Source organism: Abramis brama (assembly GCF_963993115.1).
Source record: "Abramis brama genome assembly, chromosome: 21".
Taxonomy (NCBI): Eukaryota; Metazoa; Chordata; class Actinopteri; order Cypriniformes; family Leuciscidae; genus Abramis; species Abramis brama.
Window position 1 is genome coordinate 33,059,284 of NC_139983.1, and position 70,292 is coordinate 33,129,575.

At 37.3% G+C, this 70,292-nt stretch overlaps 5 protein-coding genes and 1 long non-coding RNA gene across 8 annotated transcripts in view; 4 read left to right on the forward strand and 2 right to left on the reverse strand.

Annotated features, from left to right (window-relative positions):
• Positions 1-1,172, forward strand: part of LOC311072686 (zona pellucida sperm-binding protein 3-like) — a 7,536-nt gene extending 6,364 nt beyond the window's left edge. The window contains exons 3-8 of one of the 2 annotated variants that reach the window (XM_084097869.1): positions 14-117; positions 196-373; positions 504-618; positions 699-781; positions 861-952; positions 1,021-1,172. In XM_084097869.1, the coding sequence (XP_083953995.1) occupies positions 14-117; positions 196-373; positions 504-618; positions 699-781; positions 861-952; positions 1,021-1,091 (643 nt within the window). In that variant the 3' untranslated portion in view covers positions 1,092-1,172. The remainder of the gene's footprint in view (positions 1-13; positions 118-195; positions 374-503; positions 619-698; positions 782-860; positions 953-1,020) is intronic. The other variant, XM_084097868.1, reaches the window with a different exon arrangement.
• A 10,101-nt stretch (positions 1,173-11,273) lies between these two features.
• On the forward strand, positions 11,274-13,695 carry LOC311072687 (zona pellucida sperm-binding protein 3-like). Its single transcript, XM_084097871.1, has 8 exons — positions 11,274-11,851; positions 12,377-12,495; positions 12,569-12,672; positions 12,781-12,958; positions 13,088-13,205; positions 13,287-13,369; positions 13,445-13,536; positions 13,604-13,695. The coding sequence occupies exons 1-8, from the start codon at positions 11,306-11,308 to the stop codon at positions 13,672-13,674; spliced, it is 1,311 nt and encodes a 436-aa protein (XP_083953997.1). The 5' UTR covers positions 11,274-11,305; the 3' UTR covers positions 13,675-13,695.
• Positions 13,696-16,894: 3,199 nt separating this feature from the next.
• LOC311071872 lies at positions 16,895-18,468 on the reverse strand. 2 transcript variants are annotated; one of them, XR_014603938.1, is made up of 5 exons: positions 17,996-18,468; positions 17,729-17,792; positions 17,435-17,464; positions 17,317-17,340; positions 16,895-17,218 (listed from the first exon to the last, which is right to left on the reverse strand). It is a non-coding gene; the product is annotated as an uncharacterized lncRNA (long non-coding RNA). The 2 variants fall into 2 exon arrangements; XR_014603939.1 differs by having other exon boundaries at positions 17,563-17,792; positions 17,996-18,107.
• A 6,548-nt stretch (positions 18,469-25,016) lies between these two features.
• ccdc9b (coiled-coil domain containing 9B) lies at positions 25,017-60,664 on the forward strand. The gene is made up of 14 exons (XM_084096438.1): positions 25,017-25,308; positions 35,225-35,335; positions 37,187-37,291; positions 37,828-37,968; positions 39,610-39,744; positions 45,841-45,897; positions 47,202-47,368; positions 52,951-52,988; positions 53,137-53,184; positions 54,242-54,335; positions 56,000-56,033; positions 56,548-57,091; positions 59,346-59,428; positions 59,734-60,664. Exons 1-14 carry the CDS (start codon positions 25,297-25,299, stop codon positions 59,758-59,760), a joined length of 1,596 nt encoding a protein of 531 aa, XP_083952564.1. The 5' UTR covers positions 25,017-25,296; the 3' UTR covers positions 59,761-60,664.
• Positions 60,665-65,943: 5,279 nt separating this feature from the next.
• LOC311072689 (uncharacterized protein) lies at positions 65,944-69,447 on the reverse strand. The gene has a single exon (XM_084097877.1). It carries the CDS (start codon positions 69,051-69,053, stop codon positions 68,499-68,501), a length of 555 nt encoding a protein of 184 aa, XP_083954003.1. The 5' UTR covers positions 69,054-69,447; the 3' UTR covers positions 65,944-68,498.
• plcb2 (phospholipase C, beta 2) overlaps positions 69,440-70,292 on the forward strand; it is a 63,843-nt gene continuing 62,990 nt past the window's right edge. The window contains exon 1 of the mRNA XM_084097875.1: positions 69,440-69,547. The gene's annotated coding sequence lies outside the window, so the exon portion shown is untranslated. The remainder of the gene's footprint in view (positions 69,548-70,292) is intronic.

Consider the following 70,292-nt stretch of genomic DNA (forward strand, 5'->3'; position numbering starts at 1 on the left):
TCATAAACTGTAGGCTTCAGAATGTAAGCAGTGACGCCTTGAGGCCAGCATGGGTCCCTTATGCTTCAGTAGAGGCTGGTGAAGAAGTCTTGCTGTTCTCCCTGAAGATCATGATGGGTTGGTACAGGTTTAATAAAATGGCCACAATCACAAGGTTGAAGGTTTGACTTTTTTTTTTTTTTTTTTTTTTTGTAGATGATTGGTCCTATCAGAGGCCTTCATACTCCTATTTCCTGGGTGGTGTTATTAACATCGAGGCATCTGTGAAGCAGTACAATCATGTGCCTCTGCGTGTGTTTGTGGACCGCTGTGTGGCCACTCAAGTACCTGATGTGAACTCCCTTCCAAGATATTCCTTCATTGAGAATTATGGGTAAGGTCATGGCCCTTGATGCGGTAGGACTGTTAAGTTGCTTTTTGTCACAGTCATGGGTAAGGTCAAGTTGCTTGATGCTCTACAGTTGACATTCATGAGTTACTCTTTGTGATTGCTTCGTCATCAGGTGCTTTGTGGATGCCAAAACTACAGCTTCCAGCTCCCGCTTCATGCCTCGGTCTCAGGTTGACAAGATCCAGTTCCAGCTGGAGGCGTTTATGTTCCAGGAGGGCAACAGTCCTGTGTGTACTGCGACTATCATGCATTAATTTGACTCCTCTCATCTGCTTTGGTTTTGTGACTTGTCTGTCATCCCTTGCAGATCTACATAACCTGTATACTAAAGGCAACTATTGCTTCTGCACCCAGTGATGCTCAGCGTAAATCCTGTTCCTTTGCCAATGGGTAATTATTTTTATTTATTTTTTTTAAATAAAGCTGACTTTGCTCATGTTGAAGCTTCCATGTATTTGTCTTGTTGCAGGTGGTTTGCTGCTGATGGAAACGACCAAGTCTGTGGCTGCTGTGACTCAACATGTGGTCCTGATAGTGATTTTGCTGCTTCTCCCTATGGAGGTTTGTAGCTTTTGCTCTAAGGTTTCTTTTGTTTCAAGTGCTCCATCTTGGCTTTTTCTTCTCTCTAGGCATTCAGTGGGAAGGCAAGGCCTCACTTGGTCCTGTAATTGTTCAAGGGCAAAAGGGAGGTTCTCAATAAAACTGATAAACCAATCCTTGCTTGTGTAAGGTGTGGGGTTTAGCTGCCTGTGGATTCATTTTAATAAAGACGATGGACTTGAAATAGACGGCTAATGGTTTTTATTGAGCAGAGTGTTAGAACTGAGGAGGAGAGCAACACCACACTCCATGCCCGCACACTCCCTACTCCCTCTTTCCACACTCCACTTCTCATGTCATCCTCTCTCTGAGGACTCGACAACAAAAGTCATTGAGTCAATATGTAGAAATTGAATACAATGCTTATTAAAAGTCAGTGGCGCGTTGCGCATGTTATTCATATGCTATTTTAAGGGCGCATGCTTGGCCATAATCAATGTAGCGTGTGCACAACGCGCATACTTTGATTCTCTCATCTACACAGAAGCAGCAGTTTTCATTTTTGCAAATCATACATTACTATGATAGATAGACAATTTATTATAAAAGCATACATCTAGCTTACACATTTACCCAAATTATCAGATGCCTTTTTAACCGAAGTTAATTTGGGTGGGTTTCTCCATCCCCAACGTCCCTGACGAGAGCGTTGCTCTCCTTGGCTGTGAACCGCTCCTGGCAAATCCGCCGTTATAATAGGAATCCGCTTTAGAACAAAGCACGTCTGCTCTTAAAGGGAATGTAAGATGATGCTCTGATTGGTTTATTTCACGTTACGCTCAAACCACACCTATGAATAATGACGCTACTTCAGACCAACCCATTTTAGATTAGCGCCTGGCGCAAAAGTCATTTATCCCGCTGGGAAAATAGCAACAGTGCCAAGACCCGCCCACAAAGTTATTTGCGCTTTGCGCTTTGACACTTGCGTTTCAGATCGTTATGTGCTCACAGGTAATAGTGTCTTTCATAAAGTGTTTGTTGATTTTTGTCACAATTCTTATTTTAATGACACTTCAGCATTAAATCTATCATTTATCTGTCTCTTCTCAGCTTCTACTCTTGGTAACACTGTTCGCCAGACTCCTACTGAATCAATAATGGGCCCAGATAAATCTGCTGTGTTTATACGTACACACAATATAGCAGGTTATTTCCAAATAATGTGGTACAAACAGACCCAGAGCACCATGGGACTCAAACTAATGGGATACCTCATTGGTGAGGCAGAATTCAACAAGATTTTTCTGAAGGGAAATGGAAGAAAGAACGGCAGTCTGACCATCGAGAAGCTCACACTGAATGACAGCGCAGTGTATTTCTGTGCAGCGTATGACACACTGATCTAAACTCCCTCTGTCTCATACAAAAACCTGGCAGTTACACTCATGGTTTATCAGCAAAAGATCCAGGCTAAGCTTTCTAACGACAGTATATTTGTGGCTCGACTCAATAATGAACAATAATATGATGCCGCTAAAGAAAATATCCTCTGTACTATGATTCTGGATTAGCATGTATTATTAGTGTGCTTACTAAAGAAAGCATCACTGGTTACTAAACCTTAGTATTTAAATTAAGTTCATAACATTTTTGGAAGGAGCTTGTTCATCTGATCCCATCAACCATATTCAAGATATCTAATCTTTGATATCAACAGAAGCTTCTATGGGGGAATATAAGAGCTTGATCTCAGATCAATAATAAGCTTGGAGGTGTACATAGGAATTTACTTCAAATCTACTTATAGTACAGTTAAAGGTATATTTCAAGTATAAAAAGTAATACCTAAATAACATAGTAGTATACTTAAAGTGCAAAAATTATGTATAAATAGTAAACTATAAGTTTTATGTTAAGTTCACTTAAAGAAAACCTACAAGTATACTTGCAGTATAAAACTACTAAACTAGTAGTATACTTCAAAGTGTACTTTCACAAACTATAAAATCTGCTACAAGTATTTGACTAGTAAACTATCAGTATATCTATAAGTTCACTTGAAGTATTGTTACAGTACAAACGAAAAACTTAGTTGTAAACTAGTGCTCAAAGTTTATACTGTTACACTTAAAGTATACTTTTATACACTAAAAAGTGGGCCAATTTAGTCCAAAGAAGTACTGACACAGTACACTTAAAAGTATACTACTAGTACACTTACTACATAAAGTATACTTAAAATGTACTTGAACTTGAAGTACGCTTGTAAGGGACAGCTTATTAGACTATAGAGACTTTTGGTCTACGGCTTTCAAAGAGAGGTGGGATTTATTCACATAGTTTAATAATGCCATAAAGGCTTCATTTGATTTCCCATATTAAAGATTCTGAGTACCACATATTTGTATTATTTAGACATTGTATAAATCATCATATTTTTGAGTAATAATATACATATTCCATGTTCATGCAGTTTTGTTCATTACTGATACAACCCATGATGTCATATCCTGTTCAACGACAGCTAGAGTTTGAATCAGGCGGGAAGGAAGTCGACCCGAAGTTGAAGCCGGCCGTTTGCCACCATATTGTAGCAGAACTTCACCTGCTGTTAGCATCCCATTGACTCCCATTCATTTTGGCGTCACTTTGACAGCGAATAACTTTACATCTGAGGCTTTTGAAGACTCCATTTGTCCATTATTTATTTCTAAAGAAACACGACAATGTATAAAATGCTCCATTACCTTTTGTAGCTTATGTTATGGCCCCGTAGAAGCAGTTTTTGTAAAAGTAGGCTAACGATTGCGTCATAACCACGCGACTCTCTGTCGCACAGTAGAGAGATTACCATATGGACGGGAGGAGAAGCTCGCGGGAAATCGGGGGAACGTGGGGGCAAAATGACAACATAATTAATCAGAATACTTAGCAAAAGTTGCTCCTGCTCCTAGCTCATGGACAGCTCCTACTCACACTCTCCGTCTCTGCAAGATTCGGAAGGGAATGATTCAGATTTCTCTTGGCACAGCTACTAGAAGACAGACGGGTTGCTCACGTGGTCCGTGTAACGCTTTGCTCGGTTTGAGTCTGCGCGTCAGGAAAGGAAGTGCTAAGAAATCGCTAAAAATGGGCTTCACTTGTCTCAATTGAGATCCAATGAGATGGCTCTGTCCACTTCTTATACTGTCTATGGTTTGAATGATTGGAAAGTTCGGGACTCACTGTGCGCTCCACCAAAACTCAACATGACTAGAAACATTATTTCCCTGATTCTGTTCCTGCACTGGAGCCAAGGTATGTGCCACTCTTTAACAATGTCTCCATTGCAACTGAATCAATAACCTTACATTCTTATCAATTTAATGACATTTTTTCCACAGGCACTATGGGTGGGGATGATGTTGTTCAAGAGCCTACAATTCTTTGGAAACCAAAGGCGAGCTCTGCTGATATGAACTGCACACAATAAGGGGATTTCATACTACCAGATGTACTGGTACCGCCAGCGTCCCGGAGAGACTATGAGGCTTATAGTATTCACTGTCGCTAATTCAAAGCCAGAATTTGGAGATGTTGTTGAGAATAAATTTGAAGCTCATAAAAGTAATGCTGAAAGAGGATCTCTCACAGTGAAAGATCTCGAGCCAGAAGACAGTGCCATATATTTCTGTTCAGTGAGTGAACACAGTGTGTGAAAGGCTGCAGAGACCTGTACACAAACAGTCTGTATATGAAAGATTAATGACAGCGTTAGTCAACAGGGGGCAGTCTGAGACAACCAATATAATGCATGACAACAGCTGAGAGAAGACTTAACAATCAGGAGTATTATGCTTGAGCGTCGACACAACACAGCATGAACATGGACCAGAGATTAACATTATTGGGATATTTTGTTGTGTAATTTAAAGAATTCAATGTTAATTTACTCATTTAAAAGTTCTTCTGAGATTAGATGGAACCAAGTTGTGTTTCTCCTCCAGATGGAGGTGGTTTTATTTCCTGCCAACATTTACCAACAACTGATTTAAGATTACATTCACACGTGTAAACTAATGTTTCTTAATGCAAAAGTGTTGCAATATCTACAACTGTAGATCGAATGGAAATTTTGTTCATGAACATCATAAACATATATCTTTGAGATTTTCTTAACAAAAAGGTTCATTTATTTAAATAAAAATTTATAAATTTCAGCCAAAACAGCCAAAGAAGACAAGCAAAAAACATGTTGTGTATTGATGTTTTATGGGGATTCTCCGTAGACATAATGATTTTTATACTGTACAAACTGTACGTTCTACCCTACCCAAACACTAAACCTACCCATCACAGAAAACATTCTGCATTTTAACATTTTCAAAAAAAATAAAAAAAATACAGAAAAAAATGTAGTTTTTCTTAGTATGATTTATAAGCTGTTTTACTCATTGGGGCCGAAAATGTCTCCACAAGGACAAGGATCTCGAATATTGCTATGTTTGTGGGGACATTTTGTCCCCATAATGTAGGGTTCACCAGTCACACACACTCGCATACACACACACACACTCGCATACACACAGACACACACACACACACACACACACACGTCACAAATTTCAGCCTATTTGCAATGCAAAATGAATCTGTCTGTTTGCATAAAGTGATGTTTTTAAAAAGTGAATATAATAAATTAACTACATTATCATTGTGATTTGCATATCAGTCCTGCTATTTATGCACAGCTCTTTCTGTGTAAACTGAATCTTATTGTCCCCATTTTATTACTCTTTCCTTTCCCGTTTACACCAGTTAGAGGAACCGGTATATCTGACATCACTTCCTCCTGCATGTGCCTTTGATTCACAGCAGAAACACTTGATGAAAACAATGATGAACACGTTCCTTAGTGTATCTGTATCTCTAATGATACTTACAGGTAAAAATAAACAAATATGCACTTGATAAATCTTTACTTACAATGTACAGATTATTTTAGCCTAAACATTATTATAAACAAACACTTTTGTTTCTCCACAGCTGCATGTCTTGGTGAAACTGTCGATCAGACGCCAGCTAACCTCATCAAGAAACAAGATAAATCTGCTGTGATCATATGTGCTCACAATATACCGAGCTACAACCAAATATTATGGTACAAACAAAGTCAGGACACGTCAGGCCTCAAGTTGATGGGATACCTTTATTATAAGGATGAGAATAAAGAGCCTGAATTTGAAGACAAGATTGAACTGAAGGGAGATGGAGAGACAAATGGCACTTTGACTATCGAGAACCTCAGACTGAATGACAGTGCAGTGTATTTCTGTGCAGCGTATTACACAGTGTTCACAATCACCTCTGTCTCATACAAAAACCTCCTCTTTTAAACATCATGTTTCTGTGGCAAGCGTATTTATTCACGTTCCTCTTCACACCTGTGGATTCTGATTCAGTGCCAGACTAAACACAATAGGTTCTAGTCTAGTCTTGCTTAAAGTGTTGCTTAATTCAATTCACATCTCAATTCAGGATCTGAAGCTAATTCTTAAATTCTGAATTTTGCCCCACCCTGAGATCGCCACTACCATGATCATGATGTCACATCCTGTATTAACAACTGAAATTTGAATCATCACTGAAGATTATAATATAACTCATCCAGCCTCAACGTAACATGATGAGGAACATTATTCTGTTGATTCTTTCGCTACATTGGAGCCAAGGTACTCAAACGATCTCCAGGACATCATGGCCCCCTAGTATAAGCTTTAGATAGCTTCTTTGGGGACCAGTTCACATGCATGATCATTTCTTTGTTCTTTGTTTTATCTCAAGTGCATATGAATATATGTATGTGTATGTGAATAAATTTTCTTCTTCTTCTTCTTAAGAGAATAACCTTATGAATTGCTACAGAAATGTTTTTATTTCAATCGCAGGTACCAGTGATGTTTCACAGAGTCCAGGTGTTTTAATGGCAGTAAAGGGGAGTTCTGCTCAAATGAACTGCACACACAGAAAGGATATTACCTTCAACCAGATGTACTGGTATCGACAACGGCGAGGACAAACTATGACTCTTATTGTGTTCACAAGCTCTGTGAGCAAACCAGACTTTGGAGATTCTGATCAAAGTAAATTTGACGTTTATAAAAGTGTTCCTGAAAGCGGATCTCTCACTGTGAAGAACGCACAGCCAGATGATAGTGTCGTATATTTCTGTTCAGTGAGCAAACACAGTGTGTCAAACACTGAAGGCAGATGTACAAAAACACCTTGTACACAGATCATATCAATATACCATCCAAAAGGGGGCACTCTGGTACAGTTAAACAGCAGTCTGACATACAGGGCCCTATCTTGCACCCAGCGCAATTGACTTTGTACACTGACGCATGTATCGTTCCTATTTTGCACCCGCGCAAAGCGCGCTTTTCCCTCCACAGAAGCACGTCGCTAAACTAGGGAATGAACTTGCGCTCCCTGGGCGGTTCAGCGCAAAAAAGGAGGCGTGTTCCGGCGCAAACGTTCCTTCATGCTATTTTGCAGGTTTAGAAAACAATTGCGCCACTAACCAGGAAAAAATAGTTTAAACAAGAAAAGTGCCTCATTCTGCCATTGGAAGTGCCTCATTCTGCCAATGTGGTGAAACTGATAGTCCAACTGTACATTTGCAAGTCCCATACTGGAACTCTTTGGTTGCATTGTTATATGGGACTTGCAAAGGTACAGAAGTTTCTCTATAAGGAATTAAAACTTGTATTTTCAGTGTTCATGAATCTCTAGTCTCATTTGGTTGCACTCAGGTGCTTTTTAGATGACATGAAGTTATCCTGGACAAGCTGTCTGAGTTTCCTGATTGTAAAATTATGACAATGTAGATACAGTACCTTAAAGCCTTCTAGTGATTTTCTAGAACTTTCTTACTTGCTAATGCAGTGGCTTTTCAGTCCTTGCCCAAAGGATCCACTCATCTGCACATTCTGGTTATGTACAAACTGTCAGTCCTTATCTGAGTGAAACAAGAATTAGCAAGTGTGGCCAAAAATCACTTTTTTTTTTACAAATGGGTTTCGAGCTACATTTCATATATTGTTTAAAATCCGATTGAAGTTGTGTTTCTGGAAATCAGTTTCAATCTGACTGCTCTGATTAGATTTCATGTGATTTATGTAACTTTCTCATGCCACATAAAATGTAAACATCAGACATTGTTTTATGAAACATGCTGAAAGTCGCTGCAGAAACAAGATTGTTGCAAAGTGCCGGATGAGTAGAAAATGACAACATAATGAAGACATGTTTTGAAACCAGAGATGACAGCATGGAATAAAGCTGCTCATACCAGCCTCCTATAGTTCTGCCTCAGCCTAAGAAGATGCAGTGAGTAGTCCATTGCGGTGGCTAGTACACATTGTAAATAAGACAACATCTGTATTGCAGACCCCTATGTTGCAGTTGTTGTTTTTGGCGTATGCTTAACAACGCAATATAATATCCATAGAAATCAATGCAGATATTTCGGAAAGTGAAAGATGGATACACAAATCAGATCTGAATTAGTTGCAATACACAATGTGGACATCAATAATTTTAGATCAGATTCCAACAGGATACACAAATAATCAGATTTGGACTTACAATGTGAACGTAGCCAAAGTGTGTCTCTCTTATTTAACACCTGATTCAAATCATCAGCTCATTAGGCAAAAGTTCCAATAACTGAACTAAGGGTATGTTTACATGACAACAATAGCTGCATTTACACTGTCGGGCCAGAAGCTCCGCAGCGCTTCACTAAAACCAGCCCATAACACACCTCTCTGGAACAACATCACACAAACTTTTAATGGAAAATGGTGTCATGAAAATGAACATGCATTTCATTTCATTTCATTTCATTTGTTTATTTATATAGCACATTTAATGCAACTGCTGTTGCCCAAGGTGCTTCACAATCACTATAAAACACAAAAATAAAAGAGGTACAGAGAAATAAAAAAAATAAAAAAAACGAATCAAATCAAAAATAAAAGTTGAACGCACAAAACAGACAATGTAATGATCAAACATTTATGATCAAACAAATGATCAAATGCATAAAAAGTTTTAGTTGAAAATGGTATCATGTAAATACTAGGAGTGTAACAATACATCGATCTAACGATACGATGCATTGATGCCACACGTAAAATATCGCTATACGGTATACCTTTATTTTGACATTCCACATCCTCACGTAACGTCCATCTACGTTTTTCCACCAAAGCGTGCATTTTTGTTTCCTCACCATACTGTTTGCTGGTGTGTCTTTGTAACATTAATCTCCTCAGCTGAAATAGACGCCTGACAAGATTGACCGAATCCTAAACACATTTTGTCACAAAAGCCGGTATTGTCCACTGTCAAGGCATCGTGAGTTCAGATTTTACAGCAGAAATGGACAAGCACCCTTGTTGTTGGTGAACACAACTCGTCCGTTTTAGCGAATCAGTGCGCGGTATTTAGGCCAGGTGACAAGACTGCTATGATCAATTCGAAAAGAAGCGCTAGCTAATGCCGAGTTCAGACTGCACGATTTTAGCCCGATTTTGGCTCGCCGACAGGTTTTGAGAAATAGCCAACAAATGCCCGAAATCACAGGCAAATCGGTGCTCGTTCACGCGAGTGACAATTGCGCAGTGTGAATGAGCAAAGACGCGATCTGAGAGAATCGTCGACGAGTTGCCGACGCCCGTGAGATATTTGGCATGCTAAATATCTGGACCTGTCGGCGATTCAAAATCCTGTTGTGTGAAAAGTGTTCTGACTGAAAACTACATCGGCGACGACCAACAGCCAATGAGAGAGCAAGATACAGAGCAGCGGGGAGTTCGGGGAGGAGTTATAGGCCACAATATCAGTATTTTAATAGATATATTTACAATTATATCAAAAGCAAAACAAAACAAAGCACAAACATTTGCTTGACCAGAAGCAACAGCAGCACATTGTAAAATTATTTATTTACCCCCAACTCTCTTTGCAGAACACACAGTCCTTGCTCCCCTTGTCTTCCCAGCCATTTCCTCATGCATAATATGTTTTTCTTTTTCTCCTTTTCGCTGCAAATCAGTGCACAGACAATTTGGATCGCAAGCTTCTTGCAGGCTATCATTTTTAATAACAATTTCAGTCTCGCGCGAGAACTGCGATCTTACGCACGCGGGATTTTGCGTTATTTCCTTATCACTTCTCGCGTGTGTTTGGTTGTGAAACGTAGTTTGCGGACCAGACAGAAGTTGTCGGCGATTCTTCCTCCTGTCGCCGATGCATCGTGCAGTGTGAACACACCAGCAACTGAATGTTACCCTGGATAGTCGTGCAGTGTGAAAAGAACAGTGACCCGACTACTTTGAAAAACGTGCAATGTGAACTCGGCATAAATCAATCGATATAGGATAGCCCTGAATCGAATCGTAATTGTATCGCAGAACTTTTTGAGGTATCGGCAAATATCGAATCGCTGGCTGAGAGAATCGATATCGTATCGTGATGAACTGCCCTAGTAAATACCCCCCTCAATGTTTCAGATAAGAGAGACAGTGTGTTTGACATCGGCTGTGGCTGGATGTAACCATTCGGCGAGAGTTGCTGCGTTCAGGCGGGAGGAGCTTAAAACGGAGATGTGAAGTCAGACACTTTCTGCTTCCCGTAGTGACGCTCGTACTGTGATGCATACTTTACTACAGCTGAAGGGAAATAAATACAACATTTTTCAAATACACAGACTTAAATAGTCATGTAATGTTATCCGTGTTATATTTAATCTGCAACAACAATGTAAACTTTTATAAAGATCTGTCAGTCCATTAACTTATAAATGCATCATTGTGCATTAACTCTGCATGAAAGCCGCGACTGGCAGATAAACGTGTTTCTGCATTTCTCTCCGATACAGTAGGAAACTAAATTAAATGTGGAGGATTTAATCTTTACAAGATGAATTACAGATGAATAAGATGAATTACAGGTCAGTTTACGTGAAAGGATACGTGTAACTAAGCGATTGAGAGCGATCATTAAAACCGCTATTTTATGATGTGATAGTATGTTCCAAAGCTTGTCTACTTTTCTGTTATACACTCAAAAGTATGTACTTTTTCTTCACAAAAAGAGTACATACTTTCAGGGCATAGTATAAGTAGGCGAATTGAGACACAGCAAGACAAAATGTGAAGAGCGGTGGGTCCCCAAAATGCATAAACTCTACAGGTCCAGAGGAGAATCAAGGATAATCAATTAAGGTAAAAGGGGTGGAGCCACCTTAACTCAAAGCTGTACAAAATGGCAAAGCCAAGCATTGGTGTGTGTTGTGGTGTTTGAGTCAAAGTTTTTTTTAGTATGGGGTTCCTAAAAGGTGTGTTAGTGTTGGTTTTAGTAGTTGCATTTGATCTGCCTGATGTCTGGGGAAGATTGAGGTACAGTCATAGTCCAAGAAGCATGGGGCCAAAATCAGATCCAGCTTCCAGAAGTCCTGGCCTTTCTCCTCTAGGGCCCTGGAACCCTTTGCAAGTGGCTTCTCAGTTTCAGAGTCCTTTGGGTCCTGACTTCAAAAGCTTTGCACAGGATCCTTTTGGCCTTCAGGAGAAGCAGCTGTTGCAGGGTCCAGTGAAGCCTTTGGATTGGAGGTATCCCATAGTTCCCGAGGTGCAGCGCGAGTTGGCGGTGGACTTCCAGTTGAGGCAACCCGTTACTCCCAGCAGCGTAGCGGTTCAATGCGGCGAAAACCGGGTTCTTGTAGAGGTCCAGCAGGACTTTTTCAGCAATGGTCAGTTGATCCAGCCAACTGGTCTGTCTCTAGGTGGATGTCCTGTTGTTGGTCAGGATCCTGTGTCTAGAGTGCTCATCTTTGAGTATGATTTACAGGACTGCAACAGTGTGCTGATGGTAAGAACTCATAAGTCTTAATGGGTTATTTGTGGCAGAGGATAACCAAATTCTCAAGGAAAGTCATTTAGTTGCTGTAATTGCAATGCCAGGACAACTAAGACCAGGTACCATCTATTTGAAGGGAGAAATCCAGATTTTTCCAGCTACTTGCCTTTAAATAAATAACCCTTCAAGCCAACATCTGATGTAAACTATCCATTAAATGGTATGAATGGTGCTTAAGAAACAAGAACAATAAATCTTGTGCTCTAATAGTGTTAAAGCTAGTTTTTACCCTGGAACAGCCGATGCGCATGTTTAATCTTAAGTGTGTGACTCCAAAACAATCTATGGCAACACCGGAGCTTCTTGCGGCAGCTGTGGTATGTGAAGAATTTACCTATTGGCTTTTTTCTTGCTCCTTAGGATTTATTCCTCCATACTGCACAGAGCTCTTTCCCATTCATAGCAATATGAGGGCACTGTCTTGGTATATGTAGAGTCTTTGGGATGACCCTTTTGGTAACCACCGTCTCTTTACAGATGAATGAGGATGAGCTTGTCTACACCTTCTCTCTTACCTACACCCCTGAGGCGCTTGCAGCTGCTCCGATTACCCGGTCCGAAGGTGCAATTGTTGCCGTTCAATGCCATTATCAAAGGTAAGTTCTCTAATTCTTCACTGCTTCTTGTGCAACTGGGAGACCATTTAATGTGTACTTTCATAAACTGTAGGCTTCAGAATGTAAGCAGTGACGCCTTGAGGCCAGCATGGGTCCCTTATGCTTCAGTAGAGGCTGGTGAAGAAGTCTTTCTGTTCTCCCTGAAGATCATGATGGGTTGGTACAGGGTTTTTTTTTTTTTTTTTTTTTTTTAATAAAATAAACCTTCAACCTTGTGACTGTGGCAAACTTTTTCTTTTTTTTTTTTCTTTTTTTTTTTTGCAGATGATTGGTCCTCTCAGAGGCCTTCATACTCTTATTTCCTGGGTGACGTTATCAACATCGAGGCATCTGTGTATCAGTACAATCATGTGCCTCTGCGTGTGTTTGTGGACCGCTGTGTGGCCACTCAAGTACCTGATGTGAACTCCCTTCCAAGATATTCCTTCATTGAGAATCATGGGTAAGGTCATGGCCCTTGATGCGGTAGGATTTTAAGTTGTTTTTTGTAACCACAGTCATGGGTAAGGTCTAGTTGCATGATGCTCTGCAGTTGACATTCATGAGTTGCTCTTTGTAATTTTGTCATCAGGTGCTTTGTGGATGCCAAAACTACAGCTTCCAGCTCCCGCTTCATGCCTCGGTCTCAGGTTGACAAGATCCAGTTCCAGCTGGAGGCGTTTATGTTCCATGAGGGCAACAGTCCTTCTGTATGTGTTCCGAATATCATTCGTTAATTTGGTTTCTCTTCTGGTCTGCTTTGGTTTTGTGACTTGTGTCATCCCTTGCAGATCTACATAATCTGTATTCTGAAGGCAACTACTGCTTCTGCACCCAGTGACGCTCAGCGCAAATCCTGTTCCTTTGCCAATGGGTATGTTGTTGGGGTTTTTTTTTTTTTAAGCTGACTCTGCTCATGTTGGAGGTTCCATGTCTTGTCTTTTTGCAGATGGTCTGCTGCTGATGGTAATGACCAAGTTTGTGGTTGCTGTGACTCAACATGTGGTCCTGATAGTGAATTTGCTGCTTCTCCCTATGGAGGTTTGTAGTGTTTGCTTTAAGGTTGCTTTTGATGGTTTCAAGTGCTCTAACCTTTTCTTCTCTCTAGGCATTCAGTGGGAAGGCAAGGCCTCACTTGGTCCTGTAATTGTTCAAGGGCAAATTAAAGGTTCTCAATAAAACTGACAAACCAATCCTTGCTTGTATCTGACTTGTCATTTTTCTTCATGTCTTGTTTAACAGATTTTAAATTGGATAAAGTGCCTCATTCTGCTGATATGGTGAAAGTGATTAGTCCTACTGTACCTTTCAAGTCCCATGTGGCATACAACCATATGGTTCCAGAAGTTCACTTTCTCCATAGTTAATTTTAAATTGAGTATTTTAAATACAGCTACTGTAAGTTCCAAGGTTTATTGGCATAGTATATGCTTTTTGAAGCCATCAGTTTACATGACTAGTTTAACAGTTGTTTCATTTCACTGTCCCATGAGGAGGGGATTTATGAATACCAGTGAAGTGACGCAGCTGGTGCTGGTAGGTCTTGTGACAATCATGGGAGATGTAGTTTAGATCATCAGCTCATTAGGCGAGAGTTCCATTAACTGAACTAAGGCTGTATTTACATGACGACAATGTACTAAAAATGGAAAAGATTTCCTTTTTTTTAAAGTTGTGTACAAACGTCAACAATCACCGTTCACACGGATCTGTGAAAACAGCACAAAAAAAACCCCCCTGCATTCTCCTGCCAGGAGAGTAGTTGGCAATGACACTTTGTAAAGAAACCCTACACACCTATAGATTGAACATGGAATATGCTTGCGCATAATGTCATGTTTTCACAGATTCGTGTTTATTTACACAGAAAATAATGGTATCATTTTTAGGCCCCCAAAACAGTTGTTGTAAGTAAATGGTCAAAATGCATAAGTTTTTAGTTGAAAATGGTGTCATGCAAATGCCCCTTGATTGGCTGTGTCTGAAATCACATAATCTTGAGTAGGTACTTATTTTGAATAATAACTTTTACTTCACAAAAGTATGTTCTGTGGAGTATGAGTGTGTAGTATGAATGAAATCCAGATGTACTACATCTGCCATGTTATTGTCATGTGACCTTCCAGCATCAGTTGTTTCACTGCCATTCACAAATCCTCTCCTGAGGCCTCATGGGACAGTAAAGTGTCTATTGTATGCACACTTCAGAATCTCACCGGAAGTTTCAATTCATTTCATAACACTTTATTTGTCCCCAAGGGGCAATTATTGAGGCCATGTAGAGTCACGTAAACAATATACATAAAAACATCAACATTAAATAAATAATAACAGTGTACACAGTAGCCTACATATTAATAAAAGTCCACTACAAGTGTATACAAACTATATAGTAGGGAAGTATGCGATTTCGGATGCACCCCTTGTGTCAAATAAGAGAGACATATGCTGCACCTCAATTCACCTACTTATACTATGCCCTAACAGTATGTTCTCTTTTTGTGAAGTAAAAAGTACATACTTTTGAGTGTGTAGCAGAAGAGTAGACAAGCTTTGGGACATACAGTACTGTCACGTCAAAAAATAGCGTCTTCAACCTTTGCTCTGTGTCACTTAGTTACATGCATCCTGTCACGTAAACTGACCTAACAATCATCTTGTCAAAGACATGTATGTAGCGATCCCGTAATTACAACTCGTTTTCTGCACACTAACGAATGTGCAAACACAATGTTAATACGAGATTCGTTGATTATTACGGGAGTTTTGGCCAGAACTCAGTCAGTGATAAACGATGTTTGATTGACAGCTCCAGCGTGCACTGCGTGCACATTTGACTGTATCTACATGAATCATTACATCAGAAATCACAGATCAGGCATTAGAATGAACAGGGTTACTTACATGTTGTGGCAATACTGTCGAGTCCATATCATAAAAGCCTGCGCCGAGTTTGCGGATGGATTTACCAAAGAATCCAGTGAAATGTACAAAATACGAATAAATAATGTTCAACTGAGACATTTACATTGTTGAAAATAAACAACCACATTCCTAGCATTTGAATGAATCCTAGAATGTTGTTGTTTTTTTTAGTCCAGTGAGTGACCCTGTGCTCTTCTCTCTTCCTCATCTCACTAACGGCAGTCGGCGGGGCCCAAGTTGATTTTCTTATGCCGAGGCGGTCTTTCACTACCTTATTACGTCATAAAGAGGCACATTCCAGGACAGGTCGTTCGCTGGGCCTGGTAACAACAAAAGCTGATTTTGGACTAACAAGGATGTTTTCAGTTCTGAAACTCTCAGGATATACTTATAAAATGATAACCTATTATTTGTCCAAAAAAATGGATTTCTCATTTCATGACCCCTTTAAACTGATTTAAATTAAGTTGAATCTCATAACTTAAGTTGAAATTGTTTAACTTGTTTGAGTTAAAGTAATGGAAGAACTTAAGTTGCCACAGTTTATTTTGATTAATGTTTAACAGAATAACTGGTGGAAAAACTGCATTACCCATGATTGCACTGAGAGGTCTGCAGGGAATGCCATGTCCCCATGATGCACATGACTGATCCTCTTCTCGCAAAGTGCATGCATATTTTGTGACTACTCAACTTTTTTTCATTTGCATTGCTTTTTGGGATTAGTTATTTCCATCAAAGCTATTAAGTCCAGCCTTTTGTGTTTTGACCAATTTTCATATACTTTTTTTTTTTTTTTTTGCTTCAAATAAAAGTTTGAGATTCATTGAATAGCTGGTTAGCTTAATACTTCTGGAAACAACGCTGCTGAAAAATTGGTCTTGCACTGTTTTGTTATTGGAGTTTTAGGTTCTAGTGAGTGACCTTTTGTGCCATTACCGGCCCCAAATAGAATTGAATGTTGATTTAACCTTTAACCAATACGCCCTTTTTGAGTTTCTGGACCAGTGGCGGGAACCTGCTGGCACATGCATACTGAACTGGAATGCTAAATGAAGCGCGCTTCAGATATTAAACCTCTAAGCGTCAACATCGCCACAGCATTTCCCACTGAGAACTCGCCTACAAAATGGATTATTTCTTGATTTATCCATTTTTATTTGGAAAATGGCATGAATCACATTTAGAGTTTGGTTTCATGTTTAGGGATCCAAACTTACAGAACCTGCACTGATGTTATTGGTTCCATCCAGATGTTGTGCCGTAGCAGCAGGTTAGTTATACAGTCATCCGCAAATAAAGTACGTAACACACAAGATCTTGCATTGAACCTTAATATTTTCTGGAATTTAAGCTGATGTTTGGAATCCCAGCCGACGACCATAAAAAATATGTTTGTGCGTCACTTATGCAACATCTCAGGGATTTTGTTTCTTGCACTGCACAGTTTCACAATGAATGTCAATCTTTGAGATAAGATTCTGATACTGATGTGTTTATTGCTTACAAACAGATATGATTACCACAGTCCATTAAAAACATTCATGCTCAATGATTAAAAACAAAGACAATTTGTTCAAGGGTGTTTTAATTAAATTATTTGAATGCAAGGTTGAACTGAAACCCAGTTTGTTGCATGGACCATCGTGTAGTTTCAGGCTTTGAAGAAAAAGTCTCACTTTTTTCCTTTTTGTTCACCTTTTTTCCCATGGTCACCATGACTGTGATCATGACCTTTTCCTTGACCTGGTGCCTGACCTTTATCTTTCCCTTTGTCTTGGCCCTTTCCATGCTTCCCCTATAAGACATAGCAGTAAAACAATAGATGTCTGTCATTGGATATGTTAAAAGTGCATCATTTGTTTTCACCATTAAATTGCATTGTTTTTTTTTTACCTTTCCACCTTCATCTACTGAACCCTATGAGACGGGAAATATGACAATATGATTAGCATAAAATGGAAAAGTTATTTAACTGTTTGTGTAGATGTGTTTGAAGTTATTTTCTTCATACCTCACAGTGAGAATCCGCATCTGCGCAATCCTGTTAATATACAGTGTGATCAGTGCATCATTCTTTAAAATTAACCTTTTATTTAATCAATGAATTGCTATGCACATTTAAAAATATAAATATCTCACCTTCTTTGGTGCTGTAGAAGACATTAGGAAAACAAAAATAAGCATAAACAGTTATTCTCTGATGGCATTTAATGAAAACGATTGGAAAAGTTTAAATGTAAAACATCTTAAACATTTAATAAAATATCTGTCGATGCCACAAACAGAAAGATATAAAAAATATCACTTACGTTTATCACCCATGTTGATATTTTCTATTTTCTGATATGCAATACGGCAGTAAAACTGAACTATAAAAAAAAGAGCCATAAGTGAATTTGCTTTTGACTGCATGCTTGAATTATATGTATTATTTCACAAGGTTAAATGATTTTTCTAAATGCAATAAATTATTCAATCCGTTTTGGTTTCTGTCATCAAACAGTTACATTAATCATGCATTTGACAAATATCTCTCAGTCCTGTTTCAGCGAATGAATGAAGAATGTCTTACCTCTTGTCTTGTCTTGCTCTTTCAATGTGGAAATACCGTTTCCCTGCTGTATTTATACGTTTAGGTCCGCCCTCAGGTGACACATATACCTGCTCATCCGCACCCAAGAGTGGATAAACAAGTGTGCGTTTGGAGTCTGTGCGCACTCACATAAAAGAGTGGAATGATAATTATATTTTTAAGATCAACTGTATTTTCTGGATATGCTAAAAATGTGTTTTAAATCTCCTCTATTAGTTTGTTTCATGTATTTGAATGCATGGCTGATGCACTGAACATAACACTTTATCACCTGCGCCCTAATCGAACAGTTGGCATGTCGTTGCAAAGTTAAGACATCTGATCCCTACATGTATAAACATGTGAGTTTAAATGTAAAAGTTATCTTGCTGTAAAATGGTGATGTTTTTTTGCTTTTCATGGGGAGAGGAATGTTATTGTCCCACTGATGCAATCTGAATGGAGCAACGCCCAAAATATCTTGGCAAGTGCACAGAAATAGGCAGTTGAAGGAATCATAATTACAGCCTCCGTTTCCACTTCACAAACCCGAAAGTCAGAAAGATCTTCTGAGATGTCAGCCAAACTGTCTGTGACTACAGTAGAGTTTACATGAGAAGATGCATAGAAACATTTTACAAATTATACTCTCAGAAAATTTGTTTTAAAAAAAAATCTCAGAAAATTGTAAAAAGTGTACCTTTAGGGGTGCAGCTGCTTGGCACTGTAGCATTACACTTAAAAGGACAACTTTGTACCTTTTTTACCCCTAAAGGTGCATATTAGAGTAGAAATATGAACCTTAAGGTACTACTGTACATTTAGGGGTTAATAAGGTACAAAGTTGTTCAATATACATTCTCAGATAAAAAGGTACAAAAGATGTCACTGGGGTGGTACCTTCTCATAAGGTATACTTTCGTTCCTTTGGTACTGATATGTTCCTTTAGGCCCGGGTATGTACTCTTAAAAGTATAAAAGATACTGCCCCAGTCACAGCTTTTGTACCTTTTTTTCTGAATGTACTGGCCCAGTGACAAGCTGTTACCCTTAAAGGTAAAATTTTTACCATTTTTTTTTTCTGAGAGTGAATGAAAAAGTTTGTTCATTCAAAGTAATCGTCTTTCATAATTCCATAAACAAACTTTTTCACTGAACTGACTTGTTAGAGCTGCACGCTTTACAGCAGAATTTGAATTAGCCTCATATTTGATTCTGTTATTTTTCTGTTACCATGTTCTTTATTGTTTAACGCGCTATAGAAATAGATCTGACTTGACTTAAATTCAAAAGAAAACAACTGAACGTGTTAACTGATCTTCATTTGCATTTGAGGTAAAGTAAGGAAACTTATTTTGATTTGTCATAACTTATTGATCATATAATTTTTTACAGTGTAGGTTGATTCAGCAATATCAAATAATATATTTGACTTAAATAAAACCAGTTAATTTAGATGTTATAATTTTTAGATTACCATTTTGTTACATTGCATGCAAAAGATAAATCACAAATTAGATCTTTTAAATATCTTTCTCAATATTTATCCTGGACAGAACTAAGAATTTACAAAGGATTCCCTAAGGATATTGATTCATGTTAAAGTTTGCATAAGTTCACATGTAAACTGACACTAGATGTTGAGCTTGAGAATATAATTGAAGGCATGCTTGATGGTGTATGTTTGTTTTATATTCTTTTGAAACATGAAGCATTAGGGTGTTTGCTCTGTGAATCTGGATTAACCCGCTCTGTGTTTGTAAAGGTGTATGAATGAGTTGCATATATAGAGGCATGTGCACCCGTCATCTACAGTATAATTGATTTAATAAAGCATGTTAACAAGCAGATCCATGGGAAAAAATGTGTTCAATTCTCATGAAATTCCCCTTTTTATTTAAGCAAAATGTAGGCCTGGTTTCACAGACAGGGCTTAGATTAAGCCAGGATTAGGCCTCAGTTAAATTATTTAACTATAGCTTTTATAAACGTGCCTTATAAAACATTGTGTGAGACAATGCCACTGACATATTTTACGATCTGTCAGTGCAAGTTGCTTTCAGTTCAAACATGCATGTCTGTGAAATCGGGGCATGATTTTATTATTTTTTCATTTGATTCTTGGGATAAATAACCTGTTCCTGACAGGTTTTATGAGATTCGCTTCATCAAAGCTACTTATACAAAGGTTCTTGATATCACACGGCTTTTGTTTTAACTAGGTTAACCAACTCCATGCCAAGAAGGTGAGAGTTCTTGGCTGTAATCCTTAGAGAATAAACAGGTTTGGTCATGTTTACCATCACAGAACATTGACACGCACATGCACATTGATAGTTGGTTGCCAAGAGCCCAATCCTAGGTTTTTAGATGTTAGCCTTTTGTAAAAAATCCCTTTAAATAACAAAAGTTAGTTCCTGACTACATTATACCTCCAGGAAATTGCATAATTTTGGAAGGAAAACAGCAGCACAAACCTCAGTAGCCTAGGTTTCATCATTAGATCTGATGAGTTCAGTGATGCAGTGCTATTTTATTATTATTATTTATTTATAGCACTATTTTAGTAATATGAAATTGCAGTTAAGTTAATAAAGTTGAGGTGCAGATTTAAATCCTTTTATAAAAACATTTCTTAAAAACAACGCACGCATAAGCCTATTTAAAAGCATATTCTTGTAGTGACTAGTGAAAGTTGATAGTCTGGGACAAGGACCAGTATTATTCACATTAATGACATGAGTCACTGCTTCAACACCTCACTCTCCTCTGATTGGTCGACACGGAGGTGTGTCTGATCAACACCAAACCTGCCACTACAATGAGCTTCAGGTTTATTTTTAAAAGATCTTGGTGTTTCCAAAAGACTTGTAATGTAGCATATTTGCGGTATCATTTTTTGGTGTTTTATTTCAAAATTGTTTTGATACTCATAAAAAGAGGTTCAAATGTGATTTTAAAAAAATAAAAAAATAAATACTGGTTATAATGTTTTGTGCTGTGTTTATAATATTTAAAATCACACATTTATATGAAGTCACACATAAATATGCTCAAAGAGCAGGTAGCTATTTGAATGTGTAACATGAAGCCACAGTGACATCTGAATCTCTTTTTTAATGGTCTGCATACACAGCCAGTGTTGTGGAGGTGAGCGGTCATGTAGTAAAACATGTAGTTTGTTTTCCCTCGAGCAACAGGTGTGGTTTATGCTCAGTGTTTCAGGTGTGCCCTCTGAAACAGACTGATTTGGGATATTTATTTGATATTTATGAATATAACAGTGGTCACTGACATTCTATACCTATATCTTGATCTAAACCATCTATACAGTAGATAAAACACTCGTTTAATAGTTTCATGCAATGTCGCTTTTATTATAGATGTGCACTTTGACCCAATTCCTGGTTTTGGACACTGTTTATTCTGTTTACTAGCCTATGTGTAGCCTATATATATTGCCAAGAATGTCTATTGCCCAGACACTTAATGATCAAATGCTAAAATTGCTTGAGAGAAATAAAAATAGACTCAAATGAGTCAGCAGTTGTCATAAATAAGCTGAAGAGCACAGCTTTGAAAGTGCGTAGTAGCTCAGATCACGTGGTTTCGCACTTTCGTCACTGAGCAGCAGATGGCGCCAAATCTGAAGCGCGCAGTGACGTCACTCAGCCAGGCCTCAGTTCAATCTGCTAATCATGTGTTTTAAACCTAGTTGGCAGGTAAGCGGTTACACGTCCACCCTGAATACTGGTTTATTTCATTATTTTACCTCATTTGGTCTTATTTTTTCTCTTTTAATGTCTGAAGTGTTATAAAAATGCAACGTAAAAAATACTGAACGCGTTTTTGACGTTACAATACAAACATAACGTAACGTTACAGTTGTCAAATCTGTGATTTACGACTCCATCTCAAATGTAACGTTAAGTTAGTTAATGTAATGTTTCAGAGGTATACATAACATTATTTTTGTTTTAAACAAATTATTGTTGATGGTTTAGTGCTGCTTTATACTAGTTTGATTGATTGCTAGTCTACCCAGCTAACAATAATATGTTCTAAAAACGTTTTATTACCGTTATGAAAATTCGCTTTGAACATTCAAAACGTCCAGTTTTTTTTTTTTTGTTTTTTTTTTAAAACGTTTTAAAAACTATTTTTTCTTGGTTATGTGAATGTTTTATCGTTTTGCAAGTAATTTGGGAACAATTTGAACCATAGTAGGAACGTTTAAAAACATTCTAACGTCCAAATGAAATGTTTCAGAAAAACGTTTCATGAAAAATTTATAAATAACGTTAATGTTTTGGTGCTGACGTTTAGAGAACAATATTAAAGACCAAGATAACTTTGAATGAACGTTTTATTAACTGGAAGAACGTTTGTTCTTAACTTTGAGGACCTTGCCACAATTTTCTGAGAACGTTCCCGTTTGCTAGTTGATGGATTTTCTCGTTAATATGCTCAGATATGTTTAGATATTGAGCAGGACAAACCAGCTCACCACCATTACCTGCTAACGTTACTTAGAGTAACGTTACTGTTGCTTTACCATGATAATATGGTGGTGTTACATGGGATTTGGATATATTCATATTTGGGCCATTCCTTGGATTCGGTAATATTTCATGTCCCCCAGACATTTTAAAATGAAATATTAAAAGCTTTTCACAATAAGTGGTATGTAATCATGAACTTAACTTATGTTTTAGGCTATACCTAGTTGGCAGGTAAGCGGTTCAACATCCACCCTGAATACTGGTTTATTTGATTATTTTACCTCATTTGATCATTATTTTTTTCTTTTTTTGTCTGAAGTATAAATGAATGAAATGAATTTTTTTTTAAAATCACATTTAAATAATTTTTATCATAAAATAATGTCTTATTTCTATTGTACACTAAGCATTTTGTCATGTCCTTGAGGCACTAACTGAATTTGTACTTTGTAACTACATTTTTTTGCAATATTGTAAGTATTTATTTGTGTTGATTTCTTGTGAAAAATAATAAATAAAAGGATAGACGTTCTTTAATGCCTGAAGTGGAGAAAATATGGTTTGATATGTTCATAATGATATGGGGTATTTAGAAAATGAACTATTTATAATATTATAATTCAAAAATACAAGTTGAAATATTACCTAATCCCAGGAATGACCCATTTATAATAATATTTACTGGTACTGTATTTCAAAAACTGAGGAATTTCCTTGTTCAAAAGAATATACTGTGTCCGTTCAGCTGGGGTTCTTTATGTTCTCTGCCAGTAATCAAGTTCGTTTTTGGATCATTTGAAGATATGCAACAATTGTCTCTCTATATACACATGAATTGTCATTGTTTCTTACAGCGGAGAAACACAGAGCCTGAGGAATCATCATGCAACACCAGGAGCATCTCATCATGTTCATGGACGAACACTATCTGCTGGAGGACAAGACTCATGTGAGTGTTTCAAACACTTTTAGTTGTGTTCAGATCGAGATTGTGAACTCATCTTGAGTCATGGTAACACTTTACAATAAGGTTCATTAGTTAACATTAGTTAAAGGGATATTTCACCACTGGAAAGATGAATGTGTATTTAAATTGGGTCATTTATGTAGTAGAGATGTGAAATTATTTTAGAAGTTGCTGCCTTCTAGACTGAGAAAAGCCAGAAAATGTGGATGAAAGACAACAACTCCCAGAATGCACTTGCTTCACTACCGGATTTCTACTGATACAAAGTTGAAGTATTGGTGAAGTATCCCTTTAATGTATTAACTAACATGAACTAACCATGAGCAATACGTTTGTTATTGTATTTATTAATATTTGTTAATGTTAGTTAATAAAAATACAGCTGTTCATTGTTAGTTCATGTTAGTTCACAGTGCATTAACTAATGTTAACAGTATTAGTAAATGTTGAAATTAACGTTAACAAATATTAATAAATGCTGTATGAGTATAAGTGCAGTTCATTATTAGTTCTTGCTAACTAATGCTGTTAACTAATGAACCTTATTTTAAAGTGTGACCACTTTTTTCTTCTCTATTGTCCCGTACATCCGAGTGAAACGCTTCTGGAACAAGAACAAATGTGGGCGGGGCTTGATTTTGTCGGTGGATGGTTGTGGTTTGCTATTGGCTGATCTCATGTGAGTGACAGGTTGCCCCGCCCTCGTCATCAGAGAAGAGAAGAGATGCTGCAAGAGGGAACAGGGAAGTTATTCTGATTCAAGATTACCAGGCATATGATGTGCACTGATAAATAATATATAAAATACACTGTAATATTCCATAAAAAAACAAGAATTGTCCATTTGATTTCATGGTGACTTTAAAGCCCACTTAAACAGGGACCATCTGACTTATTTAGCAAAAGATTTTGACTTTTCAAAAGATCACAAGCAAATGTTTATAAGAGATAATAATTTTTGCAGTACATAATACCAACTTTAAAACACAAGTTAGATTAGTGCACGAGCAGAAGAGAATAAGAGTTGTTTATGGTGGTGGATTAGTTAAGCACTTGAGGAAAAGGCGTGTCTTCAGTTCAGATTTGCATATCTAATTGACATGCAAAGTAACCAACCACAGATCTTTTGTTTTATGTGAATTTCAGAAGCAGATATGCACATTTACCTTTCGCAAATGTGTGCTGTTGGCAAATGTTAAGGTGAAGTGTGTAATTTCTATCACCTATCATGGGTCACCAAATGAGATGATTACTTTTCAGTAAGCAGCCACCCTAGCAACTGCTTAGCAACGACCTGCCAACAACCCACAACATAAATGATGGATTTAAGTAGTTCATCTCTATGTCAGTGATCGTTATGCCTAGGAATTTATGTTTAATTTTAAATGAGATGAATCCACTCAAAAACAAATGACTCTCATGAGCTGGATCGTTTTAATGAATCAGTGGATCATCACTTAATATGAAAAGAGAGTGTTTCTAGTACTAAACACTCTTAAATGTATTGATTTCTAAATGTCACTGTTGTTATAAAGATCCCGTATTGAGAGTCATAAAATGAATGGTTTTCAGGGGTATGACAGCAGGCGTGGGTGGGGTAGTGAGGGGTAATTTTAACTATGAGCAAGAGCTTTAGAGAGAGAGAGAGAGGCTGAGCCGTACGGGTGAGCGGCGGGGTCCGTTAGCAGGGCTTTTCTTTGCGTTCGGAGATCTTGGCTCGCAGCCCAACTGGCGTTTTTGTAATCAAGGCATGATCCGGGACTCCATGCGCTTCTTCCCCGAGCCGCGTCGGCTGCCTGCCGTTTGCAAGGATCCCAGATTTCCCTGCTGACATGAACAGAGCTGTGAGTGCCACTGTTTCTCATTCTTCCACTGTTTCTCTTCATCTCTCTTTCGTGCACATCTTTGCTCTTCTCTGGATCCTGCTCGTTCCCTTTTTTTTTCCCAGCAGTCTGGATATGAGGATGGTAGGCTGACACTTAACGTGAGCTTGCTGTCAGATGCACGTTTGTCTGAAGAACGAGGCCTAGGTTTTGGGAACGAGAGCGTCCGTCAGCTTATAGTTAGAGCCGCTGTGTTGGGCTGTTTGACATGTGATCTGTACAGATGAGTGGGAAGCGGCCGCTGGAATGTTCCCTGTCCTTTTTGCAGCATTGATGATTCATGTTGGCTCGTATTGCACTGGATTTGTGATGTGTTTGTACCTCCGTGAGGTTTGTTTTGGTCCCCTGACAACCGAAGTCACTGTGAGTTCCTGTGCACTTACCTTTGCAATCTGTTCACTCTTTAACAAAATAAAGGTTCTTTATTAGGAATCAGTGGTTCCACGAGGAACAGTTTACATCCATGGAACCTTTCCAGGTTCTTTATAATGGAAAAAGGTTCTTTAGATTAAATAAAATGTTCTGAACGCTAAGAAAAAATGTTTAGTTTAAGAACTGATCACTGAAAGGGTCTTTGGGGAGCCAAAAATAGTTTCATTGCTTATGGAAACTTTAATTTTTAAAAGTGTGCATCATCACTTAAAATGTTCTTTAAAGGGATCGTTCACCCAAATATGAGTTTGTTTAATACCATGTGATTTTCTTTCTGATGCCGAACACACAAAAAAAGATATTTTGAAGAATGCTTAAGCCACTGTTTTCCAGGTGATGCATAATTAAAATGTATTGCATTTTGGTGTCAATTATTGCATTGCAAAATTGCTTGTAAATTTCACAAATAACTACAAAGAAACGGCATGTAACACATTGAATTTTGAAGTAGAAACACTGAAAAAATTTAATCAACTTAAGTGTCTTGCACTATTTATTTCAAGTCTTCTGAAAACAAATGATGCTTTGTGAGAGGAACAGACTAAAATTTAAGTCATTATTCTCTGAAAATCCCCTCTGCCGTAGCTCTCAAATCTTATTCGCAGTTGCATGGAGATATTTGCCATCATGTTCCACAGAAAAAAGAAAGCAGTAGATGATAAATGATGACTGGATGTTTATTTAATGGTCTGCACTTTTAATATGAAGTGGTTTCAGACACATTTGAATTATTAGTCTGCATGTTTTCCCCCACAGAGGGCCTGTATAATATGCTTACTAATGTGTGCTTCGAGAAACAGGAATGCTGGGAATCTTAACAAAGTTAAGATGTTTGGTGTCATCAGTAGCAGAACTTATTCTGCTGATAGTAACCAATCAGAATCCTCCATGCAGAATTTAATTCAGTTCCTCCATTGCAATGAATGTGAGTCTATTTACAGGGGTCATATGTTATACTTGTGTTGCGTTTAATCTAATTTTAGGTAAGATTTTTTTCCTGCACCTAAAGATTTATTGTTTTTCCTCTCCAAACTTTTTATCAGGGCGTGTCCAGCTATGTAAATGTATGCGATCATATGTTAATGAGCTCGTGACCGTTTTTGCAGTTTAGTTTTAATAAATGATCTGTGTCTGGGGATGATTGTTGTAGTCTGTGGATATAGTGCTGTTTGCAGATATCCAGAGAGCTGGATGGCAGATAAAATGCTGATGTGCAGTTTAATGACAGCACAAAAACACACAATTGCTGAGTTTGCTTGCAGCATGTCATCTGTTGTGTCACTTTAAATGTGTGCAAACGCTCAAGCGCAGCGGCTGCATGTGTTTCAGTGGGTTTGCATGAGTGTTGAGTCATAGGTAACTTAACCTTCCTCTGATTCACTCTGCATTGGACAGATGTAGGGCTGTTGTGAAAACTGCAATATTGTAATACCGTTATACTGACAAGCTAACCGCAGAGTTACAACCCCCTGTGGTGTTTATATGTCTATGTGGTGTTTTTAATATGCTTTAAGACAAACCATGTGTAAATTCATAAGTCGACACCATTGCTGAGTATTTTCTCCTTAAAACTAAAAAGACAGTCTCAAAAACACGGTTTGAAATCGCTGGTGTTTCTGACATCACAAACTACCTTGTAACCAATCAGATCAACGTGTGATCGTCAACCAGTGGATCTCTGAGCTGAGTGAGTGAGTGGAGGCGGGGCTCATTTGCATATTCATAGAACAGCGCATACTAAATGAGGCAAGGGTGTCGAGTTACATTCAAGGCACGTTTTCCAGGTAAAAACGTTTAAATATCAGGGTTCCCGCGGGGTCTTAAAAAGTCTTAAAATGTCTTAAATTCTGAACTTTAAATTTAAGGCCTTAAAACGTCTTAAAAACGGCCAGATTTTCATCCGCGGTCTTAAATTTCATTTAGTCAGGTCTTAAAAAATATTTTACCCTCGTTCATTTCCAGAAACGCTGGCCACATAAAGTTATTACAAAGTAGCAAAAAAAGTACCCAAGTCGCTCCCCAAGAGGCCGTTCACATATCGCGTCTTTTTCGCGCTCAAGTTCATTCAAATGTAGGCGCGCGGTAAGCGCACTTATAATTGAAGCGACGACGCGCTCGTTTTTTTTCCAGGCGCAGCGACATGAAACAAGACATGAAGGATGCGGGTGCACCCAAACACTACGGGTGTTTTTCTCTTCTCCGTAAATAAATCTTGTAGCAGAGCTACAGCAAGCGTTTTCCGGCGGTGGAAATCCATTAGCCACTACAACTTTTTTGTCATTGTGGAGTTGCATAGCAACGACAGACGCCACGGGAAAATCGGACCGAATTTTACTATTAATAATAAAAGATACGCTAAAGTGTATTGTAAATGTCACTAAATCATTTTTTATAAAAAGAATGAGTCAAAAAAGATAAATTAAAGTCTGAAATATGTGAGGTTTATCTTTTTATAAAAACCTTTTTTGTCAACTTTATTTGAACTTGTACATGTTAGTATATAACATGTTGCAAGACACTTTTAAAATCTGGCTATCATTTTTAATCATATTATTTTAATGTTTATGTTAGTGCGTATTGATGCTAATTTTATTTGTTATTGAATTGCTGTTTTTCGACATAAAACTTGGTGAATTGATTTCATTGTGTAGTATTAGTACTTTTTGAACAGGATTCTGTGATAACAGTGATCATTTTTGGCACTATAATAATTAAATGAAATGTTCATGCCATTTCATCTCTAGTTATGATCAACTATGATCAACTAAAATCAACTAATTATGTGTTTTTTACAGTATGCCTATAATATGCAAAGTACAATTTTCTATAAAAAAAATTATATCTGATTCTGTTCTTTTCTCTTACACGCGTTGTTGGGTCTGGAAGGTTACTAATGTGATTGCTTTATCTGTAAATTAAATCTTTAAATTAAAAATTAAATTAAATTTTTTAATTTTTTTTTTTTTTAATTTTTTGAAATTAAAAATTTCAATTACTGAATTCATTCTTTGATTTGAATATTTTTTGGCAATGTGTCGTGTAGGTCTTAAATTTCAATCTTTATGGTCTTAAAATGTCTTAAAAAGGTCTTAAATTTGACTAACTGAAACCTGCAGGAACCCTGAAATATATAATTTTGGTGATCAAAGGGATGAATGGATCAAATTATTGACTACAGGGGGACTTTATGACTCTGTGGCCATTGTGATTTGTACTAAACAAGCCTAAACAGACAGCGAGTGAGAGAGAGATCGACTGAGTGCATGCATCTTTCCTTCTTCAAATCAACACATTTATTGCTAACCTTGCAGGCTTTCCTTCAAGTGGCTTTGATTTCGGTTTTGTTGGTTTCTTCTGATCATGTCTTCGTTTGTTTCTATTACGTATTAGTTTTACATGTCTAGTTTATATAGCCCTGTGTTTGTTGTTTTTCAGTTATTTGTAAATGTTACAAATTAACATTAAAGATTAATAAATGCTGTAGAAGTATTGTTCATTATTAGTTCCTGTTGACTAATAAAAACTAGTTAATTGTTGCCAAATATACTTTATAAAGGTGAAACAATGAATAGATGTGTTATAACAATTGTTCATGAGATCATACAGTGCATTATTCAGTGCATTACAAGGCATATTTAATGCATTAAAAATACTCTTATAATGCATTATTATTATTTATATAAATATAAAAGCTTCAAGTGAAGTGCTACCAATATTTTGCTCCAATGCTCGGTTTTGAAGTACAGAGTTTTCTGGGTTATTTAGTTGAACTCAGTGGGCAATTTCAACTCGAGCCTCAGTTATTAGTAGGGGTGCACCGAAATTTCGGCCGCCGAAAATTTTCGGCCGAAATGGCATTATCGGTTTCGGGCCGAAATAAAAAAAAACAGCCGAAAACGTTTAACCGAAAATGAATGTCACCCGCCCCTCCCATCCGTGCGCAAGCGCTTAGGTTTCACTCACGGTCGAGCTGTTATCACGCGTCTGCCTATCAAAGATTAAGCATGTCAAAGGGCTGTCACTTATTGCACAATCGATCGGACCAACCAACACAAGTTTAGGGAATCGATTTTAACGGCCTTCTCTCGGAGCGCGTCCAGCTCGTCACTACAGTATACGCTCGCAGCGAACGCGCGTCACACAGCAACTGCAGGTTCTGACACACACACACACACACACATAGCCTATTTTTGCATAATATAGTGCATAATATGTAGCCTTCAGTAATGCTTTTCATTGATGTTATGGCAGTCCACATTGCTGACTTGTGCGCCCTCTTTACGGTCGTCCTAATGCCTGTTTAGTTGTCCGTGGATTTGCCTATATTTGGCGTTGAAAATGGATCGACGCCAAATATAGGCAATTTACTAACGATTCAATGAACACTTAGCCTATGTCTCAAAAATCGAACAGGAAAAATCGAACAGTGACAGCCCTATACGAGAGGACACCAAAGTTGCAATATGTAACATTTGTTCTGCAAAAATCTCCAAAATTGTGGATTTTTTTTGCACAACTTTTAAAAAACTATTTTATTTGATGGAACATAAAACTTGAAGAATAATATTATTTGGTATTATTATTTATATTTATTGTTAAAAATATTTTATGTTTTGTTATGTAACTGTTAATAAAATTTGATTATTATATTGTGATTTTTCATTTCAGATCCATTAAATTCAAGCAGTATATATACGTTTTTAAAAGAAACCATTTTCGGCTTCAGTTTCGGTTTTCGGCCAAGAGCATCCTAAATTTTCGGTTTCGGTTTCGGCCCAGAATTTCCATTTCGGTGCATCACTAGTTATTAGTGCTGTGAAGTGACTTAATTGTCCTTTTGGTGATTCTCATGTAAATCCTGTGGATGCAGTAACTATGAGCACTAGGAAAGTCATGCTTGTTTTAACAAACACCCCTGACAAATCATGATATTACTTAAGTCTTTTATTAGAGGATCAGTCCTGCCCGTTGGTTTGCAGAGGTTTTCCTGTGTTTGGAGGGAAAAAAGCGTCTTTCGACCTCGAGGAATCTCTGTTTTGAGCTGAGATCTGACTCTATTCTCTCTCAAATCTCTGCAAGCCTCTTTAGATCCAAATTTACTCCGTGTAGGAGTTTCGCTGGCCTGGAGTCAGTCGGGTTATCTCTGCCGCAGGCGCTCTGGCTTTCAGGCTTTCATGTCTCTAAAAATCCACAGATACTGAGAGATCTTGACATTTGATGCCTGATTTAAAGGGTTAGTTCACCCAAAAATGAAAATTCTGTCAGTAATTACTCGCCCTCATGTTGTTCCAACCCCGTAAGACTTTCGTTCATCTTCAGAACACAAATTAAGATATTTTTGATTAAATCTGAGAGCGGTCTCACTCCTTCATAGTCTGCTAGGTAATCGATATCTGCCATCCCAGAAAGTTAGTAAAGACACCGTTAAAATAGTCCAAGTGTCTACAGTGGCTCAACCTTAAGTTTATCAAGCGACGAGAATACTTTTTGTGCACAAAAAAAAATATCAAAAAAATAACGACTTTATTCAACCCTTCATTGTCTCCTGTGTGGGCCTCTGGGTTGTACATCAGAACGTAGGCTCACTAATAGTGAGCCTACGTTCTGGCGTAGCATTGATGCTACATCTAATACTGAAGTTATGTACAAAACATTTCATGTTTGAATTAAGTCTAGGGATGGCCCGATACCGATACTGGCATCGGGGAACGGGCCGATACTGTCCTCATATACTCGGACTCGTACTCATAAAAATTTGCCGATACCGAGTACATATTGCGAGCACATCCCTTTAAACAGACATCAGTGGAAAGTTTGTTCAGTCGGATGTCAATGGCAAAGAAAATAAAACGAGGCATGTAGATTATTAACGTTAACTGACGAGAGAGAGAGAGCGAGAGAGAGAGAGAGAGAGAGCGCGAGCGAGCGCACTTCTGTTGAATGCTCTTGATTGCTTATCGTTCACTCAGCACATGTTATTTGGATGAAAACTAAATTGTATATGCAAGTAAAGTAAAACATGAACTGTTACCTGATTTAAGTATAATGAGTGGTTCCCTACAATATTTCAGGACGTGTGCAGGTCAAGAAGTTCCATGAATGCAAACATCCGAAGCGTGCGCCCCGCAAACCTGCGTCTCAGCGCGCGAATACGGAATTAAATTGTCTTTCACGTCTTGCGCTTGTACGGACGAATTCACACAAAATTATGTAAAAACGCCCATCTTGGCGAGTATCCTATAGTAAACAAAGTCGGTTATATCTCAAATGAACGTAGCCATGTTCAAATGCGGTCCGTGCGTTCGGTCTTAAAGGGGCAGCAGTTTGATAAACCTGCTTCTGTGTTTTAATGTTAATCAAACATTAAAAAAGAACAAAGAAATACTCACTGCTCTTGACTAAATACGCTACCCTTTTACTTTACAAAAATATCTATCTATATATTATTTATACAGTAATGAATATGCTTTTTTCACATTTGATTACTTTATTCAAATTTCTGTACCTGTTAGATCTACCTGAAAAACTCTAAAAACACTGTTTATTTCATTTGTAGCCTTTCTTTGTTCTATTGTATTTATTTGTCCTATTTGTAATTCGATTGTTTGTTCTTATTTTGTTACTGACTGCTTACTTGTTTTAAATTCACATTAATTAGGCTGGTAGTTTTTGTTGTAGTATCAAAATTGGATTAAATAATTGGGATCGGTATCGGCGAGTATCAAAAATTAAAGTATCGGTATCGGACTCGTTCTGAAAAAAGTGGTATCGGGACATCCCTAATTAAGTCTGTATTCTAATTGCATATGTTTAGAGGTTTACAACAAACCAAAAAGTAGGGCTGCATGATTAATAAGAATAAAACTAATAACGCTGGAGTCGAAGTGTGTGATCAGAATGATTTAGTTTAATTCCCTCCAGAAGCATCTCACACACGAGTGTGTTCCCGAACACCAGCATCCGAACGCAAGAGATCATGACAGCGTTTACTGTGTTTCGCTCTGAGACACACTCATTTATGATGTCCCGATTGCAGAAATTCACATTTTTATTACAGATATTTTGTGCCAATTTTCCCAGGAAGTGATGATTTTGTTCTTTTGAACACACGGGATGAGAACGCAAAAATGTTTTATGCAATTATATTCCAATTTTGCGCACAAGTTAAATTCGCAACTTTGAATGGAAACATAGCTAATGACAGCCATGAATATTAGTATTGCAAGTTTACATTTAGAATGTTATTATTTTATTAATTTTTACTTAAATATTTTTAATTAACTTGTGATATCTTATTTTGTTTTTATTTCGTATGTAAATGGTTTTTCATATAATAATAATTAATAATTATAAAATTATTATTATTTTATAGCCATATTTAAATAATCATAACATTTTGCCAAAATTAGCCCTCAAGCAAGCAAATCAAACCTGGAATTTTTTTGTAAATCGCATTTTAAATCACATTTGTATGGAAGCTTGTTTCCGCCACAGAATAAAACATTTTAAAAGATAATTGCGACTTTTTATTTCACAATTGCGAGTTTACATCTCGCAATTCTGAGAAATAAAGTCATCTCGCAATCTCAGAATTGCGAGATATAAAGTCAGAATTGCGTGAAATAAAGTCGCAATTGCGTGAAATAAAGTCAGAATTGTGAGATATAAAGTCAGAATTGCGTGAAATAAAGTCGCAATTGCGTGAAATAAAGTCAGAATTGTGAGATATAAAGTCAGAATTGCGTGAAATAAAGTCGCAATTGCGTGAAATAAAGTCAGAATTGTGAGATATAAAGTCAGAATTGCATGAAATAAAGTCGCAATTGCGTGTTAAGTCAGAATTGTGAGATATAAAGTCAGAATTGCGTGAAATAAAGTCGCAATTGCGTGTTAAGTCAGAATTGTGAGATATAAAGTCAGAATTGCGTGAAATAAAGTCGCAATTGCGTCTTATAAAGTCAGAATTGTGAGATATAAAGTCAGAATTGCATGAAATAAAGTCGCAATTGCGTGTTAAGTCAGAATTGTGAGATATAAAGTCAGAATTGCGTGAAATAAAGTCGCAATTGCGTGTTAAGTCAGAATTGTGAGATATAAAGTCAGAATTGCGTGAAATAAAGTCGCAATTGCGTGAAATAAAGTCAGAATTGTGAGATATAAAGTCAGAATTGCATGAAATAAAGTCGCAATTGCGTGTTAAGTCAGAATTGTGAGATATAAAGTCAGAATTGCGTGAAATAAAGTCGCAATTGCGTGTTAAGTCAGAATTGTGAGATATAAAGTCAGAATTGCGTGAAATAAAGTCGCAATTGCGTCTTATAAAGTCAGAATTCTGACTTTTTTTCTCGCAATTGTGACTTTATATCACGCAATTCTGACTTTATATCTCGCAATTCTGACTTTTTTTCTCGCAATTCTGACTTTATAACACATAATTCCGAGTTTATATCTCGCAATTCTGACATCTTTTCTCACAATTGTGAGATATAAAGTCCAATTCTAAGGGAAAAAAAGACAGACTTGGTTTTTTTTTTTACCTCAGAATAGTTTATATCTCACAATTCTGACTCTGAACACGCAATCGTGACTTTATATCATGCAATTCTGACTTTATATCTCCCAATTGCGTATTAGAGTTATTAAGTCAGAATTGTGAGATGTAAACTCGCAATTGTGAGAAAAAAAGTCAGAATTGTGAGATTAAAGTCGCAATTACCTTTTTTATTTTTCACTCTGTGGCGGAAACAAGCTTCCATACATTTGCAATTTTTATCTGAAGAATCGCTATTAAATTTTCCCCCCAAATCATGCAACCCTACCAAAATGTTTGAGGAACATTAACCGAGAGATTCTGGCAAATGCTGTAAAACGAAATATCCTTGCCAACAGTTTTCTGCTCAACATCTGAGGGTCATGGCTGAGTTTTGAGCTACAGCGTCTGAAACCGTGGTCACATGTGACTGTCAGACGTCTTGAAACAGCTGATGGCATGAGGAGTTTTACTGCGCTGAGCTCATGTTGCCGGTCGTAGCAGCTGATGCTAATAATGGCGTGTCCATGTGCAGTTAGACCCACAAATGTACACGTGTTAAAGAATCATGTAGACAGTAATTGACTGATTATAACTAATCATATGCCATTGTGTTTATGTTTCAGTCCTGGACCGTTTCTCCTGGGTCTCTGGCATTAGACATTTATGTAATATAAACGCAGCCGTATTCCATTAGATTTGCTTTATGTAATTCTGTTATTTTTCCTCCAGGCTGTTTAAATGTCTGGACAAGAAAAATGTGCAAAACTATTATTTTGCTGTTTGTGTATATAATTTCATGTGAGATGCAGTAAACAACAGAAATCCTGCTGGCAGACATAATCTTTATGTCTCACAGATTGTTTGGATTATTGTGTTTGTGTATGTAATGTTCATAAACCGTTCTGTGCTCAGAGCTCGACAGAGATGATGATGATGATGAAGAAGGAACTCAAGGATGCAGAGCTGGATAAAAAGATCGAGGCCTTGCGGAAGAAAAATGAAGCACTTATGAAACGGTACCAGGTGAGAACCTGATTAAAACACGCCAAAAAACACATTTAGATCTAATTGAAATCTGTAAACAAATCATTTGAAGTCTTTAGTATGAAATCATAAATCTATGGAAAATAGAAAAAGAAAATGTCTGATGAAGGTCACGTGACCCAAAATGTTGTTCGAAAGCTATAGCAGTGTGTGGGATTCATCTATTATGCTTTTAATTTATTATTCTATTATTTGATATTATTACAAAAACCTAAAATGTGACCCTGGATCTAGGCATGTGCCGGTATCACATTTTCATGCTGCGATTAATTGAGTGAGCTTTTATCACGGTATACGGTATTATCACAATATTTTAATCGCATGAGAAACAGATGGATTGGGGGGGATGTAAAAAATAAATAAAACTTGCATCACAAGGTGTAATTGTGATTGTCAAAACATTTGGTAACTAAACTGAATTTTATTAAGTTTAGTGACAACATGTTACAATGATTACATGGTACAATGACTGGTGGGCTACTGTTTGCATTGCTTAACACAAATTTAACGATTTCAATTCAATACTTGGGATTTGATTTAAATCTTGATTCAATATTGACTCATTTTGGATAAATATTAGGAAGGCTACAGTAGATAGCCCACATGTTATTTTTTTTCTCATGAAAAAAAAATATATCTCACATAATGCTATGTAACCATATAGAGCCCTATCAGCTGGTATTATTAAAGGTTACAAATAACTAATTAAATCAAATATAATGTGGTTTTCATTATAATAACAATTATGTAATGACACAAGTAAAAAATATAATAAATAGGTAAAAAAGTGCAGTGCACATATTCAGCAAAATACTCCTCTTTATCTATTTGTTTTAGTCATCTAACATGCTGCTGGTCATTAAATGGTTTAAATGTAACGTTCTGTGACACAATTGTTCTCCTGTTTCATATCAAAAGTAACCTGCTCTGTCTTGTTTGACGGTCTTCGTATCCTCTTTGCTCCGCGATTTTTCTCTGCGTGAGAAAACGGATGTGTGGCGTGAGCGTGTGAAGAGTCTCGCGCTGAATACGTCGAGTTGGCAGCTCTGCTTTTAGAAGCGTGATGGATCCGGATAGATCGGCGGCGGCCATAGACTGTAGGCGGCGGCGTTTCTCCTTCCACCATGCTGCTTCTCTATGTGAGGATTGTTTACATTAGAATAAAAGTGCGCACCGGCCGCATGCTTATACACGTGGCGATTGTTTACATCAGAGTGCGCACGTGTTTCGCGCAGCATATACGCAGTGTTTGTTTAAGCGGTTGATGGAAAATAAGCTATAATGCGCGTTCTAAAAATCTAAATTGGGATCTATTATTTTTCACGGTATTTTGAAGTGCCTGCGATAACAATATCGTGCATATTCATTACCGCGATTTATCGCATTACCGAATACCGGCACATGTCTACCTGGATCACAAAACATGTCGCACGGGTTTATCTGTGGCAATAGCCAACAATACATTGTATGGGTCAAAATTATCGATTTTGCTTTTATGCCAAAAATCATTAGGATATTAAGTAAAGATCATGTTCCATGAAGATATTTTGTAAATTTCCTACCGTAAATATATAAAAAATGTATTTTTGTGAGTGAATGCAGCACAATCGTGAACATAAATGAACAACTTTAAAGGAGATTTTCTCAATGCTTAGATTTTTTTGCACCCTCAGATTCCAGATTTCCAATAGTTGTGTCTCGGCCAAATATTGTCCTATCCTAACAAACCATACATCAATGGAAAGATTATTTATTCAGCTTTCATGTGATGTATAAATCTGTATAAAACATGATCCCTTTATGATATGATTTCCTTATGATGTTTTGCAGGAAGTGGAGGAGGATAAAAAGCGGGCGGAACAGGAAGTGATGTCACCCCACGGCAGGAAGGGAAAGCTTGATGATCTGTCCATCACCATCAACAAATCCTGCAATGTGAGCTGCTTTATTCCTTCACAGGTTAAACTGATAATCGTGAATACTTTGCTTAAAAATGATGGACAACTTAAAATGGCATGTGAAGAACTTTAACCAGCTATGATCGCTTCATCACAAGAAACAAAATAAATAAATAAATGTATTGATTACAATTGACCCTTCGCAGGGAGTTTGATTGACAGGCAGAACGACCAATCATAATCCGCCATCCGCCGAATCCGCCATTTTTGTCCGACAAAGCAGTCAGGAGAGTTAGTAGATTAACGTTGGAGGATTTGAACTTGTGAAACGGAGTACTGACGTCTTTCCGCGGTTAAAACAACATTCCTTCTGATGTTCATTCATGTTTATTTGATGTTATAAATTAACTAGAAGGAAGAGATGATCGGTTCACGAGCGGCTTTAACTGAGCGATCTGTCACGACACATTAAAGAGCCACAGAATGCTATTTATTGGTAAAATTTCTTTAAAAAATTACCAAATTTGAAAGTTGAGACTTTGTTTCATATCAAAAGTACCCTGGTGTGTCCAGGATCAGCGTGTGGTGACCAAGAGGCCGGGAGGGCTGAGAGAAGGAGAGCCGGAGAAGGACTGTGATCCTGGATCCAGTGTCTTCAGCATCGGGAGAGGAAAGAGACGGCAGCTGCTCGTCACAACGCCAGGAAACATCAAGGTGAGACCCAATCAACTTATTAGAGAGAGAGAATTGATTTTCCATTTTTATTTTATTTTATTTTATTTCAATTTTAAGTAATTTTATCATGTTGTCGTTATTTTTTTCTATTTAGCTTTAATTTATTTTTTATTAGTTTTAGCTTTAGTAATTTTAATACATCAAATTAAACTTATTTTATTTATTTCAGTTAGTTGCCAAGGCTGCATTTATAATTCATTGTTTTGTTTTTTTCTAATATTAATATTTTATTTCCCACTTCACACTATGTGGTTTCTAGGTGCTTTAAAACCCATTTAAGTTTAATAATGTGACGTTTTTAATAGAGAAACAATATATGCAGTGAGAACTTGTAATGAGAAGTCAAAATAAAAGCTTGATGGTTTAATGGTCGCTTCTTTTTATAATTACATTATTATTATTTTAAACAGCAATTTTATTTCTTATTTTGTTTAATAATTTAACTTAGTAAAATAATAAGTTTAATGCTTCTTTTTATAAGATTTGTGCAAATTATGCAACCCTATAAACAAGCACAGCAAACCTGGAGCTTTAAAGCGTAACTCTCGCCAAAATGCAATCTAGGCTCTTTTTGTGAATCTACCCGAGGCAAACTTTAGTTTAAAAGCATAATTAGGATGGAAACGCCACTTTTAAGTTTGACCGTATTTTCGTTTTCAGTCAAATTGCCTTTTGAATGGGAGTGCTTGGGGCACGACTATGATAGCATCAAAAATCGCTATTTTTAAAACACTAAGAAGGCTCGACACAACATGAAACTTTGCTGGAAGTGTCACCAGGGGCTCTACACATGAACTCCAGCATTGAGAACATTGTTTGTGTACACAGAGTTTACTAAAAAGAAAGATTTTGAACAACTCACTGTCTCTGTGTCCGCCGGCATTCTGACAGACAAAAATAGTCGATCTCCGAATATGAATGAACTGACTCTGAATTTTAGTATTGTTTCTTATATGAGGATCCTTTTTCAAATACAAGGTCAATATTGATTTTCACTAATGACAAAATAACAAATTATCCGTGAATTTATATTGAACTAAGCTTTAGGAGCTTTCCATCTTTACTCTCCTCATGTTACGTTGCATTCGGAGATCGACTATTTTTGACTGACAAAATGCCGGCGGACGGAAACACTTTGAGTTGGTCAAAATCTTTCTTTTTAGTAAACTCTGTGTGCACAAACACTGTTCTCAATGCTGGAGTTCATGTGTAGAGCCCCTGGTGACACTTCCAGCAAAGTTTCATGTTGTGTCGAGCCTTCTTAGTGTTTTAAAAATAGCGATTTTTGATGCTATCATAAAAGTGCCCCATTCACAAGGCATTTAACCTAAAACGAAAATACGGTCAATCTTAAAAGTGGCGTTTCCATCCTAATTATGCTTTTAAATGAAAGTTTGCCTCGGGTAGATTCACAAAAACACCCTAGGTTGCATTTTGGCGAGAATTACCCTTTAAAAAACAAAACATTTTTATCAGAAAAATCACAATTCGATTTGTTTTTCCCCAAATCGTGGAGCTCTACTCATCAGTAACTCTCGTCAGACACTTGTGATAACAGGCATTAGACAGAGAGAATGAATTTAAAGGATGTTAGAGAGTGTTTACGTCATGTTGTTTCAGGGTAAGAGGGTGTTCGGGGAAAGAAAGGACCGGAACCGGCCCGTGAGTCCAGTGAGGTTGAAGTGTTGTGTTGAAGACGTGCTGGAGTCCGACGCTCGAGAGAAACGTCCTCCGTCCGCAAGGAGAGTCCCGGAGGTGAGCAGATGTTCTCTTGAGTTGTGTGTCTGGGACGCCCTCTTCATTTGGTTCTCAAGCCTTGATGCTGTAAATAGATTCAGACATGACAGGAGCCGAGCGTGTGAATGTTCATTGGGCCGAAGTTTGTGCGTCTGTTCAGCTGTTCTGGTGGATTCCAGACGCCTGACGTCACTGGATCACCAGCCACACCAAACACTGATTCACACTGTTTCTCTTTCTGTCTCATCATTTGTTTTGTTTGGGTATTTTCTCTCTGCCCGTTTCACCGTCTGCTGTTCAAAAGCTTGGGGTTTTTAAAAGAAGTCTCTTCTGCTCACCAAGGCTGCATTTATTTGATCAAAATACAGTAAAAACTGTAAAAATGTAATATATTTTTGCTGTTTTCTATGTGAATATGTTGAAATGTGATTTATTCCTGTGATCAAAGCATCATTACTCTAGTCTTCAGTGTCACATGATCCTTCAGAAATCATTCTAAAATGCTGATTTGATGCTCAAGAAACATTTCTGATTATTATCAGTGGTAAAAACGTTTTTTTGCGGCTTCATATTTTTGTGTAAACGGTGATGCATTTCTTTTAATTTATTTGAAGTTATTCAAATTCATACGGCATTATAAGAAACTCAAACCCAGAAGTGATGGTTTAGTGTTACCAGGGTTCCCACGTGTCCTTGAAATCCGTGAAAGTTTGTGAATCTGAAAAAAAAAATATTCAAGGCACTTTGAAAATAGTCCTTGAATGTATTTTGTGCAAGAAGTTTTCTGGAAAAAAATTCATATTATTCCCTCCGGTCCATTAATTTATTGTTATTTCGCCAAAACTTGTTTTGTGGCCTATGCATACTAGCTTGCGTACTAGCTTGTTTCCCGCTTGAGGTACTTTGACGTGTTGTACGTTGACATGACGTTCACGCGCGATGGAACCTCAACACTTTGGACACAACAAATGTGAATTTGAGGATATTGAACCTGGAAAGTCCTTGTAAGGTCCTTGAATTTGAAGTTAACCAAGGTGTGGGAACCCTGTGTCACGTTTGTGTGATTTGTCTGTCAGATTGTCACTGACGTGTGGGAATGTGCGGGTGTGGACCGATGTGGCGTTCAGGCCTGTTTTCCACCCAGCGGGGCTGGACTGTCTGGACGGCAGCTGCTTCTGTCCTCCGGCGTCTGAAAGGCCTGTATAATGCAGCCCATTGTGTGACAGACGCGACAGGCGAGCCGAAGCCCTTTATCATCAGAGCTTTTGTCTGATCGGCGCTCACAGACTCTTACACTGACAGAATGAGAGTGAGATTCTGAGCGTCGGCGGCGTCTCAAGATATATGACTTCACTTAGCGTCAGTGTTTTACATTTAAAAACAGAGAGACGTGTTATTTTGGTATTTTTCACATTCTGTTATATTTATATACTATTATATAGATTCATATTTTTAATTAGCTTTTTAATTTTAGTTTGTTTTAGTCGTTTTGTTATTTTTATTAGTGTTTTCATGTTTCTATGTAGCTTTACGTTTTTATTACAATTTTAGTTTTTTTATAATTTTATAATAATATATTATTATATTATAAACATTTTTTTTAAATATAAATAATTTTAGTCCTTCAACTATTTATTTCAGTTAGTTGCCATGGCAGCATTTCTAATTCTTTTGTTTAAGTTTTTTTTAAATCCCTAATTATTTTTTTTAATTCTCCTACAGTTTTATTTAAATTCACGAAAGGTATTTTTAATAGTTTTATTTAACAATAACAACACTGGCCATAACACACTTATTGCTAGGGCAGTATTTTTTTTAAATATTTCTATTTACCTTTAGTAATTTTACTACTTCAACTTCTTTTATTTCAGTTAGTTGCCAAGGCAGCATTTCTAATTTTCATTTAAGTTTTTTAATCTGATATTTATGTTATTTACCCACAGCTTTATCTCAATTAACGGAAGTGATTTTTAATATTTTTAGTTAATTATAGCCATTTTTTTAATTATTATAATTTTTTTAAATTAACTTGGTTGGTTGCTAGGGCCGTCTGGGTGGTTGCTAGGTTCTTTTAACCACATTTAAATTCTATAATGTAACATTTTCAGAGTGAAGAATTGATTGGATGGTGGAAAGTGTCTCAAAAAGCCGTATTTTGATCCAAAACTTATATTTCATGTGATATTCATCACTGCTGTGTGCAGCAGATGCGCTACTGGCCGACACACAGATCTTAGTAATGTGAGTGGGAGTATTTTGTATGTGATACAATATGATTCTCCCATAATGCATCAGTGCAGTTGAGTGCTCTGCCCTCGCCGATCGCAGCATTCATCAAATATGTTTCCAAAAGAATGACATCATGCCACATACATAAATGTTATCGTGTGATGTCATGCTGTGATCATGATGAAGGACAGAAGGCTCTTATATCTCTCTTTCTCAGCTCATTGTTTGCGATCATAATTATCCATACAGTTTAATCTAAATAACATTTGGCTGCTCTTTCTTCTGAATAGGTTTATTGTGAGTGCAGAGGCAACGTGCCAGTTTGAGAGACTTTTGGTGTGTGTTTTAATCTCGTTCTGTCACAGTAGTGTGTGTTTCTCTTCAGGACAGCATTTCTCTGCTGGTTTTGCTTCGGGAAAAACACTTTACAATAAAGTCATATTTGTGAACATTACATGAACTAACAATGAGCTATATATTTTTGCGCCATTTATTAACCTTATTGTTAAGTTAATAAAAATGTTCATGCTAGTTCACAGAAGCATTAACTAATGTTAGCAAATACATGTATTTATAAATGATGATATTAACATGAAATGATTTGAAGTTCATGTTAACAAATTAAACCTTACAGGGCTCTACAGTGCGAGTAATTCACTCGCATTTGCGCCTAAAAATAGTTATGTGCGAACTTGAAAAATTATTCACGAGCACAGTGCGCGAGTGACGGGCTGTTCTCAATACACTGAACAACAGCGCGATGAAGCGAAACATACCACTGATTTCATATGGAAAGCAAGCAAGAGGACGGGGTCGCGACTGCACGATGTGAACATGACGCTTAACTTTATTCAAAGGAGAGCGACGATTCGCAACCAATGAGCCAATCACTGAAATAGTGTGGGAATGTGCGGGAACTGCTGGATTTTAAGTGAGAGAGTCCTCCCAACAGTGCTAAAAATAAACGTGTGAGAGCGTGTTATTGGCTATATGTCATGTTATAGCCAGATATGATGACGCTACTGCAACACGCATCACGACAGATGAGCGATCTATTCATCAAGCCAATGCGCAAACTGCCGCGAATTAAAGTGAAAGTAAGTCATAGACGCTCAACACACAATCATATTCATTAATAGTAAGGAAACGAAATGATATTAGGCTACCAGTGCTGCTGTCGCACTCTCCTATCGCTGATTTTGAAATGAGCTTATGATCAATAAAATGCAGCTCATATCTGTTGCTTTTGGTGACATGAACTCTGCATAGGCCTACATTAAATCTGCATATTTCGCGGGAATATAAGATCCGATTTATTTATTTATCAGTTTTGCGAAAACACACAATGGAATCGTTTTGCTTTTGATCAGTAAAAACTCATGAAGTGACCAGGTGTAAACAGGCCCCTACTACACCATAAAAGCAGTAAACACTTAGTGAGCTAGATACGCAACACAGTATGAAGCGTATAGTCATCATCTCAAAAGACCAAGTGCAAAAAACAAAACAAGGAACTCCCGCACACCATCAATACTTGCAAATGAGTATCAAAATTGTATTAGCAACGTTTAGGTCTCACAAAAAGACCAAGTGCAGAAACTTAAAGGTATAGTGGAGGATCTTTCCGAAGTTTAGATAAGACCCGCCCTCTCCACTTTTTGAATAAGTTTGATTGATTCACCAGAATGATTGACAATTAGGAGGACCAATCGTATAGGTGATCCACCCGGAAGTAAAAAATCCTCCGCTATACCTTTAAGTTACGACCAAAACAGTCGACACTGAGGACAGGAAGACGACAAAAACTCATTTTTGAGGACAACTTAATGTAGGCTACTGCAAGTACTGCAAAGGAAAAAAGCAAGCAGGCATTTGTTTTGTTTTTAGCACTTTATACTTTATTGAGGTGTTCATTCTTTTATATATTTTGAAGTAGGCTAAAAATAATAATTGCATAATTATTAAATGGGTAGTTCACCCAAAATACAAAATTCTGTCATTTATTACTCTCCATCATGTCGTTCCAACCCCGTAAGACTTTCACTCATCTTCGGAACACAAATGAATAACTTTTTGATGAAATTGAGAGATTTCTTTCCCTCCATTGACAGCCTACACAACAACCACTTTAATGCCTCGATAAAAAGTTCATAAAAATATCATAAAACTAATCCATATGAACTGAGCAGTTTAATCAACTTTTTCACTGTGCTCCTATATTTCCTTGTGTGCTCCTAAATTTTTTCATTTAGGAGCACATGTACTCCTTGGGAAAAAGGTTAGCGTAGAGCCCTGCCTTATTGTAAAGTGTACAGCATTATTAACATGACACGCTGAATATGAAAAATGAGTAGTTTGGTTTATAAATGTTGAATTTTAATGCTTCACCACATAAAACCATGATGTGTTCAGCAAAAACCTCTGTTTATTCTCACGGCAGGTGATTTTGTATTGAATTTTGTCTGTCGCACAGCCTGTCCATGTTAACATGTACTTCATTTGACTAATGTGCTGTAAATACTGTAGAGTTTAATTTGCACGCTTTGATGTCAACATCAAATGACATGGGAAGTGTTTCTCCTACCGTATAAAATATGAGTTATTAAAACAAGTCTATTTATTTTTCTATCCCAACTACACACAACTAAATGGCTTGTTGCGTTTTATCCTTGTTTCTTCTCTGCTCTCTGTGAATTTATCAGTCATTTCCGGGTCACAGCCCAGTAGTTGAGAACCGCTTTATTTTATGCCACACTTTCAGAACTCTACCGTTGTAAGGTTTCTAGAGTTTGTATGATGAGACCCTACTGATTTACAGATGAAGTCCAGTGTGTGTCTCATGGCTTTGTCATTACCAGCCCTGAACTTTAATGCATAGATCTACAGATCTAGAAGCTGTGATGATGATGATGATGATGATGATGATGTCACTAAAGCAAGTGCACTGCTTGTGTTTATCCACATGAGGGCAGCGCATCCCTGCTAGTGTGTGTCATGTGCTTGTTCTAAATGGTGACATAGGCTGCTGACTTCTCTCCGTCTCGTTCACTCGGATGTACGTCATTGTTTACGTTGCATGAGTGCCCACTACTGGCGAAACCCTTGCAATAGGCTGAACTGGAACGAGCTAAGCCCTTGATCACTTAGAATCCACTATTGGGTTGATTTATTATTTATTTATTTTCCCTTACGAAATTGTTTAATGCAGCATTCTATATGTATATAGGTGTGTTTGAGTTGTTTAAATATTTTTTTTTAAATAATTAATATATCATAGAGTTGTTAGTGGTGGGGTAAATTAAACGCAATATGCGTTGACGTCACAATCGTGTTGCATTGTGGTATATGGAGCTGCCTGAAGTGTACATGGTGAACGTGATTTCACCAACATCTTTGTTGATCCTGGAACAACTTTCCAATCAACCAATCAGATTTGAGGGACAAGTTTACAGTTTATGTCAAGTTTAGGCTTAGAACACTTTTTGGGACAGGAATGTTATTCCAGGATCAACAAAATATGTTGATCCAGGAACATGTCTTACTTGGCAAAATCACGGTGACCAAGTGTACATATGAAGTAGACTTGCTCCCTAGGTCAAAATCGAGGGTCTGTCCATATAAACGAAGTGGAACGCACTTCAAAAATGGCGGCAGGGATTCCCCCGAGGTGAAGTGCTTAGGGATGTTCTCAAGTGTGTGTCTAAAAGGGGACTGGAACGCAGCCATGGTCAGATTCAGGCGTCACATCTTACCCCACTCCCCTATTCCTGTTGAGTGTGTGTGTATATGCATATGAATCACTGTTTTTGAAATCTTGATCTGTAACAAACCTTTACACTGAGGTTTCAGTAACGTTGTCTCTCTCTCATCTGTTTGTTTATTTAGGAGGACGCAGGACAAGGAGATCAGTGGAGTCGATGTGTAGGATCTCACGGTGTCCCGGTGAGAGTGTTTCCATCGCTCACACACTCATATTAAATTAAACGCACACAAAATGTTCAAATGCCACTAATCATGTTATTAGGACAGCTAAATAAATTATTCATCAGCTTTTTAAAAGGGAGGGAATAGACCTTATTCACAGCAGCGCCATCTTTGATTTTTAATGGGAATGAAAGCGAGGCTGTGAGGGACAGACATGCATCTCTTCAATGGGCTGTACTGTTATTTAATGTGTTTTTGGATTGTTCTGCTCATGAAACACTGGAAAAATATCTTTCCAAGAAATTTCAGTTGACAAACTCCCAACAATATAAGCTGTGGAAAACTGTACGTAATCTAGGAGCTTTTTACAGCGGATGCCATTGGAAACACGGCAACCCTGTCCCTCACAGCCTCACTTTCACTCCTGTCATGGCGCCGCTCTGAATAAGGTCTATGACGATATCGTTCCATCTTCCTTCCCATGTCTCTTTGTGTTGGTCAATCAGACTTAATAGTAATTAGTCACAAATTCATCTGTCAAATTAGACCGTTTACACGTGCATTTGACAGACAAACTGCAGATTTTACGAGTAAGAAACGGGTTTGATTTCTGCATAATAATAGCTTATTATTAAGTATTTTCATCTATTTGAGTTTCTCAAATAATCATATTATAATGAATATTCATTGTGAAAACAATTGCATTTAATAAAAAGTGTGAACATGGTTAAAATATGTCTTGCTGTGGAGTAAGCAATATTAAAGAGGACCTATTATGCCATTTTTCAAAGTTTTGATGTTGATTTTGGGCTCTACTAGAACAGGTTTTCAGTTAAAAAACACATTTTCCTCATATTCTCCATTGTTGCAGCTCCTCTCTTCCCAGTCTGTCAGTAACGCTCAGTTTAGTTCCTGTCTCTATGAAGCCCCTCCTTCTGAAAAGCACACTGTGCTCTGATTGGTCGGCTGGATCAGTGTGTTGTGATTGGTCGAGCGCTTCGAGCGTGTTTGGGAAATGTCCCGCCCCTTACCATAACCGCCAGTTTAACACACTACTAACTCACTCAACCAGGCCCCGCCCCTTTATTCTGCGTATTAATTATTTAAATGAGGAATATTGTGACGTGTTCGTTCCCGGAAGAAACACGAGACTACAATGGAGGCGTTTCAGGAGTTCAGAAACACTGACACTGATATAGAAAAGAACATTACACACTAAAGAAAGATGAACAAGGAAAAAAACCCTTTAAATTTAAAATGTAAGAGATAGAAACAAATTGGATATATTTTGTTCTGTATTTGACACTCAAATGATCTCCTAGATCTCTGAGGCCATCGCTGACCTGAGCATCACATCTAAGGAAGAACATCTTGAGTACCTGCGATGGAAGAAGGAGCGCGAGGAGATCGACCGAGAGCGCGTGGCCCGGCACAAAAACGCCAAAGGCCAGTGGAGGAGAGCCTGGGACATGGATAAAGCCGATCTGATGTAAGCCAGACGCAAGCGCCTCAATTCTGTTCTGACGTGAGAGAAACTAACCTGTGTTGCTTTAGTTTGCACCTTGATTCAGTTTGAATTCTTCTTTGTTCATTTTTTTTGTTTGTTTTGCATGTTTAACTGCCTCTTACATAAATTCCAGCTTGTTGAATCGTCTCTGTGTCTGCTGTCTTACTGACACCTTCAGATCCATGAGTTCAGATGCTTCACTCATATCTTTGATTTGTCCTAACTTTAATGCTTCATAGAATCATTAGAAAACCTTTTGAAATGGCTTTCATTTTTGGCTGATGTTGTTGGTTAATGTTAGGGCGTTTTCACACCTGAAAGTCCGCACCGAGGTCTGAACCAAAGTTCATGTTTTGATACATTGTATACATTCGGTTAGTTTTGGTTTGGTTTCACATTGCAATTATGCGAGCGCACTAAAGAACTTTACGTGACACACTTGCGTCCTGTCGTCATCATCTATGTGGGCTGCATCTTGACATTGATTGGTTTGTAAACGGACGTGCGTCTGACGTCAGCGTGTTGTCAAGTCGGCGGGTAACTTTGACAAGAATGAATGAACAGACGCATATCGTTGCCACTATACTGTTATTATTATGGCATTACTCCCTGCAGCTCCAGCTATACTCCAGGCTAGCTCACATTCGCCAAATGAACGTCCTCGTTGTGCGAACATTTTATGGGCGCCGGCAGGAAAAGAGGAGAAGAGCAAGCAATCCTGCGGGAACCACCGGAACTTCCTGTAAATGGTCTGAAAGTCCGAACCATACAACCAAATGCGTTCACACTAGAAACGAACCAAACCTTTGTTCAGTTTGATCCGGACCGAGACTACCTCTTTTCGTCTGACCAAATTCCGTCAGTTTGGTGCGGACCGTGGTCTAGGGGAGGTTTCACACCTGTAATTTTGATTCGGACCAAACTGAAAAGTCCGAAAACCCGGACCAAACAAGGTAGGTGTGAAAGGGCCCTTAATGTTAACCAATAGCAGGGATTCAACGATATGAAACTTTTGGCCGATACTGATAACCGATAAATCTTGATATTTGAAAGCCGATATATTGGCCAAAAAATCTAAATCCAAATTTTTTTATACAATTTTTGAGAGCCTGATTACTGATAATGTTCTCATTATAATTTCATGTAGCTTATATGACAGACTTGCGCTGCACATGTTGCACTGAACTGTATTTTCCCGTTTGAAGTGATTCCAATCATATTTCAAACAATTCAAAACCATCATGATGAACAGTGCGCGTCAGAAGTGTCTCAGCTGAAGGAAATTATTTATCGGCTTTAATATTATCAGCCAAATTTTCTTATCGGGCCGATAACGATAACATTGAAAATGAACGTATATCGGCCGATATGATGGCTAATATATCATGCATTCCTAACCAATATTCAAATATCTATTTAGTCATTAGCTGTTTCCATCCACGTGTTTTTTTGCAAATTTTGAGATCTTGCACAACAACAATAAATTGCGCACAAAATCTTAAAATGCACACAGTTTTTTTTGAGGCATATACAGTACCAGTCAAAAGTTTGGAAACATTACTATTTTTAATGTTTTTGAAAGAAGTCTCTTATGCTCATCAAGCCTGCAGTTAAAAAACAAAAAAACAAAAAAAAAACAGTAATATTATGAAATATTATTACAATTTAAAATAATGGTTCTCTTTTTTAATATATTTTAAAATGTAATTTATTTTTGTGATGCAAAGCTGAATTTTCATCAGCAAGTACTCCAGTCTTTGGTGTCTTATGATCCTTCAGAAATCATTCTAATATGATGATTTGATACTCAGTTATTATCAATGATGGAAACAGTTGTGCTGTTTAATATATTTTTTTGGAATACTTTTTTCAGGATTCATTGATGAGTAAAACGTTAACAGCATTTATTCATAAAAACAGCATTTATTCAAAATAAAAACATTTCTAACAATATAAATCGTTACCATCACCTTTTATCAATTTAACGCATCCTTGTTGAATTAAAGTACTAATTTCTTTAAAAAAAAATAGTTATTGTTCCCAAACTTTTGAACGGTAGTGTATATTGTTACAAAAGATTTCTATTCTAAATAAATACAGTTCTTTTTAACTTTTTATTCATCAAATAATCCTGAAAAAAGTATCTCAGGTTATAAAAAAAATATTAAGCAGCACAACTTTTCCAACATTGATCATAAATCAGCATATTAGAATGATTTCTGAAGGATCATAAGACACCAAAGACTGGAGTACTTGCTGATGAAAATTCAGCTTTGCATCACAAAAATAAATTACATTTTAAAGTATATTAAAAAAGAGAACCATTATTTTAAATTGTAATAATATTTCATAATATTACTGTTTTTTTTGTTTTGTTTTTTTTTAACTGCAGGCTTGATGAGCATAAGAGACTTCTTTCAAAAACATTAAAAATAGTAATGTTTCCAAACTTTTGACTGGTACTGTACTTTTTTATTCCATAAGAAGACCATATAAACTATGATGGAAACACATTTGCCGAATAGATTTCGCAACAAAAACTCAGCAGAGGAATCATGTAATTGAATAACTGTTAATGTTTTAGGTCACTGTTGTACCTACAAGAAGTAGCCAATAGATTCTACAGCCTTTCTAAAATCTTGCCTATAGTTATATAGTAATTTGCTTGTTACTGTCTACATTTAAAGCAATAATATCAAATAATGATAGCTGTGAAAAAGACGCATCACTATTGGGAAATGTGGAGGTGCACAATCCACTTCAAACTCACATTCAGATCTAACTTAAATATCTTGTCTCGCTCTGAGAAATGTCACATTATGGAAGGAAAATGGGTTTAATGAATGATCTTTGACCTTTTCGCTGCCCACATCAGTGAGCTGGACTCTTGTTTAATGTCATAGAGGTTATAAAAGGTCCTTGTTTTCGCTCAGATGACTATATTTGACTATAGATGACTAGTTTCTTAGATGCCAAACTGCTCAAGACGTCTTGCCAGATCTTCTGTGTAAGTCTGATCTGCTTCATTTGTTTGATTAAACATGAGCTGATGTAGAAGAACTAGAACTTGAGTGGGTAACTTGAGTTAACGTTAACTCAATTTCATATATCTCTGCCTGTTAAAACTGAAGTTGTTTTCAGGGAAAGTTTATGAATCACATCTCTTGGGCTTTTTAAGGTCAAAAGTCTTGATTCAGTGAGGTCATGAGACATGGATGACTTTAATTCAAGTAATTGAATCAAACGGCACTAGACGATGAACTAAATGTGATGTGGATTATTAGAAGTAAAAAGGTCATGTAGTCTTTGTCTTCTGTTTGTAGCAGAAATTCAGTATATTTATTCCACAGCATGCAGATTTACACCAAATTGAGTTTTTTTTGTAAATGTTTTTATAGCGCATATGCATTCATATAAATGATAACATCACTACATGGTTATGGTCAACATGAAAGCAAATTGGACTCTTTACATAAATAAATGCTCATCTTCATAATTTTTCATCACTAACCCTTCATAACTAAGGGTTTTCTTAGCATAAAGGCTTTGTGACAGTGTGTGTGTGTGTGTGTGAGAGAGAAGGTTTGGCTATACTTGTTATACTTATACTGAAGGTTATACTTGTGAGGGCCAACTTTCCTCACTTATGTAGTTAAATATTATGACAACTGACTAGTGAGAATATTTTATTGGTCCTCAGTAGTTAAAAAGTCTTTTAAATCTGCCAAAACATGCTTTTTATTTAAAGGGGACCTATTATGCCAATTTTTTCAAGATGTAATATAAGTCTCAGTTGTCCCCAGAATGTGTCTGTGAAGTTTCAGCTCAAAATACCCCACAGATCATTTAGTATAGCTTGTTGTAAATGCATTTTTGAGTGGAAGGAAAAACATGCTGTTTTCGTGCATGTATCTTTAAATGCAAATGAGCTGCTGCTCCCCGCCCCTCTTTCCAGAAGAGGGCGGAGCCTTTACAGCTCGTGCCTCGGATACTCTGACAAAAACTAAATCATCATCATCATTTCTACCGCGTTCAGGCTCACGTGACATTTCAGTTCTTCATCATCATGAAAGTTTATTAACAGCATGCCATAAAGCCATATCAATCTAAACTTCTGATATATGGTTTTCTGAGCGCACAAAGCTGGCTGTCAGATGGAGCATCCCGTGAGTATTAAACTAAGTTCTCTTTCACGTCTTATTGAGCTTAAACTGTGTGTTTTTGACATAACCTTGTGTGTATTTGCAAAGTTCACGTATGTCTGTGAACATAAACAGCAGGGAAAGAAATCGCATATGTCTATTAGATCTGTGTATTTAAGTGAAAGCAGCGTGATATACAGTATTTACTGATATATATGCTGTTAATATGAATCAAACAACAAAAGAAAAACAGAAAATCACTCACTGCTCTTGACTGAACTTTAGTAGCTTTAATAAGAATACATTTCTTACTTGAATGCTCTGGCGAGGAGATAAACATGGCGGACTGTGTACAGCTCGCGGAGGGGCGGAGTCTATGCGAATAGGGCGGAGTCCATCAGCAGTTGTGGGCGGGGCCTAAGCATATGTTCCGTCATATTGCATAGAAACTGCAAACAGCTTCTTCTGAGACACTACTTATTTATGGGGATTAAATAAAGGAGTGTGTGGATTTTTGCCATTATTGGGTGGTTGTGTGCACACACTGCCAACACATTTATGTTCAAACACCATGTTTTATGTTGTTATGTTCTGTGATGTGTAGGTTTAGGGGTATGGGTTATATCATTAACCTGATATAAAATCAATAGAAGTCTATGCAATGTCTTCTCTAGTGAAACGAACGTGTGTGTGTGTGGTCAGTAATGTCACCAAGAGTGAGTCCTCACAAACCTGAACATGCCGTACCACAAACAAGACTTCAGGCCAAATGTTAACAAGTGTCTGGAAGTCTTCAGTGTTTCATTTGGGTTCCTCTGAAATAAATAATCTTCCCTATTGAGTGGACGGGGACAAGAGGATATTTTTAGGGTGCTTTGAATGCCTTGCCTTATTTGGGAGGGTTTACGAACACTAGAGACTGTTCAGGGCAGCAAAGCTGTTTTGTGGGAGGTAAAACACTTGATCAGTGAACGTCCAGTACAAGTGTTCATGTCAGAACTATTTTTCCAGCCAACTATCATCCCTGGATTCAAGTTCTGTTTGGGTAAATCTCATGAAGAAATATGCAGATCATATTTAACTCCAAAATCAAGAAAGAAATTGTCATTTTAAAAAGTTATGGAAAGAAAAAGAGGTCTCTAAAGTCTTAAGAAGAGCCTTCTGTCCAGACACTACTATTGATTAAAAATAATTGGTCAACCAGCTCCATCTGGTAGCCAGAAATCTAAATCTGCACCAATAACCATCATAAACCAGTCAGTGCCAGCACTAAAATTCATGCTTCTGTAAGCTAACTAACACATGCACTTGTAGTGGCACATTGAGCTTGATTTGCATGGTATGTTGTTGGAATTGTCAGTGATTATTTTGTGTTGATGTTCAGTTGCCGCGTGTGTTTTTTCCAATATGTTTTATTTGTAGGTTCTCTGAAAAGGAACATGGAGGAACGTCAAACAGAGGTGAATGTTTTAATTTTCAGATGAAACCCATTTACAGCTGAGATCGAGATACTAATCAAGGAGCAAATGGTATATTTATTATTTTCGATCTTACCGTATGTAGTGTGTAATTACTGTATTTTCTGGGATAATTATATTTGATTTATAGGAGGTCAAAACGGCAGAAGAGGAAATCTGAGATCGGAAGAATCCAGAGGTGCGTAAAGCCAAGAACTCTTGGCCTAGAAATTAATTGAATGATATTGATGAGTTGTTCTCAAACCTTTGGAATAATTTTATGGACTGGAATCTGTAGATTCGAGCACATCTAACCAGAATAGACCAACCAAGTACTAGTTAGCAGTACATTTAATGATGGGACGCTCAAAGCTTTATTACAATTGTGAATCGATGTTTGAAATGAAACATGGAAAACAAATTATGAATAACGTTCATGATTTCTAAAAGCAAAGTCATGTCTGTACAATAGGAAATACAATCAATATATTTCAAACAGTCTTACATTTCTTTCCTCATACATTTTCTAGCATGTTTTATGTGTATAATATACCACTAATGATATTTTTATAATTATTTTAATAGGCAGTTATGACAGATCACATTCAACACTGCAATAAAATTCAAGCTCAGTTTTCATTAGACGCTTTAAAAACACCGAAACAAATTTCTGAAAAAATAAAACATTTCGTAGGGCGTTATTATTGTTAAAATTTTAATGAATTATTAAATCGCTTAACTTTTGTGAATTTAGTTGATTACACGTCTTTTTTGATTATTTAAATTTAATTAAATCATTAAAATGGAATCCAGGAAAATTAAAATGGAAAAAACAAGCTTTGTGAATTGATATTAGAAATGAAACATGGAAAAACAAAATATAAATGAATAAAGTTTATAAATTCTAAGTCTTTTCTGTGATATAATCATAACTATAATTCATCCATTTGTTTATTCATAATTTGTTTTTCCATGTTTCATTTCTTTCCAAGTACATTTTCTAGCATGTGTCGTGTATATTGCTAATGTTTTTTTTTATGTTATATTAATTATATTATATTATTTTCTCTTTAATAGACAGTTCAATACACTGCAATAAAATTAAAGCTCAGTTTTCATTGGAAAAATAATATAAAAATGTGTTGTGGCACTGTGTGATTAATAATATTCAAAACTTTATTATAAATTTTAAACTTTAAAGATTATAAACTGGTAGTCAAGTTGACATCACATTCTGCATTATGTTGATTTTCTAGTTCGACACAAAGCGTCTGACAAGAAGGGGAAAAGTGTCCCAGTGGTTGGGAGTAAAGCGAAGGGTAAAGACCGTCTGACGGGTCGAGCGAGGAGGTAAACTGACCTCATACTGAATTGTTAAAGTGCTGAACCGTTTACAGTAACATCCTGCCACATTTCACCTCAAATCCATTAACACAGACTCAAAGGATGATGGGAAATGCTTTTCAGAGGGATTTATGGTTATGAGCATTTCCACTTCCACTCAGCATTAACGTTCAACCACAAACTCATCCGATCACATGACCGGATGATTTATAATGATACAATTCATCTTTTAAAATCTCATTAAGTTCAAAGCAGTTCCTTGTTATCATACAGTAAACGCACATTCATTTGCTCATTAAACACAGTAATTGAACAAAAAGCCCAAATAAATGTTTTGGTTATCAGAAGATATTGTGATGCTGTTATAGAAGATGGATAAATTGTGGTTAAACTTCACAATAAGGTCCTGTGAGACTTGAGAAATCAGAAAATGCCGGGTAGTCCGGTTGAGGAACGACCACTCCCTGAGAAGACAAAAGGACCTTTCTGGAAATTAACATTCGAACTCTCTCTTGTGAAACTAGCATCACCATTCGAGATGCAAGTCTCACCTAAGCATCATCCTAATCTACATCTCTTTCCCTTGACCCCCCATTCCCCCGTTCCTTCTCTCTCATGCTGAAATTCACCCAAACATCTATATGGTTTAATGTGAACAATTATCATACAACACTATACATGTTTGGTATCATTTGAAATGTCTCAGTGCGACTGGTACAAAGGTCTCATTCCCACAGAAGTAAACCAAAAAGGTAATAAGGAGTGGAGAGTTTAGAGATATCTTGTTAACTGCTGTGGGTGTGCCCCCATGTAAATCAACCTCTGTCTCCAGTAAGTCTGGTATGGTGATTAATGCAAATTCCCACTGTGAACTCATGTTTACATTTGAAAAGAGGTTTCTGCCTTGGTCTGAGTATTTAGGGAGATGCTGAAGAGGGTTCAGCGCACGATTCTGTAACTTAAATCAGCCCATAATGTTGAAGGACCTCAAAGACTTCAGCTTTATGTATTTTTCTAAATGTCGGGTTTAGCCTACATCTTTTACTCTTTACCTCTGAGTATTTTGATGTTATTGTATTCATTATCTTTGAACTGATTATGAAATTGGCTTGATACATTTAATTGACATAATAAAATTGTAAACATTTGATCTTATTCTGACTTGCTCTGAAATAGTTTTCCCCAAGTAGATAAAACGGATTCGTTTGTTATTGCAAAATCTGCGTCAGATTAGTGACGACTAATATTTGGCACTAATTCAAGTGTACTTGGTTTTGTAAAGACAAGAAGTGAATTTCCGTTTAGGCCAGCAAATGCTGTTTGACCAACCTAAATCTGGGGTGTGTCTTACCTCTGTTTTAATGTAATGTTACTTTAGATAAGTGTATGTGGGAAACCATGGCATGGCCAATCCAAAGCTATTATAAGAGAAGTAATATTGGTCTGCTTATATCTGTAGCAGTGGCCATACCTCTACTGAAGTAAACGTTACTTTAAATTCGATATCACAATATCTTTGATTCCAAAGCATTTGACTTTTTAAATAATTACAAATTTTAAACAATTACCATGTTGAATGAGTAAATTAATGTCCATTTACTGTATGATAACAAGGAGTTGTTTTAAAATCATAAATAAGATTGTAAATTATTTCTTCATTTTGCCCTCAGGTGGGATGCTAAAGAGCAGGAGGAGCATTTGCAGGTGCTTTTTATTATGGTTATTATTACTGCCACAGTAACAAACATTATGGGATGAAAATGTGCTTAATTTTTATGAAAATAATTTCACAATAAAATATATTTTAATACTCCTAAATATAAATTCAAATAGTTTTTTATAAAAAAAATTTGGGGTAACTTCTGGATATTATTTGCATGTCTATGTGCCCGATAATCGATATCCAGAACCGATATTTGTGATAATGGTCTGTCTTGTGTGCAAATCACAAAACACACATTTATCGGTGGATCCCATATTACAAAACCGATATTCAAGCATTTTTCCATCATTGAAAATCGGTTTTGTAATATGGGATCCACCGATAAATGGCGTCATCTTGTGTGTGTTTTGAGATTTGCACATAAGACTGACCATTATCATAAATATCGGTAAAACCGATTATCGGTCTCTGTTTTCATGAAATTTTGATTTTAAAGAGATTTTAATATTTCATAGTCTTTTTTAATACATGTATTCGTTGGTTGATTTCTGCCAGGTTTATCCAGACAGCAGTCTGCAGGAGTTTTTAGAGGAGCTCGACGCTCTTTGTGCTCCTGAGAGCGTCAATCCAGAGACTGACATTGAAAACACAAAGTCATGTGAGTCTGAAGAGTCAATGAAAACAATCAGTGCCATGACCTCCAATGGGACGGCGGACCAGAATGGACGCGTTTGTACAGAAATTGCTCATTCGGAGCCGCTTTCTCTGAGGGCCACTGAGAAAAAGGTCCGCTTTTCTGAGAACCATGACAAGAACAAGTCAGAAACCGAGACCAGTGCTCTGCAAGCGGCCTCACTGATCACGAACGTCCCTGTTGAAGACGACGGACAAACATCGGCGCAAGATGACAGTGAATGTATCCAGAAAGAGATAAAAGCTCCGTCTCCGGAGCAGGAAAAACTCACAGAACTGAATCCAGCCACTGAAGGAAGTGCGACTGAACCATCGTGTCCTAAACCTGCAGATGTTTGTATATCAGCAGAACCAGACGAGAACAAACCCGTTGAACACAGCAAGAGCTGCTCTTCTAGAGGAAACGGTACGAAACAGCTGCGTTTCCATTACCCTTCAAATTGCGCAAATTGAAATTGAAAATTGAAAATACAGCCAATGGAAACACGTCAATTTCGCAAAAACTCCCATTTATCGCAAAAAGTTTTTCCGCTCGCATGAGGAGGTTTTTCAGGCAATTCGAAAAAGAAATATTTCGCAAAACTGCAATGGAAACAGTCATAAACTGACGTAGATGACGCGGTGTGTTTGGACAGAATACGAGACAGAGTTCTTTATTAAATTCATAAAAGACAAAAGAATTACAGGAATACTGGATTCTAAACCTCAAATAAATGCCACAATCAAGACCTCGACGCAGATCTGAGGGAGAAACACCCAGAAACTCCTCATATGAGCCGCTCACAAGTATAATAAGGGTCGTTCCTTACCATTAATGATTGCATAACACATACATCTCCTTTGATTAATAATAATGGCCAGTGCAGTGGCTGAGATACATAAACCTACCAACGTCCATTGCTTGTTTTTGGAATGATTTTACTTATCGCGAGAGAAAAAAATGAAGTTTTAGTCGCATAACATCGGTCAATGGAAACGCCGTCATTTCGCAATTTAGACATTTCGACATTTAGAAAAAATCGCAAAAGTTTTGCGCAAATCTGTAATGGAAACGCGCCTACTGGCTGTGTGAAACTTACTCCAACACTGGAATACACTACACCACTTTTGCTCAGATTTGCAGTCTAGATGAGTCAACAATAGTTGCTGAGAGTCTATACAGTTTTCAGATTTAGGTTGACGAATATCACAGAAAATCTTGTAGTGTATGATGGGCACAGGCAGATTTAGCGCCAGACTATGATTCCATCCTTTCGGAGGATATCAAAACATGTTTTATATTTTGAGCCGATTTGAGCCTCCCCAGTATACAATTACCGTCTTTCAACGTTGAAATATGGTTGAAAATAAGTCGGACTTGGACTGGTTTACGACGTGATTTCAACTAAGTAGTTTCGGCCGGACTGTTTGACTACGTGTTTTCAACTGATCATCTAAGACAGGATAAGTCTGTTATACATGCTGAAATAACGGAGAAAAACAAACTACCAAACCATGTTCATTATTATCTCAAATAAATTTAAAGAGTTTTACATATTCCATCAAGACGTTGAAGATCGACCTGTTTTCAACGTTGAAAAGTCATAATTAGACGTTGAAGATTTACGTCTATTCAACGTCTAATAGACGACTTTTTGCTAGCTGGGTCAGTCGTTTAGTGTTTGATGCCCAGTTTTTCTCTGTAACCATTTACAAAGTTGGCAAGTGTATGATGCCTAGTGTTTCAAAATCTGTTCAGATAATGTATATATTTGTATAAATGTATATAATGATAATGTATAAACAAGTCAAAATTTTGTAAACGTTAAGGTTTTTAATGTCTTTGAAAGTAGTCTCTTGATTTCTCTAAAGCCGGGTGCACACTGAAGGCTTAAGGCTGCATTTATTTGATCAAAAATACAGTAAAAACAGGGAAAATTTATTAAAATTTAAAATAACTGTTTTCCATGTGAATATATAGTAAAACGTAATTTATTCCTGTGATCAAATCTGTATTTTAAGCATCATTACTCCACCTCAGTGTCACATGATCCTTCAGAAATCACTCTAATATGATGATTTGTACTAACATTTCTCATTATTCATGTTAAACACCGTTGTGCTGCTCAATATTTTTATGGAAACTGATTTTTTATAAGGATTCTTTGATTAATAGAAAGTTCAAAAGAACAGCATTTATTATAAATAGAACTTTTTTGTAACATTTATTAATTTCATAAATGTCTTTTTTATCAATTTAATGTGCCTTTGCTAAATTAAAGTATTTATTTCTTTTTTACAGTATTACTGTTTTTACTGTATTTTTGATCAAAGAAATGCAGCCTTGTTGAGCAGAACAAGCTTTCAAAAACATTAATGTTTCCATATACATATTAAATTTAAAATATATATATATATTCAATAGAGATAATCAACTTTTAATTTTTTTTATTTTTTTTTATTTTTTTTCGATTGTCATTTATAACGCTTTAACAAAGACTTTTTTTAATCCCTATGGAAAAAATGAACAGGAAACAATACTTCCGGAACCAGCTCGGGACAGAAATGCACTGTTATAAACTCAAATGATTGCGATGCACAGCAGGTTTTGGGAAGTTGTGCATCCTTGTGTTTTCACTGAGATCATGTGTGTGTGTGTGTTTTCTCTCTCTCTCTCGCAGAAGAACTGATGGACTCGAGTCTGTCTGTCCTGAATCTGGATCCGGGCGACACTCTTCCCGACCACAACACCAGCACTGATATGGTGAGTGTGCTGCATTAAAGCATCAATCCTCATTTGACTTGCAGATTTGAAGTGTCCCACCTCACAGGATTTAGCGGCCCACTGAAACTCCATTATCGAGCTGAAGTGCTTCAGAAATACCCTAGGAAGCAGCACTATATATGTAACCAGGCCACATATTCATCCTGCGAAGTAAAGAGCACACTTACATCCATTTTAAAGTGTTTAAATGCAACACTACACTCTATTTCTGCCTCTTTTATAATAAACAAGGGCTGTGTGATTTGGGGGGGAAAATAAAATAAATATCTCTGTTTTTATTCCAGGCAAGAGAGAATGGGAAAGTTGTTTAGATGGAAATGATGTGACTCACATCTGGAGCGAAACTTCATGCACTAAAACCAAAACAGAAGAACGAAAACATGACTCTGATTCAGTGAGTTACTCACATGACTCTTTAACCTTCTGTGTTTGGAATATTTAATTGGGAACGTTTGTCATTTATTGGATGCCGAGCGTTGAAAACACTGGTTGGCAGTGACGTTCTGATTAGTTTATCTTCTCTTAGATTGTTAATGCTTCAACGCACAGTTAACCTTTATCTGATCCACCAAACCCAGTTTTTTTGGTGGTTTGGTGGGGCTTTAGTCTGAAAGCACTACAAACAACTTGAATGTGTAACTTCATGAAGTTTAGCAGAACAAACCCATTTATACAGCACACTAACAGACTAACCTAGTAGCAATCTTCATCAGAACTCATATACGTCAATGAAATCAAACCTGACAGATGCTGATCTACTTCACAAGCACACGTTTCATGGGATTTTGTGTGGATAGTTCACAAGGATCGTTCAAGTATGTTTATTAGCACTTTATTTTGTATGGATGATCTGAAAAGTTACCAGAAATAAAACCTTTTGTTTGGTTTTATTGTCTAATTCAACATTAAGGACGTTTACAGTCTTTGCAGATTCAATTATTTTGTTTTACAAAAGACTGCAAGAATGTTTACTAGCTGAACATATTTGCTAGTTTAGCAGGTATAATTGTACTTTATGTGGCAATGAATTATCATCAAACTGATGTTCATCTTCACAACATTTCAGTGTTTAAACGTTACTGTTTGAAGAACACATGACGTGACTAAGATTTGATTTTTATATTTTGCTGACACTTTCATGAAGTATTTTGTGTTCATTTGGTTTTGAAATGAATGTTAAATAAAAATAATAAGCATTAAAAACTTTGATTCTTGCATTGATTCCACTGCTCAAAATGTTTGTTTTTTCAGCCATAACAATTATCAGTTATGAATTAATTTAGTTTTTAAATGCTAAAATTATACATGCAACACACCTTTTTATTTATGCATTTATACCAACAATAGCTACCTTTAATAGTTAGAAGGTATATTAGATATTAAATTGAAAGACATTTATTACATTCAAATGTCACAATATTAGGGTTTCACATTAAGAATGTGTTTGTGGTTTGTGTTTGTTAGAGAAGTTCTTAAGTGATATAAGGTTTATATATATATATAAACATATTTTGCACTGCAGTCCATTAAAAATACACTGAATTCTCTTCAATTCCCTGTTGATAAAGCCTCTATTTTGGTCCATGTCCTGTTTTACCATAGAAGGATATAATGGAACTTTTACTTGCGCACATGAACTCACACACACACACACACACACACACACACACACACACACACACATATATATATATGTGTGTGTGTGTGTGTGTGTGTGTGTGTGACCATAGACCACAAAACCAGTCACATGGGTCAATTTTTTTAAATTGAGATTTATACATCACATGAAATCTGAATACATAAGCTTTCCATTGATGTGTGGTTTATTAGGATAGGACAATATTTGGCCGAGACACAACTATTGAAAATCTGGAATCTGAGGGAGCAAAAAAATCTAAACATTGAGAAAATCTCCTTTAAAGTTGTTCATTAATGTTCACGATTGTGCTGCATTCACTCACAGAAATAAATGTTTTATATATTTATGGTAGGATATTTAATACATATCTTCATGGAACATGATTTTAACTGAATATCCTAATGATTTTTTGCATAAAAGAAAAATCTATAATTTTGACCCATACAATGTATTGTTGGCTATTGCCACAAATAAACCCGTGTGACTTGTGATTGGTTTTGTGATCCAGGGTCATATATACATATATATAGAGAGAGAGAGAAAGAGAGAGAGACTCACCGACCACTTTATTAGGTACACCTGTTCAGCTTCATTAATGCAAATGTCTAATCATCCAATCACATGACAGCACTCAATGCCTTTAGGCATGTAGACATGGTGAAGACGATCTGCTGAAGTTCAAACTGAGCATCAGAATGGGGAAGATAAATGATTTAAGAGACTTTGAACGTGGCGTGGTTGTTTGTGCCAGACGGGCTGGTCTGAGTATTTCAGGAACTGCTGATCTACTGGGATTTTCACAGTTCTGTGGCTGAAAATGCCTTGTTGATGCCAGAGGTCAGAGGAGAACGACCAGACTGGTTCAGCTGATAGGAAGGCCATAACTCAAATAACCACTTGTTACGACCGAGGTCTGCAGAAGAGCATCTCTGAACACATCAAATTGAAGCAGACGAGCTACATCAGCTCAAAACACACTGGGGACGCTCCTGTCAGCTCACAACAGAGAACTGAGGCTACAATTCACACAAACTGGATGATATAAGATTGCCTGGTCTGATGAGTCCAGATTTCTGCCGCGAAATTCATGGTCGGGTCAGAATTTGGCGTAAACAACATGGAAGCATGGATCCATCCAGCCTTGAATCAGCGGCTCAGGCTGCTGGAGGTGCAATGGTTTAATGGATATTTTCTTGGCACACTTTGGGCCTCTTAGTACCAATTGAGCCTCATTAAACACCACAGCCGTCCTGAGTATTCATGCTGACCATGTCCATCCCTTTATGACCATCTTCTGATGGATACTTCCAGCAGAGTAACACTCAAAATTATCTCAAACTGGCAAAAATGATGAGTTCACTGAACTCAAACGACCTCCACAGTCACTAGATCTCAATCCAGTACAGCAGCTTTGGGATGTGGAGGAACAGGAGATTCACATCATGGAAAAGCAGCTGACGAATCTGGAGCAACTATGGACCAATATCTCTGAGCAATGTGTCCAGCACCTTGTTGAATCTGTGCCATGAAGAATTAAAGCAGTCCTGAAGGCAAAAGGGGTCCAACCCGGCACTAGCAAGGTGTTCCTAATAAAGTGGCTGGTGTGTGTGTGTGTATATATATACATTACTTTCAATGAAACCCATTAAATGCATGAATTAATGCGAATTCATTCCTTAAGTTTTGTGGAGTTATTTCAGGTAAGCTGTCTTGTTTCCAGCTATCCACTTATTATTAGTTTCCAGCCTTTCGTTATCTTAACCTGCTTCACTCACCTGATCCATTAAAGGGAGCGTAGCTTATCACACATTTGATAATTAATTATTTTGATGCAAGTCGATTTACTCAGGCATATTTTCACGTGCTAAAGCAATCATTGCTGTGGAGAGTTACAGTGGAATTAAAATAACTCACTCCGGCGGAAATCACATTTGTGTAAGATACCAAAAAAATAAAAGAATATGTTGTGTTGTTTTGAACATGCAGCGCTGCCTCAGACCTCTGCGGTCTGTTTAATAGAGGATCTCTTGGGATTAGTGTCTTATTATTTTTTAAAAGCCTCCCATCGGCCGGTTGCTCTGGAAATCACTCCCTGTTCTCTTCAAACACGGCTTTGTCTTCTGTTACTCTTTTAATTACCCTTTTCCAGCAGGCATGCTCGGGGACGGCATCATCCTCGGGGACCGTTCTCATGACTCATGATGATGATTTGGATGTTAGATGAAGGTAGCTGAATCTTCTTATGTTTGGTCAAATGTTATACTCGTGTCTAGCGAAAGATGCAAGTGCCTTAAACGAGTGAAACATCACCCAGTGAGCATTGATGTAGGCAACATAAAGGCAACGGAAGTTAAATTACATCACTAGCACTGATTCTTGGTGTAAACATCACTAATGCATTTCACATGTATTCAAGTTAAACTGTTCTGAAACCATGAAGGTGAATTGGTAAAAGGTGAGGGTATCATGATTGGAAACATTTCATGAGAGAATAGTCTTAACAGCTTAAAAATCACACTTCTCAATAAAAGATTGCAAAGAATTTAGGTCTTTCACCATCTATCATACATACTATTGTGAAAAAATTCAGGGAATCCGTGTGTAAATTCATAAGTCGACACCATTGCTGAGTATTTTCTCCTTAAAACTGCAGTGAACCAAAGACAGTCTCAAAAACACGCTTTGAAATCGCTGGTGTTTCTGACGTCACAAACTACCTTGTAACCAATCAGATCAACGTGTGATCGTCAACCAGTGGATCTCTAAGCTGAGTGAGTGAGTGGAGGCGGGGCTCATTTGCATATTCATAGAACCGTGTATACTAAATGAGGCAAGGGTGTCGAGTTGCACTCAAGATATTTTAAGGCATGAAGACATTTTTTCAAGTACAAAATGCTTAAATATGTCATTTTGGTGATCAAAGATGAGTTTTAATGGATACATTTATTGACTACAGGGAGACTTTTAACAGTCTGACAATGCATCAAGAAATGCAAATTGAATCTCCGTTACGCAAGGAGAAAGCTATACTTCCAAAACACAGTGGAAATGTGTGCTGTGTTCAGATGAATCCATGAAAACATATTTGTATTGTACAGAGACATAACAGTGCCATTTGATGACATCTTTCCTGGGAAGCAAGACAATGCCAGGCCTCATTCTGCACGTGCTACAACAGAGTTGTGTCTTAGTCATTTACACTCCAGTCCAGATCTGTCTCCAATTGAAAATGTACAGCCCATCATGAAAAGGACAATCAGACAATGATGCCAACGCACTGTTGTGCAGATTGGGCAAAAATTCCACTTGCAAACTTGCAACAATTAATATCCTCAATTCCCAAAACAAATAAAAAGTGTGTTGCAGCCGTCAAAATTGGTTTATATTTACAGTGCAATTAAGTTGATGAGTGAAAACATTGGAAATCTTTCTTTGTACTTTTGTCAGTTAAATAAAGGTTCAAGAGAATTAAAAAATCACAGATTTTATTGCATTTTACAAACTCTCCCAACTTTTCTGTGAAATTGCCAGTGTTTGAATAAGATTTCTTACCCTGGAAATCCAGAGTTCTCGCGAGAGCACAAGTTGAATTTGCTCAGCGAGTTTACTCTGGCGTTGAGTAATGATGCTCATTAAATATGCCCTTGTGTCCGAGCTGCACCAATCACATCAGGTTATCTGATATAGGCGGGCCAGAGACGAGCTAAAGATGACGACAGCGCTGTGACGTCAAAGTCATTAGTAAACATTGCAAGATGGCTGTGGATGAACACCGGTTGTTTGAAACGGTTTTGGCCGCTAAAATGAACGAGTTAGACTTGGCTTTTTATCTAAAAGAGGAACAGAAGACGGCGCTCGAATCGTTCCTTTGCAAGAAGGCCGTTTTTGCTGTTTTGCTGACCGGATACGGTAGCTAAGTAGCTAAGCGATAACACTTATCCAATTGCGTGCAGTGAGATTTTCAAATGCATGCTTGGTGCCGCCCCTCGAGCTGGCCGATTTTCATTAGTCGACGCCAATCCATTAATCTTTCAGATTTGGGTCCGGATTTCCAGGCTAAAGATTTCTCTCAAAATTCACACTTCATTTATGCTGTTTTATCTTACCAAGGGTTTCAGCACAGACACTAACATTATGGACAATTGCAGAGCTTTTTATAGTAAAACCAAGACTTTTCAGCCCTATGGTGCTTATCCCACCAGTTATTCTAGAAATGGGACAGAAAGCCTCGCAAAATCCACTTAGTTCCAGTGCCAGAAATAAGTGTTGATTCGGCCCGGTCCTGCCGGAGTCTTTCCTCGTCTCCTGGCAGTGCTCGTGCTGCAGTGCGGTGGAAAATGGCTCCCAGGTCTCTCGGCACACATTAGATTATATCATGTGCACCTGCAGCTGTGAACTCAGACGCCGTGATGAAGCCGGTCCCGAGCGCTGATGGGAAATGAGGATCAGTAATGGATGGGCTGGGTTACAGCACTCTTCAGCAACACTTGTCTCTCGGCTTGATTAATAATGCATTTCTGTCCGTTCTGACTGATGATCATTGAAAAGCCCATTATGAACCTTTAACATAATCCTCCACTTTCTCTCAAACACAAGCTTTGACTGGTTCTCGAAGGATTTTGCTTCGGGATGCAGACCAAACACAACATTGTTTATCATACAAAAGTGCCTAAAATGTCCTTGAAATCAAACTGGAGGATTATTAATAGTGGCATGAACTGATTGAGATAAATATGCAATATTAATAACATTATGAATGCACAAAGAACATGAGAAGATTTAGCAGACTACAGACATTGGGTTAATTTTGTATTAGGAAATATAGAATTTGACTGGAAACATGACTTTTGGCATCAATAAAAGATTTATTTGGCTAAGCAGCTATACATGATTTTAAGGTTAGTTGTGTTTAGTTATTTGCATTGAACATCGATTTGAGAACCACTGATTTAACTTGCATGCATGCCGTTAAATCTTTGGTTTGTATTCGTACTTGTATGAAACATTTCAACTGATAATATGCATATGTGCTTCTTTTTGAGTAGCACATTTTAAATCTAATAAAAAACTTGTCATTTTGATAAAGACTTTCAAGAAATATTACAATTTTACATTTTTGAAGAAAATGCATGGTGATTTGTCCATGCAAAACACACTGTCAATGATGCTTTATGGTTGCTAGGGTGTAAGTAAAATGACATTTGGAAAAATCATCTGATCTCTAGATGTGGCTCATCGTCTGTCTGAGGGATTTTTTCACCTGTTTTACGCACACACTCGACTTCAATAGTGCTGGAGGTTTCATCACATGACTATCAGCAGTTCTAGTGAGGACTGATTTGGTAAACAAGTCTAATAATTGGATCTCAAGGGGGTTTGCACACTAAAAACTGACATTTTAACTAGTCAAGTCAACATTGATTTGTTCCCACAGCTGCTGAATCAATTGTCTTCAGTCACAGGACGAATCAAAGAAAGTTCAAAACACCTTGTTTACAGGAAACAGCGGCTTAATAATAAAAAAAGCAGATTTTTACTTGTAGTTGTGCATAATTTACTGTTATTACTATAGTAACTACATGTAATGTCACCTTAAAATAACATGTTACCAAAAACTCTACTTGCAGTTTCATTAATAATAACAATAATGAAATAAAAGTGTACTTAAAGAGAGTTCATTTTCATGACTGTTCACTTTTAAAAGTTTTACTTTAATGTACATTTAAAATTATTGTTTTATCATGCTTTAAAGAAGCACGCTTATTTTGATGTGCTAACTTTAATACTAAAGCACACGTAGTGTTTTTCAAAATTACATTTAAAGGTTTTAAATTGCAACTTCATTACAAGCATGTAATTGTAACTATATTTAAATACATGACATACAAGTTTTAATAGAAATTACGTAAAAGTATATATTAGTTTACCATAAACGCTTGAAGGAGTAAACTTTAAGACATTCTGAAATTGCATAAAAAGCCCTTTTCAAGTTCAAATAATTGCATTTAATATAAATTTTAACTATAATACATTTTCATTTAATTGCAAATAACGTGCAATTAAGTGTCCGAAAACATAACATTCAGTTTGCACTTAAGCATATATTATTCCTGTAATATGATTTCTAAAAGTGATGCTTTTTCTCAAGGGAACTGCTGTAAACACACTAAAAAACCTCCTAGCAGCCGCAGAGCAACATCTTATCGTGGTGCTTAGTTTTCTCATTTGTGCAGGTGTTTTTCCAGAAGATGCGCAGGATTAATGTGGTTTGGTGTTCCAGTTGCACAGGTATTTTCCAGCATGTGCTGTAACAGGTCATGGAGCTGCCGCTGAAAATAGAGCAGGATTGTGTAATCCTCCAGAACTGTAAGACAATCGATAAGCCTTGACAGTAGAGAGAGGAAGAAGCTCTACTAAACATGCATAGATCAATAGATGAGACTCTGAACAAGCACAAGTGTTAGAGACCGATGATAAATAGACGGATGGGACTTTGTGTGTGGGTCACTACGAGGCCAGAAGACACTAGACACTGAAAATGAGTTGTTTTTGACCTGAATACAACCAGTAAATTCTCTATTATGAATATGAATCATGCATACACACTAGTCCTGGTCTAATCTGCTCAAGGGTCAACAAAACACATTGATTTTAATATCTGATTACAGGTTAATCCAGGATTAAACAGTGTGCTCACCTTGACTAAACTGTCATTTGATTATGAGTGTTATAATCTAGTGAAAATGATTGATGTGCTGCCCAGTTTTGCCCAACAGAAGTGCATGTGAACCCCTCATCCAATCTATAACGAAGGAAATGAGTGTTTGTACTTTTACAAGGGAGTTTATTTACCATTATGGTGATGTATTCTACACCTATGGTATACATTATTTGCTGTAAAAATGATCGAGTGATGCGAAATGTTTCCAGAGCATGTATGTACATTACTAAACAGTACATTTACATGGATATTATTTGCACATACCTGAGCATCGACACAGGTTCCTCTAAACATACGAATCCTTATTAATTGGTTAAAAGGTAATTCATGCAAGCTTTTAAGGTTGTTATTTTAAAAGCTTGAACCCTTCCCGACCCCATAAACATGGCTGTTCAAATCAAGGCATTGCGCGCGATGGACAGTCTCCGGTTCGGATGAATGATTCCTATACAATTGAATGACAGGCCAGCCGGTGATTTTTGGACTATACGCTCCGAGGATATAAAGTTAAAGCCCATTACACTGCAAACGTCCACCAAGGAGATGCCGAGTATTAAGGCGAAACGAAAAGGACAGATTATATTTGATCGTAGTTAGCCTCTGCTATAAGCGTGTGTCCGACAGTCAGTCCGCGCTCCCGGCCTCCTCCAGCGTCCTCCTGTCCAACATCTCAAGTCCCAAGGCTTCTCTTAGTTCTTTTTGTGCTTGTTATCCGTATCAGACACTAACTGAGTTTGTGTTCGCCCTCCAAGCCCGTCCTCGTCCCTGCGCGTGTCCGGGTGCGCATCTCCGCCGGCGTGGGTCTGGAGGTGATCTCTCCGGGAAGACCGTGTTCCTGCAGCTTCAGAGCTCTCTGAGGGCATGGTGTATCTGTAGAAATCCCCGGACTGGGACTGCGCACTTTTGGAAAGCGACCTTGCTGTCCGGTTGAAGCCGGTGATGTTTGAATGGTTCTGATCCCCGGTCGCGCTGCTGTTGCTCTGCGGGACGATGGTGGTCGCGGAGATGCTGCTGTAGCTGATACTGGATGTAGTAGAGTTGAGTTTTGCACTATTGCTAAGGTCTCCGGCGGGTTTCCATATGAGACTGTAGTAAATGGCCAGGATGATCGCAGCCAGAGACACGGATAACACATAAGCGAACACGGTGGCCAGTCTTACCCACTTCTTATTGGTTTTTGCAGCCATCTTTGCCTTCTTGTCGCCCGTGTAAGTTGCAGGTTTGCCCCTCTCCATGTTGGGCATGTAGTCTCTGTCCCGATTGACCCGGTTTTTTCCTCGATGCTCCACGATCCCGTCCGTCTTGAAGGCTCTTGAGGATCAGACCCTTTAAAACCCGTCAGTTGCGGTTAAATCGATTGAGTTTCGTCCATGGCGCTTGAAATGTCTCAGAAATCCATCAGGATCATGTTGCACCTCGATGTGGATGTGGATGTTGATGCTGATGATGATGATGATGCTTCTGGTGTTTTCCAGCATCCACTGCAGCTTTCCCCCCAAAGACAGAGATGTTTCTGATCAAAATATCATGGGATGGATTAGAGAGGCTTGGAAATGATGAGACGGATCATAGGCTACTGTATGAGTGTGTTATTCAACTGAAGAAGAAGAGGCTTCATCAGCTAAAAATACAGGAGAGGAGGATGAGGAGGAGGAGGAGGAGGAGGAGACTCTTAAAGGACCAGCCGAGACTGAAGAGAGAAAACACATGAACATGATGATCATCACTTCAAGATCTGGTAACACTAAAAATATATTATATAATGCTTAACGGGTCTGTCTAATTTACATTATATAATGTAATTAATAATACTAATGTTACTAATTATGCATTATATATGTGTGTGTGTGTGTGTGTGTGTGTGTGTGTGGTTATGGGTAACATTTTCAACTGGTTTTAGACAATATTAGCCTGTATTATACAAATATTATATCAAAAATATAATTTAATATTTTAACTGTATCAACCTAAATGCATTAATGTAAAATTATAATAAGAAATACAGTCATAATTAAATTACATAAAGATATTTTTCATATAAATTAGAACATATATTGAAATTTCTATATTAAATGTAGTGTTCTATTAGTGCTGTCAAATCGATTAATCGCATCTAACATAAAAGTTTGTACTTATATAGTGTGTGTGTGTATACAGTTGTGTTCAGAATTTTTTGCACCCTTGGTAAATATGATCAAAGATGGCTGTAAAAATAAGTCTGCATTGTTTATTCTTTTGATTTTTCATTCAAATAATTCTCAAAAACCGAACCTTTCATTTAAGTAAAATAATTGGGGGGGGGGGTGAACGCCAGCAGAGGGCACTCTAACCGCTTACTCTACCCACTTTCATGAACTCTATTTCCCATAGTGCTTTGTTTGTCATCAATGTAATGAAGTGCAGCTGTTCCTCATCACCTCTCTTTGTCTCTCTGCCTATGTTCAGTTGTTAGTATCGTCATGAAGTTTTGTCTAGTCTAGACA

Coding starts and splice junctions, on each gene's coding strand:
- LOC311072687 (XM_084097871.1), top strand. CDS start 11,306: ATGGGGTTCCTAAAAGGTGTGTTAGTGTTGGTTTTAGTAGTTGCATTT. Junction 11,852..12,376: donor ACTGCAACAGTGTGCTGATG/GTAAGAACTCAT, acceptor GTCTCTTTACAG/ATGAATGAGGATGAGCTTGT. Junction 13,537..13,603: donor TGCTGCTTCTCCCTATGGAG/GTTTGTAGTGTT, acceptor TCTTCTCTCTAG/GCATTCAGTGGGAAGGCAAG.
- ccdc9b (XM_084096438.1), top strand. Junction 45,898..47,201: donor TAGGATCTCACGGTGTCCCG/GTGAGAGTGTTT, acceptor ATGATCTCCTAG/ATCTCTGAGGCCATCGCTGA. Junction 54,336..55,999: donor CTGACGGGTCGAGCGAGGAG/GTAAACTGACCT, acceptor TTTTGCCCTCAG/GTGGGATGCTAAAGAGCAGG.
- LOC311072689 (XM_084097877.1), bottom strand. CDS start 69,053: ATGCCCAACATGGAGAGGGGCAAACCTGCAACTTACACGGGCGACAAG.